This window comes from Vulpes vulpes, chromosome 12 (assembly GCF_048418805.1).
Source record: "Vulpes vulpes isolate BD-2025 chromosome 12, VulVul3, whole genome shotgun sequence".
NCBI classification, from domain to species: domain Eukaryota; kingdom Metazoa; phylum Chordata; class Mammalia; order Carnivora; family Canidae; genus Vulpes; species Vulpes vulpes.
In genome coordinates this window covers 171251016-171323104 of record NC_132791.1, presented here as the reverse complement: position 1 = coordinate 171323104, position 72089 = coordinate 171251016, and the positions used below count along the sequence as shown (strand labels likewise).

At 39.5% G+C, this 72089-nt stretch overlaps 2 protein-coding genes across 11 annotated transcripts in view; both read right to left on the bottom strand.

Moving 5' to 3' along the window:
- The window catches only part of MPHOSPH6 (M-phase phosphoprotein 6), a 22152-nt gene extending 4253 nt beyond the window's left edge, over window positions 1-17899 (bottom strand). Inside the window, exons 1-4 of one of the 10 annotated variants that reach the window (XR_011996108.1) lie at window positions 17768-17887; window positions 17254-17626; window positions 16851-16958; window positions 12872-12982 (exon numbers count right to left, since the gene is read on the bottom strand). Coding sequence is in view for 7 of the 10 variants with exons in the window: in XM_072731445.1 (XP_072587546.1) it covers window positions 16858-16934; window positions 17254-17626; window positions 17768-17818 (501 nt within the window). In the remaining 3 variants the exon portion in view is untranslated. Of the gene's footprint in view, window positions 1-12869; window positions 12983-16850; window positions 16959-17253; window positions 17627-17767 lie in introns of those variants that run through there. The other 9 variants (XM_072731445.1, XR_011996107.1, XM_072731449.1 and 6 more) reach the window with 9 other exon arrangements.
- A 30642-nt stretch (window positions 17900-48541) lies between these two features.
- LOC112912327 (thymosin beta-4-like) lies at window positions 48542-48676 on the bottom strand. Its single transcript, XM_072732074.1, has one exon. It carries the CDS (start codon window positions 48674-48676, stop codon window positions 48542-48544), a length of 135 nt encoding a protein of 44 aa, XP_072588175.1.
- Window positions 48677-72089: the final 23413 nt, after the last annotated feature.

Here is a 72089-nt window from a genome sequence, read left to right as displayed (position 1 = left end):
CTGTATTACTAGCGTGTCTACTTATAACAAAGCAGTGCAAATAAAAGTCAAGATTTCAGATGAAAAATCGATCTCACTTACGGTTCTTAGTACAATCAAGTAAAAATAAGGTAAGACTTCTAGTTCTAACATAGGGGTAGAAATAAAAACTGATTACCTTGGCCAGCAAAGGCATTAGATGACAAGAGCTGGAGGCTGCAGCCACAGCCTTGTCTAAATTACACATTTAATTTGCATAAATGCCCACACAATGCAGAAACCTAGACTGTTTATAATAAACCTAGATTTTTAAAATCTGATGCAGTTTTCTTTTTTCTTTTTTTTTTAATTTTATTTATTTATGATAGTCACACACACAGAGAGAGAGGCGGAGACATAGGCAGAGGGAGAAGCAGGCTCCATGCACCGAGAGCCCGACGTGGGATTCGATCCCGGGTCTCCAGGATCGCGCCCTGGGCCAAAGGCAGGCTCTAAACCGCTGCGCCACCCAGGGATCCCTGATGCAGTTTTCTTGATGTTAACGTCCCCCCCCCGCCCCCGCCCAAATATTGTTAAGTTCTTATTAAATACTCTGAAATTGGGAGTCCCAGGCAGGTGTAGGAGTGTATTAGCCAGAGCTCTCAGCTATAAACAACAATGACTGACTTTAGCACAGAAGGAATTTATTGAAAGGATACCAGGCATCTCACAGAATCGCTTGGAAAGCTGGATAAGCAGGAATGGAAAATAGGCAGAAATTAGGGTAGCTAGGTCATCAACCCAAAACCAAAAGCATGGTAAAATCTACCCTAGTAAAAATGACGCTGCACCTGAGGCTAACCTCTGGACAGCAGAAGGTACTGGGAGGCCAGTGATACCCTGGAAGTCTCCTCTGAGTCACCAGTTTATTACCTTAGTTCCAGGTGAGCATAGCTGACTACTGCCCGAAACCACAAAACAACCAACCATAAAGCACACTAGGAAAGTAAGTACCAGGCCTTTAGGGCTTCTTTGGCAGAAAGTAGGCCCTACTTCTTGTGTCAAGATTCACTCATTCAACTCACTCAGCCAACATTTCTGCCAGGCAGTGTTCTAGAAGCTGGGGGGAACAGCCACAAAAACGAGTTTCTACTTTCACAGAGATCACATTCTAGAGTGATGCCAAGCGATAAGTAAATGATTTATATTCCACAGTGAAAAAAAATGAAGCAGATTATTTCACTCCTGGCCATTAAGAAGGCAGCTGGTATCAAGCTAGTCCTCCTACTTCAGCCAACGATAAACGAGGACCTAAGAGGAAACAATGAACAAGTCAAAGCACAGGGCTGTGGTGCCTGAGAGGAAAAACCAAAGTAAGCTTTCTGACTGAAGGCAACGAATGCCCACTTTCTGACTGGAGGCAACTTCTAGCCTGTGGAGCCTTAACTGAGCCCAGTCTTATGAAACTGAAGAGACAGACTGAAGTTCAGGTCTATAGAGGGGGGTGAAGTATAATGGGTCAAGCCCAGAGAAAGGAAGACACATAGAGAAATTCTGGGACCTGCATTCACGGTCTCCTTGAATGTCTGGCCAAATACCAGGCTGACTATGAGCAAGGCAAGTCCAACAGAGTCGGGGGAAAAAATTTCCAGGAGAACAGTTAGCTGGTGCATTAGTTTCCTAGGGCTGCTGTAACAAATGATCACAAAACTGGTGGGTTAAAGCAACAGAAATATATGTTCTCAATTCTGAAGTCCGCAGTTTCACTGGACCAAAACTAAGGTGTTGACTGAGCGTGCCCCCTCCAGAGGCTGGAGGAGAGAATTCATTCCTTGCTTCTGCTGACAGCTAGAAGTCCTTGGCTTGTGATTGCACAACCCTAAACTCTGCCTCCATGGTCACACTGCATTCTCCTCTATCTCCCTTTTATAAAGATATACATACATGATTGCAGTTAGGGCTCACCCAGACAATCCAGAATAATCTCCCCATCTAAAGATCTTTAACATAATTATACCAGCAAAGTCAATTTTGTCATATAAATTAACATAGGCTCCAGGGACAAGGACTTGGATATTATTTGGGGGACCATTTTCCAGCATACCATACCCGAGAAAGAAAATTTACCCTAACATTGTATGTTGGACAAGACCTTGCACAAAGGAGGGAAATGTCTGAGCTGTGTCTATCTAGAGTGGAGCAACCAAGCTGAATACTCTTTGATATTGAACAGAAACATCACACCTTGGCAGTAGGACTCATCTTAACAATTGTCAGGGCTGTAAAACCTACTCTGACAAAAACAGGGACCAAGCTGATTGGCATGTAAATTAACTGTCTAAGGGAATATTCAATACTTTATTAAGGAAGACAACAAAATCCAGGTATTCAGCAATGTAATACATAATGTGAGACACACAATAAAAAGTTCCTAGGTATGTAAGGTAGCAGGAAAATGTGACCCATAAACAGGAAAAAAAAATGTCAATAGAAAAAAAGATAATGGCATTAACAGAGAAGAACTTTAAAACAATTTTAAGTTTTTTTTAGACAGGGGCAGAGGGGGTAGAAAGAGGGAGCGAGGGAGAAATCTTAAGCAGGTTCCATGCCCAGCATGGGGTTCTATTTCCTAAGCCTAGAGATCATGACCTGAGTTGAAATCAAGGGTGGGACACTTAACTGACTGAGCCACCCAGGAGCCTCTAAAAACAGTTATTAGAAATATGTTCAAGGATTTATAGGAACACAGGAATGTAATGAAGACACAACTAGGGTACCTGAACAAAAATATGGAAACTATGAAAACTCACCAAATATAAAATTTTAGAACAGAAAAACAGAATCTGAAATAAAAAATAAGAATAGTCCTGTAATCTACTAAAGAAATGGAATTCACTATTAAGAATCTTTCCACAGAGAAAACTCCAGACCCAGATGGCTTCACTGGTGAATTTTATAAAAAATTTAAGGAAGAAATAATACCAAATTTACTCAAACTAAGAAATGAGAAGGAGGGGACATTTTCCAATTCATGTTATAAGACATTATAAGAAACCTATGGTAGAATATGCTGTATGAATATAAATGTGAAAATCATTACTAAAATATTAGCAAATTGTAAGAACTATACACACACACACACACACGCACACACACAAATCTAAAACATGAATACCAAGGGGTGATTTGTTTCAGAAATGTATGGTTGTGACATTCAAAAATCAAGATAATTCCCATGTTAACAGAGGAAAGAAGAAAAATCGTATGATCATTTATCTCATTAAAAATGATTGGACACTATTCAACATTTATGAAAGTCTTCAGGAAACTAGAAGAGAAAGGAAAATCTCTCATGTTGATAAAGGACATTTATGAAAACACACACCACTTAATACTTAACAGTAAAGCAGTTAATACTTTCTCCCTATGATCAAAAATAATGCAAGGATGTCACTGTACTAACCAATGAAATCCTAACCAATGAAATCCTAGCCAATGAAATAAAGAAAAGGAAATAAAGTTATCATTTTCTTTTTTGTAGATGACAAATGCATTTGTAAATAATCTTAAGAAACCCATACAAAACCACTAGAGTTGGGATGCCCAGGTGGCTCAGTGGTTGAGCGTCTGCCTTCAGCTCAGGGCCTGATCCTGGAGACCCGGGTTCGAGTTCCACATCGGGCTCCCTGCATGGAGCCTGCTCCTCCCTCTGCCTGTGTCTCTGCCTCTCTCTCTCTCTCTCTCTCTGTGTGTCTCTCAGGAACAAATAAATAACATCTTCAAAACAAAACAAAATCAACCTAATTGATTCAGTTAATGAATCAATTTAGCACAATTACAGAATACAAAGTCTATACACAACATTTCTACATATATTAACACAACAAACAACTCTGGGGAAAAGGCCATTTACAACAGCAATTTAAAATGTGAAATACATACGGATATATTTACTGATATATATATATATATATATATATATATATATATATATATATATATATATACATACATACACACACACAAAACCTCTACACTCCACCCTACAAGCCATTACTGATGGGAATTAAATAGCTAAATAAATGGGCATATCATGTTTACGGACTGAAGGACAGAATTTTGTTAAGATACCAATTCTCAAGTTGAAATACAGAATCAATGCAATGCCAATCTAAGTCTTATGCAGGGGAAGGGGCTGATGGAGAGAAATAAGCTGATTCTAATATTTATATGAGAATACAAAGGGTGTAGACTAGCCAAAACAATCATGAAAAGAATAAAAGTAGAAAACTTGCACTGATTTCTAGACTTCAAGATTACAAGACTCAAGATTGAAATCCATAGCAATCAAGTTAATAGGACTGAAAAAATTTATCAATGCAATAGAATTGAGTCCAGAAATAGTTCCATACTAACACAGCATATTGATTTTTGACCATAGCACTGAAACAATGCAATGAATAAGGAAAAATACTTTCAATAAATGGTACTGGGATCACCGGTTTTCTATAGGAAAAAAACAAAACAAAACACAACACTACTGTTAATCAAAGACAACATTAAGAAAATAAAAAGGCAAGCACCTGGGTGGCTCAGTCAGTTAAATACCGGCCTTTGGCTCTGGTAGTGATCCCAGAGTCCTGAGACAGGGCCCCTAGTTGGGTTACTTGCTCAGTGAAGAGTGGGTTTCCCTCTCTTCCTTTGCTCCTCCCCACCTCCACCCCCTCTCTAATAAATAAAACCTTAAAAAAAAAAAAAAAGAAATAGGCAAGCCACAAACTGGGAGAATATATTCACAATACATACATCTGTTAAAGGACCTGTATTCAGAATATAAAGAACTCCTACCTGTATAGAAGTATGTTAAGTTTTATCTCAAGAAACAAAACAAAACCCTACACAAATATTGAATTCTAGTTAATAATATGCATGTCTGCAACTTACTCTGAAATATGCTAAAAATAAAATGGATTGACAGATGTATAGAGGGATGGATAAATATGTAAAAAAATGCTAGAAAAAAGAACCATCTCATTTTTATTTTACTTTAAGATTTTATTTATTTATTCATGAGAGACAGAGAGAGAGAGAGAGAGAGAGAGAGAGAGAGAGGCAGAGACACAGGCAGAGGGAGAGGCAGGCTCCATGCAGGGAGCCTGATGTGGGCCCACAGGTCTCCAGGATCACACCCTGGACTGAAGGTGGCAATAAACCGCTGAGCCACCCAGGGATCCCCTCATCTCACTTTTAAAAACAGGCAAATGATTTGAATAGGGATTTCATAAAGGGAGATATGGAAATGACAATAAGCACATAAAAGTTGATATTATTAGTCATTAGGAAAATGCAAATTAAAAATCGTAAAGGAGGAGGCCTGGGTGGCTCAAGAGGTTGGGCATCTGCCTCTGGCCTGGGGCGTGATCCTGGAGTCCCGGGACCCAGTCCCACATCGGGCTTCCTGCATGCAGCCTGCTTCTCCCTCTGCCTGTGTCTCTGCCTCTCTGTGTGTCTCTCATGAATAGATAGATAATATTTTTAAAATAAAATAAAAAATAAGAATCATAAGATACTACTACAATGACAGAATATAAAAAGAGTAACACCAAATGTTGGAAGGATGTGGAAAAACCAGAACTCTTCTACTTCCTAGTGAAAGTATAAAACGGTACAATCACTGTGCAAACTAGCCTGAAAGTTTCTCATAAAGTTAACTATATGCCAACCTTATGACCCTGCAATTCCACTTGTATGGAAGAGAAACTGTAAGCGGAAAGAGTTAGGGGTCCCTGGAAAAAGAAAGACAAGACAAAGTGCGCCATCAGAGAAGTCATTTTAGGTCCCCAGCTTTTCCGTGATGGCAGCCTTCCTTGCACAAGCAGGCTCCCAGCACAACTTCCCAGCAGGTGTCCGAATTACAAAGAAATACAAAAACTTCAGTAGTTAAACATTTTAAAAAGACAAAGAGGAAGCAAAAACTAACACTTTGCCAGGCCAGGAAATAGCCTAACTAAATCAGAGACAAAAAACCCCTGGTGGGGATCTCTGGGTGGCTCAGCAGTTTAGCGCCTGCCTTTGGCTGGTGGGTGGGGGGGGTGGGGGGGGGGCGGGGGACATGATCCTGGAGTCCCAGGATGAGTCCCACACGGGCTCCCTGCGTGGAGTCTGCTTCTCCCTCTGCCTATGTCTCTGCCTCTCTCTCTCTCTCTCTCTCTCTGTCTCTCATGAATAAATAAATAAAATCTTAAAAAAACAAACAACAACAACTGGTAAAACTCCCTCAGCTGTTTCAAAAGTAAAGCAAGCCCTGCATCAGGAGCCCAAGACCCCGCCCATCCAGTTATACTAGCTAGCTCTCAAGCACGCCGTCAGCCCATTCCCCTTGTTTGACAGTTACCTCTGCTTCACTGTAACATTAGTCTCCACCCTTGAGAAGCACAAGCTTCATTAATACAAGATTCACACGTAGGCCTGTGTTTTAAAGTACCCTTACATGACTTCATGTCTGCCTCCACATGTGATGACAAAGCTCCCCTTTCTGAATAATCATCCTAACCCTAAATAAAAGAAACCCACTCACCCTCACTTGGGAGAATCATAGCTTTGGAAATTATTCTCTTTACTTGCTGCAAAAAGTTTCCTCTGTGCAACCGTTCCACCCAGTGGGTGTAGTCGTTATCTGTACCTCAGCAAGCAGTGAACCCACATTAGCTCAGCAACAGAATGAAAACAGGATTCTATCCAATTCATTCAGATTCTTTTTATCTAAAGATAATTTGTCTTTGGTTGTTTTAGAAAAGGTGGTCTGAACAGGCTTCTTGGATGGATGATGTGTGAGCCAAGTTCGGAAGGCAACGAGGAACAAAACATGATGCCTGGGGAAGAGCAGCTGTGGGACCAGTTAGGCCCAGAGAAGGGAGTGCAAGCATCCAGCCTAAGAAACAGCCAGGAGGCTTCCATGACCAGGAAGGAATGCAGAAGGGAACACTGGTAGGAGGTCAAAAGTACTTTCACAGTGACACTAAGGTGTCGTCTTCTTCACTGTGTCAACATCTACACAGAGGGTGCAAAAGCAACTTTAAGAGCTCATCTTGCCATGAAGTAAAGTAGGGACACCATACTATGCTGGTAATCACTGCATTATTCACTGCTGGCTTTCAAATAAAAAAGGGAAAGAAGCCAATACGAATGTTTTTGATGAGGCAGTAAAAAAAGTATTAATTTTCATTAATCTCGGCCCTTGATTACACTTTTCAAAAATATTCCGCATGCAAAATGTTAAGTACCTCTGCATAGTGAGGCATGAGGACTATCTGGAGGAAATGCACTTGTGTGATCGAATTCTGAGTTGAACTAGCTACTTTTTCCATAGAACACTATAACTATGGTTATTCAAACTTGGGTACTTGGCAAACATTTTTCTGAAAATGAATCAAATGAACCTGTCACTTCAAAGGAACAACCGACAATACTGTTGCCGGTTAAAAATTCAAGCTTTCGGGCAGAAATGAGAATTCTGAATAGCTTATGTATGTCATCTTGGGCTCAAGAGTTTCTCAATACTTAAAAGATTTTTCTGATGAAACCCAGGGCAATATTAATGAATATGGTTTTTGATATCATATAAGGAAATGAGTTAACATTTAGAAAATCTATACAACTCACTGAATATTTTCCAAATGAGAAATGCATGATGTTATGAAATCATGTGTGGATAAAAGATCTATTCCAAATGCAAGGTAGACTAATGATTCTGAAAAATGTATTGATGTTCTGAGATTCCATACTGCGGTTAACTTTAAAGAAACTACTAGTTACTGAGTTTTGGCATAGTGTCAAAGAATTACCTGAAAAGGCTATTCTAATACTTCTCTCTTTCAATTATATCACCTGTGTAAGGGAGGATTTTCTTTACATGCCTCAACCAAAACAACAGACCACAAAAGGCTGAGTACAGGACTTTAGAAAATCTACCCTGAGAATCAACCCATCTTCTGCTTTGCCAGACATTTAAAAAATTCACAAAAGTGTAAGACAATGTCATTCTTCTCAGTAACATTTTTTGGTCTTGGGAAACAGCTATTTTTCATGAAAAATGTGTTACTATGTTAACATGTTAACAACAGGAGTCTGCCTTTAAAGTGAGCATTTAAAAATTTGTTGTTATTTCTCACATAGTAAATATTGACATAAAATAAAATACACAAACAGAAGCTCTTCCAGTGGTTCCAAATAATTTTTTAAAATGTAAATGGTCCTTGAGCCCCAAACTTTGAGAATCACTGTTCTTTGGGTTCCTCTCTCCCTGGCCCTCTAGTCCAGCCAACACTTCCTTCAGGAGCCACCCTCCCTGAGGGAGCCTAAATTCAGGCACACATTCTCCAGAGCCTTCTGTTCAGCTTTTTCCATAAACGTGGGATTCCCTGTCAATTGCCTAATCTTGGTCCTTACAGAGTGCAGCTGATAAAACCTCATCTGTCTCCCAAATGCATCACCCCCTCAGGAAAACACCATAACTACACATTTAAGCACTTGCTTAAGACAGAAGACAGACCAGGGGCTAGGAATGGATGCACAACAGGAACACTGCTCCTGTCAAAGGGCTTTTTCAGGGGTTTCTACTAACACAAAACTTTAATATAAAAAGGAACACAGGTGTTTCATAATCTATGAGTAGTTTCAATAATTAGTAAAACTAAATAGAGTTAGCAAAAAATTAAATATTCTAAAACTTAACTAAGTATTCTGTGTTTTAAAGTCCTTATTTTTGTTAGTAAGGATCCATAATTTTAGGGCCAAAACACATCAAGGATATTATTTCATCCATTTTTACAGATGAGAAACTACTGCTTAAAACATAAAACAAACAAAACTAGTCTTGCCACAAATAACAAGCATGGCAAAGCAGGGGGAAAAGTCACTACAGGGATACAATTCTCTAATGGGTCTCTCCTGTGAATAAGGGGCACTAACTGCCCTTTTGGTCTAGAACATCTTTTCAGGGATATATATAGTGAACGGCTTTGAAAGGCAGAGCTATCGTCTTCCTTTAGGCAAAGTGCAGACTTGCTTAATGTCCAGTGTAATAATGTCTTTCCTGGGGCTAAGGGCAAGTTGGCTTACAGCCTAATAATAGGTTTCCTAAGTTCAGGATTTCTCAGCTATGATGCAAAACTACTGTGAGCAACACATGCAGGGCCTTGCCACATCATCCCCCATGAGATTTGGGGGGCAAGGGGGAAATGATGCCAAAGAGGTGCTCATATTGTTTGCTGTCCTGTGAGGTAAGGAAGTCCTTGTGTCTGAAGCAAGAGTCTTGTACCTTCCACTAGCATCCATGAAACTGTGGCAAGCTAACCTGTTAATTTGCAAGTAGGGTACAATCTCAGATCTCAGAGTTGATGACATTCATTAGGATACAATATGCAAGCACAAGAAGCATGGTAGCCAAGTATACTTTTAAAGCAGCATCTTATGGCAAAAAAGCAATTATGCTGGCTGTTCTCTGTACTAGTGCACATCCTCTGGAGAGAAATAGTATAGCAAAAACACAGCAGAATCTTTGATCTGATAAATTCTACTTCTAGGAACTTATTCCAAGCATCTTGTATTAGATTCCCTGGAAACAGACTCTGAGACAGAACTGTGTGCAGAAGTATCATGGGCCAGTGCTCTTTGGAAGATGCCCCTCAATGGAAATGAGGATGGCAGGGCTGGGCAGGAGCAGGTGACCTGCAATATGGCTACACTAAGGCTTCAGCCCCTATGAGGAGCTCTTGGAGGGGTGTTTAGAAGGCCCGGCAGGTGTTCCCAGTTGAGTCAAGCAACCAGTCCCTCATCCCCCTCGCAGCTTAAGCACTGGCAGCAGCATCCCCTCAGGGGATGTCTGGACTGAAGAGCCCTAATCATCCTCACTGAACTGCCATGTGATATGGCTGACATCATAGACGGCAACCTCTAAACTTCCAAAGCATATACAAAGCGAAGTCTCCAATTTCAAAGAGAGCTGTATACCCTTTGGAATAATTCAGATGATACTACCGAGGAAAGACTTGCAAACATAGAAGAGCAGGAAGGAATGGATGAATTTCACAATATTCAAGGACAGGGCAATAACTGTGCCAGCAGAGTCTATCTATTACGCTTTGTGCTTGACATGTTGCAGTGAGTGCATCAGATATATTAGCTCATTTACTTCTCAAAATGCATGTGACATTGTCATCATACCCAATACACAGTTGACAAAAGAGGAGCTAGGTACCTTGCCCAACGTTGCAAGTAAGCAAGTGGCAGAGCTGGGCATCAAACACAGGTCTGCCTGACTCCAGAGCCCATGTGCTTAATTAACCAATCCATTCTGCGGGCTCCCTATTTGGGATGTTAAAAAAGACAAATCCTGAGGCCATACCATCCGTTTTTCTCTTCAGATCTACTTCTCATTATCTCCCCCACTCCGTATCCTGGGAGGCTGATTTGAATGTTATACATGGAAGGGGTCCTTCCTGTGGAGGACTCCTCAGGCTGGCTGTGCCCTCTTATAAGGTAGAAGCTCTTGTAAGAGGTCTTCAGATTCAGTGACCACTTCTTCCCCTTGACCCTCTGTGCCTGGAGTGGAAATTGCTCCCACCACACAAGCTGGGGTATGCAACGTCCCTGGTGGCTTCCCTGAGCCCTACTGTTATACTCTCAAGTAACCCAATTTGATAGTGTCACCTTTTCCTGCCAACAACTTAACCTAATATACACATCTACACAAATAGGCACTGAATAATGGCAGAAGTTTATTATTTACTGCTAGGGTCTAACTGCTTGTATCCCTCACAATATGTATGTTGAAATCTTAATGCCCAGAGATGACAGTGTTAGGAGATGAGGCCTTTGGGAAGTGGCTGAAGTCACATAATGAGGATGGAGCCCTCGTGAGTGGAGTTAGCACTTTACAAAGAAGACCCCATAGAAACCCCTAGCCCTGGGGTGCCTGAGTGGCAGAGTTAGTTAAGCCTCTGACTCTTGGTTTTGGTTCAGGTTGTGATCTTGGCATCAAGAGATCAAGCCCCAAGTTGGCATCATGCTTAGTGCGTGATCTGCTTGAGATGCTCTCTCCCTCTGCCCCTCTCCCCCTGCTCTAAGAAAGAAAGAAAGAAAGAAAGAAAGAAAGAAAGAAAGAAAGAAAGAAAGAAAGATGCCCCTAGCCCCTTTTACCAGGTGAAGACACAGTGAGAAGGTGCTGGCTATGAACCAGGGAGAAGGCCATCACCAAAATAGGACCACAGCAGGGCCTTGATTTTGGACTTTCAGCCTCCAGAACTGTGAGAAATAAACTTCTGTTCTTTATAAGCTACAAGTCCGTGGTATTTTGTTATAGTAGTTCAAAAGGATAGAGACATTTGCCTCCTAGAAAAGGAATCTAAAGGTCATTTTTCTGGGAATACTATGTTATGTTGGGGGGATTAAATACTGAAAACAAGGCAGAAATCATTCTGCTCCTTAATAACAATAAGTATAAAAATATCTGGAATACTTTGTGTAAGTTTAGTCAAGATATAAAATTAAATTATAGCACATTACCAGTAATGGTCTCTTCCTATATCACCCCGCCCCCAAGCCCACACTGTCTCTGGCACTGTCTTCCCCTTCCTCACAGCTACCTTGCTTCTTCTGAGAAGCAACAGAGAAAAGCAAGCAGAGAAGCAAGCAGAGAAAACAAAGTACCTTCCTTCCATATCTCTTGGTGGGGCATGCTTTCTATCATTAGGGAAGGGTATCTAGCCTTCCAGAAAAGATCCAGAGAAGGTCAGCAAAGTGAATAAGGGAATACAACATGTTAAAAACAAAAAAATTGTTAGGGATAGAAAGGAAAAACACAAACATGCCTGAATAAGCAGCATCTTCAATCATCTGGCAGTTTAAATAAAACTACCGTACCATAGACCTTACTAAAGTAAGAAAAGCACCGAGGACAAACAATAGTTTTAAGAAGAATTTACATAAAAGTCAACAGATGATATGAATCAATCACTCCTTTATTCAAAACTATTTCTCAGGCATCAAACACATGAATAGTCTAGTATGGTATCCCAGCCTAGTATGGTAGTCATAACCAGCTAGCTGACTCTGGGCAACTTATTCTCCCTCCAGCTTTAGATTCCTCAGCTATAAAATGGATGGAATGACAGTAGCAAACTTCTATATCTGCTCTGAGGATTAAATAATTAAGAGATTTAAAATGCTTAGTTTAGTTCCTGGAACATGCTATAAAATCAATAAATATTAGTTAAGATGATTGGTATTAAACAGCAATGAAATTTTTTAAAAAAGAAAAAAGAAACACATCCACAACTCTTGACTTGCTTTTGAGAAGCTCAGTCAGTTGAGCACCTGCCTTCAGCTCAGGTTGTGACCTCAGGGTAATGAAGCCCTGCTTCAGGCTCCTTGCTCAGAGGGGAGTCTGCTTCTCCCTCTCCCTCTGTTCCTCCTCCCTGCTCACGCACACTCTCTCTAATAAATAAAAATCTTTTTTTTTTTTAAAAAAAGGGAAGCTCGCCTAAAGAACTCTTCTGTTCAAACAAAATTGGAGAGGCCTAAAGTACACTCCTTCCAACTTAACGTGATAGGGGAACACACCACAGATTCTCATAAAAGCTCCCCAGCTATTACCAGTGACAAATGGGCTAGATTCCTTTATTCAAAATAAAAAAAGAACAACATTATAAATGAGGGCCAGTAAAAATGCATAAATCCAAGTAGAACTTATATAGATTTTATAATTTTAGAAAACTATTTGAAAAGTTAATTCAATAAACTAAGCAGCTACTATATTATGGGCCTTGTGACACTAGAACGATGAGTCCCATTTACAGGGATTTCCCTCTGAAGGCCCAAAACATCATTAGTATAATTTCTAATAAACCTACTCTTTTTCTTTAAGCTCTGGCAAATCCAAATACCAGTGCTCTTCACTAATGATTTTCTTTTCTTCCTCTTCTAGTTGTTTCCTGGTCTCCGAATCCAGTCCTCTTTGCATGAACTGTCAAAACAAAACAAAATCATGTCAGCCGCTAGTTTTCTCAACCTAGAGTTGAGGAAAACTCAAATAACTTTATTCCTCTATGTGCTCTCCCTCATTTCTCAGGAATACCATCTCGGTGGGGGTGGGGTGGGGGGTGGGACTGCAGAAGTTTAGCTCTGCCCTTGAGAACGTCACAGCAGACTACAGAGAGCCCGCTAGAGCACACAAAAAAGTAATGTGGGCTTCCTTCAGAAGACCTTGGAAAGATCTTTACCATACTTCAGTTTGTCTGATTTAATAAAACAAGCAATAAAAAACTGTATTTGGTAAGTAGCTCATCAATATTTCAGTTTTACATTGTGGCCAGTGGGGAAGGGCTAAAACAGAAGATACAGATCAGGACGGGCAAGTAGAGACACAAAGTGAGAGGGGCAGAAAGAGGAGGCGAGACTCCGTACTTTCTGAATCTGTTGATGACGCATGGAGTCCACTAGTCTTTGTACCAGCTGATCTTGGTCTGGAGGACCCTTTCTCATGCTCCTTTACTTGGGCAACTCCTAGCCCTTCTGATATATAGTAAAAGCTATTCCATCCCTGTGAAATCTGACATCTGCAGACAAAATTGGCACTTCTCTCTTAGATGCTTCATATGACATCCTCTAAGTCTCACTACATTTTAATTTCTCAAGTACCTGTTTCTTCTGAAGAGCTCGAGGGCAGGGACTTTGTCTAGACTGTCTCCTTTTCAGTTTCAGCATGATGAATGATAAATAGTAAGGGGTTTGCTGTCCTCTGAAAGGCTGATTACCTCTACGGCTGCTCTTTTTTCTAAGATGTGCAGAAGCTCAACTCAAAATAGGCCAGGAGAGAATTTGGCAGTCCAGCTGCTAGTCTCTTCCCACCATAAACAATAACTCTATTTCCTCAGGGCATCAGTGAACACCACAGGAAATTGATCACAGCAAAATGATAAAACATTAATAAGGGAAAAAATAAATTCAGAAAATATCCAGGAACCTTCAGAAATTAGGTCTAGAGTTCTATTAGTTTCCATTTGTCCCTATTTCTTTTCCTTGTCTGAGCTCTATATTACTTTTCCTTCCATTCCAACCTTTCCAAAAATACAAGCATTTTTAGGCAAAAGGGCTTTACCAATGAATATTAAAGGCAATGACGGAACTTTGAAAAACATTTACAAATAAAATACAGTGATAATATCCAGTTCTGATGAGGATGAGGTGAGACTGGATCACTCACACATTGCTGGTAGGAATACGAATGGTACAACCTCTGTTGAAAACAGTTTGGTTTCTTACCCAACTAAAGATTCACTTAACATATGACCCAGCAATTGTCCTCTTGGGCATTTATCTCAAAGAAATGAAAACTTATGTTCACTCAAAAAATCATACAGAAATATTCACAGCAGCTCTATTTGTTAATAGCCAAACACTGAAAACAATCAAAATACTCTTCAAAAGGTGAATGGTTAAGTCCTATGGTACTTCCATAGCATGGAATATTATTTAGCAATTGAAAAAAAGGAACTAAGGATACTCAACAACTTGGATCTCAAATGAATTATGCTGAATGAAAAAAAAAAAAGGCCATCTCAAAAAGGTTACATATGTACAATTTCATTTATAGAACATCTTTGAAATAACGAAGTTATAGGAATGGAGAAGAGATCTGTCAGAGCTTGAGGACAGTAGAAAAGACTGGGTGTGGCTACAAATGGAGAGGCTGAGGGAACCTCATGGTGATGGAACAGTTTTGTATCATGAATGTGGTGGTAGCTACCTAATTCTGCATAAGCCCTCACCAAAGGAAAAAACTGGCAGTTTCTGGAATGTAGTAATGTACTTCCCAGTCCTGCTTCCTCTGTTACTCAACATCATGTTTCCATCTTCTTATCTTGAAAAAACCCAGAGCACATGTCCTTTCGGCCTTCCCTGACTGGTGTTTGGTCAAGCTCTTCAGAGATCTCTTCCCATAAAAGAACATCTTTCCCTACATCTAAGAGCCTGATAAGCACTGGCTTTTTGTTCATTAATGCTTCTTTTCTGTCTCCCAAAAGACAGAGATTCTGAATAGTAGACCATGTCTCTTATTCATCTTTTATTACTAGTACTTAGGCTGTAGCTGGTATACAAGAAGAGTTCAATAAAGGTTCTCTGAATGTAACTCCAGACTTATTTTCCCAGACTCTCTTTCTTGGATGGTTCTCTTTAAACTCAGATGCTTTGGGGGCACCTGGGTGGCTCAGTGGTTAAGCATCTGCCTTTGGCTCAGGTTGTGATCCCGGGGTTCTGGGATCGAGTCCCACATCCGGCTCCCCATAGGGAGCCTGCTCCTCCCTCTGCCTGTGTCTCTGCCTCTCTGTGTGTCTCTCATGAATAAATAAAATCCTAAAAAAAAAAAAAAAAAGCTTAGTGATTTGACTTTACTCACAAGTGAGTCTACAGCAGGCATCACAAATTATAATTCTGGGCTAGATAACAATTCTTGTAAATAAAGTTTTATTGGAACAAAGATCTGTTTATTTGGTTCTGAGCTACAATCGCAGAGGTGAGTAGGTACAACACTAACTGGCCCACAAGCCTGAAGTATGTATTATCTGTCCTCTCAGAGACAAAGTTTACCAACTCCTACCTTAAGAGCCCAAAGGAGCTAACATCACAAATAAGCGCCCTCTTTACAATCATTTCATCACGCTGACAGGAATACCACCTACATCTTTCACTTTCTACTCCTTTCAGGATCACCCTCCAGTCCCTAACAGGTGACCAAGTCAGAGGATTTCAGGTACACTTCAAAACAAATGTATTAGTATTAAATCCTCTACTCTTTTCATTCTTGCTCTACACTGAGCTCTGGCTGAACAGTTACACTGGATACAGCAACCTAATGCAGCTGTTCCATTCATTCTCATGGGACACTCCACTCTGTATGTATGTATGGTATCTCTTGCTATCCTACCAATAAATTCTTTAGTATCAATAACTGAAGCTGCTGACCCAACTAGAAAATCTGTGTCATAGTGCCCCCCCCTCTCCTTTGCTTCCATGTCCTGTTGAGTCTTCTCCAACCACTGGGGTAGGAGTTGATACTTTTTTTATGGTAACTTCTTCCTTTCTAACTCTTGAGTCAGCTCTTTGGTCGGAGCTGTAATCACTCAGGACATCTTCATTTGATGTGCCTGCTTTGCCAATCCACTCTACCTCTTGGATTGCAAACTCAGAGTCAGAAGAAGCCTCTGTGGGGTAAATTTTGCTAATAATATGTAGGAAAAAAGAACTTTAGAAACTATAAATTATGATTTACCCTCCACCCTCACTCACCCTATTCATCCCTAGTTACACCCTAGCTGAACTCTAAATCTGGCCCATGCAACATGTACTCTCCAATCTTTCAAAACATTATTTATGCCTTGCTTCCTCTTTTTTCTGGAAATTATTCTCTAAACACGACATCTTACACTGTGCTGACAGTGACAAGCAGTTAAGAGCAGGGGCTTTGGAGCAAGACTGCCTGAGTTTGGTTCTGTCTACACAACTTGTTAGCTGTGTAACTTCAGGCAAGTTAGCTACTTCTCTTTTGGTGCTTCAGCTGTAGGAGAGCAGTAATAACTGCATCTACCTTGCAGAGTCACTACATGGATGCTACAGGCAAAGCACGTAGAACAGCTGTCTGGCACATAGCAGAAACGACAAATGTTTACTATTATTATTCAAGCTTTTAAGGCCTGGTTGTTTCCCCTGTTTTAATTCCTATATTCCTTTTATGTGCCCTTGCCTTTTTTTTTTTCCACTTTGAAATTATTTGTTAAATGAGTTCAATTTTGGGGCGCCTGGGGGGCGGGGGGCTCAGTGTTTGAGCTTCTTGCCTTTGGCTCAGGTCAGGATTCCAGGGTCCTGGGAACAAGTCCCGCATCCGGCTCCCTGCAGGGATCCTGCTTCTCTTTCTCTCTCTGTGTCTCAGGAATAAACAAAATCTTTAAAAAAAAAAAATGGATTCAATTTCGAATCTAAAAAATCAATTTTGCTGAAAGTCGAAGACATTCACCTCAACTGTTCTAATTCTGTTCCCATCGCCATTGCGACCAGATCAAAACTTCTAGCTCGTTCCCCGCCCCCCCCCCCCCAACCAGGGCATTCTCCATAGGGCAGCTAAGGGAACTTTGAAAAGTAAGCACAGCTAAGATGCTCAATAGCTTCCCCGTGTTCACATAGAGAAAAAAAAAAAAATAATAATAATAATAATTCTTCCTCTGGCCTAAAACTGCTCACCTATGTGGCCACTGGCTGCTGGTTCAGGCCCACTTCTTGCTACTTGCCGGCTGATCTTTAGTTCTTGGGAATCCCAGCGGCTTTCTCGAGTTTGCGTCCCAGAGCCGTGCACCCGGTTTTCCCTGGGTCTCCGCGGCCCTGCGCCCCGCCTCCCACCTACCCTCCCGCCCCCCCTCGCACCTACCCTCCCGCCCCGCCCCCCCTCACCCAAGGGCCTCTCCCGCGGAAGCCAAGTAAGCTCCCGGCGCTCCGGGCACCGCTCAGCGCCGCGGCATCCTACCCGCTGCCGCCGCTCTCCTATCCCGCCGCGGGCTTTAAGAGCGAACCCGCCGGACTCAGAATCCCGTTCCCAGGGCCCGAACCAGACCAAGCGCTAAGTGAATGAATGAATGTCCGAGCTGGAGGCCCTCCGCGGCCGCCCCGGTGCCCCCGCGCGTCTGCAGCCTCGGCCCCGGCCAGGTGGGGAAGCTCAGATACCCCCGTCGCCCAGCGCGCCTCCCCGCCGTCCCCGCACCTTCATGCGCAGCAGGTTCTTGGACAGTTTCGTCTTGCGCTCGGCCGCCATGTTGGCGCCTGCTCGGGGCCGCGCTCCACCACCAGCCCCCGCCGCGCACGCGCACGCACGCACGCACGCGCACGCACGCGCACTGCCGCGTGCGTCCCGGCGGCGGCGTCTCACGCAGCCGGCGTCGTCGCACCGCGTGGCTTCGCCCTCGCCTGGGCGCGTCCCGGGAGGCGCTGTCCTCCGCGAGGAGCTGCGGGTGAGGACGCGGCTGTCCGCCAGGGGCGAGAGCGACTGGACGCAGGGAGGCAAACGTCTAAAGAGGCCTCAGTCGGAGGAGGCCCGAATTTTGCGCCCCGAGAGCGGTCGGTGGTGAGTGTCGCCGCGCGTCACCCAGGCGGTGGGAGCTGGTGAGACGCTCGCCGCCCGTCCTGGCCACGACGCCGCTGCGGCGCGTCTGCATCGCGGACGGCGGGCTTCCCGGGCCCCGCACCACGGTCAGCGCAACAGCCCCTCCTGCGTGGAGGTCACTGAGGCGTGGGGAGGCTGCTAGGCTGGCCCGGGAGCCGGGGGGGGGGGGGGGTGGAGGGGGGAGGGGAAGGAGGGCGGGGAGGCCGGCGGGTGCAGGCCCAGGCAGTCTGCGAAACTGCGCGCCGTTTGCAGCGTGCAGGTAGGTCCCTGAGCCTGGATGAGCGTCCCGTCCCGTGGAACAGCCCAAACCCAACTCGCAGGTGCGAGGCCCGGCAGCCACCCGTCCCAAGGGCTGGGGATGAGTGAGGGACTGGCGGGGCTAGGTAGGGAGAGATGGAGAGGGGGCCGTGGAGTCAGGCTCACAAAGTCCCCAGAATGCTGAGATGTGAGGAAACCGGACATACGGGCACAGACCAGACCACCCTGACCCGGATATGGGTGGAAAACGTACATCACACACTCCTGTGACCAGTAAAGGATAACCAGACCCCAAAGGAAGTCATTAAAGATGTTATCAGCAGTCTTAAGCCAGGACGTCACAGGGAGGATAAGGCCACAATCTCCCTGGTCAGTTCTCAATAAAAGACTGTCAGTGGAGGCCCAGTTGGCAACCCCGTGAGGACCCCTCTCCTGAGAGCTTTCTCTGCATCCTTGCTTAATAAACTTCCACCGCTTTTACTCTCTCTTGTCCGTGAGACTCATTCTTCTGCTCCGGGAGACAAGAACCCAGCTCTTGCTTTAGGGCCGCACGGCCCCCCAGGACGATGAGGTCCACACCGTTCCCTGGAAAGCACCCGCTGGCGGGCGGTGCCAGCGGCTTGCCTGTCCCGCACAGCTTTTCTCTTTTCTTTTCCTTTTCCTTTTCCTTTTTCTTTTCTTTTCTTTTCTTTTCTTTTCTTTTCTTTTCTTTTCTTTTCTTTTCTTTTCTTTTCTTTCTTTTTTCTTTTCTTTCTTTTCTTTTCTTCTTTCCCTTTCTCTTCTTTTTCTTTTCTTTTTTTTTTTAGATTTTATTTATTTATTCATGAAAGAGAGAGAGGCAGAGACACAGGCAGGGGGAGAAGCAGGCTCCATGCAGGGATGAAGAGAGGCTTGTTTTGGCTTTCCATGAATCTGTTAGTGATAACGCGATTTCTCCCCTTCTTGAGGTGGTACCCTAAGATCCAATTAAAGGTTAGCTGTCAGGTGTGTGCAAGCTCTTTGAGGTGCATTTGAACCCTTTGATCTGAGTACAATGTCCTTCTGCCTGTCTATCCCCTTTATAAAATCTGTAGACTTCTGGATTTTGCAGAGAATAACTTTGCAGCTGCCTCGATTGTCCTCTGCCCAATGCCTCTTGTCAGTAAGTTACCCTGAATAAAACTCTGTGTAAACTGTATGGAGTGGCCTGTTTTGTTTTCCAGTCTCAAAGTGTCTTAGTTTGGGGGATACTTCACTGTCTCTCCATCTCCTAACAACATTTCATCTTGCAAAACTGAAATTCTGTACCCATTAAATAATAACTCCCTGTTCCCTCCTCTTGTGTAACTACCGTTCTATTTTTTTTATCTTTAAATTTGACTTCTGTTTTGAATTCTCAAAGAAGTTCAGCGGGACCAGAGGTGAAGAAGTAACCGAGTCTGCTATCTACATCCATGAAACAGTGCTGACCATGAACTAGATCTTGAAGAATGAGCACATGTCTTGACAGCTTAAGAGGAAAACAATTCCTGCTGGAAATAAGAGCATTATGTACATCAGCTAAGGATGCTAAGAGCTCCTCATCTTCACTATGGACTTCTGTTGTTCCCAGTCTACTTGCCCACTGGATTCTGATTCATTTTCATGAAACATTGGCTTCATCATGTTATTCTCCAACTCCAAAATTTATAATAACTTATTGTCTGAGGGATAAAGGTCAAATTCTTCAACCTGACACTCAAATTTCTACATTTTTATTTGACAATGAAAATACTTATAATTAAAACTAGTCACCAAAGTCTCTTCCTACTCATCAAAATATAATACGTGAGAAGTGATTTAAGAATAATAACATAATTTTAACTTTGAGTTAAACCACCTGATTGGAAAGATAACTCCTTGATTGCTTTATGCTACTAAATTATAGAATACAGAGGGTAAGTCTCACAGTAATGTGTTGACCTGTTTTAGTTACAGAGCCAAGGAATTGTCATTTTGGGGAAGAAATATTTCTCTAGGTCTTCACACAACCTTGAATCTGTTCATAATGGAATTTGTTGGAAGTGTGAAAACTTCCCAGTTCTTCCAATTACTAGATATATCAAGAAAAGGTCCTGAGTCTTCCCTCTTGTAGCAGATCTTACCTAAGGTTGTGCAGCCCAATACAGTAAGCCTAGTCATATAGCTACTGAGCGCTTGAAAGTACAGTAAGCGCTAGTCATATAGCTACTGAGCGCTTGAAACAGCTACTGGCTGTTGTAACTGAAGAACTGAATGTTGAGTTTAATTTAAAAACTAGCAGTGCAAAACATTTTCTTGTTATACATTTGCAGTTTTGAAGGGACAATTCACTTTAGAAAATTTAGTGTCTAAGTTGAGGTGAGCTGTACGTGTAAAATACGTGGTACATTACAAAGACTTGGAACAACAACAAAAAGCAAAATATCAGTGTTTTTTCACACGGATGACATGTTGAAATAAGGGTTCAGATATGTTGGTTTAAATAAAATCTGGCATTAAAATTAATTTCATCTGTGTTTTTAGTGAGACTGTGATAAAATTTAAAATTACATTCATGGCTCACATTTCTCCTCTTGTTTTTATTTTGTTTTGCAACTACCAGAAATTGATAGTGGCTTATTAAAATGGGGATTTATTAGGAGAATACTGGGTAGTTTCTAGAAGTAATAATGGTCTCAGAAAAAGGCCAAGTTAAAAAGGTCAGAAACCAGGGCAGCCCAAGGACCTCAGAAGCAAGAATTAACTTAGTGCCACTGTAACAATCACAAAACACCAACTGATTTCTCTGTTTTTAGGACACTTAAGTTTTCAAAGTCTAGGAGAGGGTCAAGACCTGATTATAGTTCTTGTAGGACTATACAAAATGGGAGAGGATAATTCTTTAAAGAGAAATTGGGTACTGTAACCTAAAGAAGAGAGAATAGCCAAAATAGCTGTGTCAAGGGCAAATACCTATTTGAGACAAGAAGGAAGAGACTTCTGTTGACATAGCCCTTAAAGACAAATAATTGCTAGAATCTCAGTTGGGAAACTCACATCCATTATCAAATCTATTCCTCACAAAATGTGCTCCTTGGGACGCCTGAGTGGCTCAGTGGTTGAGCGTCTGCCTTTGGCTCAGGGTGTGATCCAGGGGCCCTGGGATTGAGTTCCACATCGGGTTCCCTGTAGGGAACCTGCTTCTCCCTCTGTTTCTGTCTCTGCCTCTCTGTGTCTCTCTCTATTATTATGAATAAATAAATAAAATCTTTTAAAACAAAAAACCAAAATGTGCTCCTTCTTACTGCTCACCTGGTTTATCTGATAAGCAAGTGTTTATTGGCTGCCCTTTATATGCAGATTGTGACTAGGTCAACCTTCCAAAAAACCCAATTAGTATAATACATCCTTTCTGCTTACATTTAGTTACTTAGCAAGTCCTCTATCAATTACTTGTTTGTGGATATCTTGGTTAAATTAGAATTTAGTACTAAAAGTTACCTTATAGGACATCCAGGTAAATAGTTCCTAAACATTGGTTAGATATGATTATGAAAGGATGATAGAAAAAATTAAAACAGATCCCAACCAAAAATCACCCCTTATTCCTGGATGATTCCGATGATTAGCCAAGATTTGGAAACTGCTGAGATAGGTGAATCTCCTGATTGTGTGTACAAAATACATCAATTCAGAATTCAGGTTTGTGGACTTTTCATTTAGCTTTTGTATTGTGCCCCTATTCATCTTTTCTATTGTCACAAGCCTATCCCTGAATTTAGTGGCTAAATCTTGCTACTTTATGATTGTGTGATAGCCATAGACTCCTATTTTTTCTATCCTCTGTCTTTTTCATTCTTTAACAAATATTTTTGAACATCTATTTTGTTCCTGGCCCTCTAGTAGGTGCTAGTGTTAACTACCCCTCCCCTAAGGATATGCCACAGACAAGATAGAGGTCCTAAATATTTAGAGATAAGCGTTATGGCAGGGAACCTGATCGGGATTTGAGGAGTTTGAAGAGCCTTCCTTGGGGGAAATGACATCTAAACTGAGACCAAAAAGGGAAAGGACTGAGAGGAGTGAAGGAGTGTTTCAATGAGGTGGGAAGGGGTTTGAATGATACCTATGGTGTTACTGACAAGTATGGAGGGGCAAGCTAGGGCCAGATCTCTAAAGGCCATATGTTAAGTCTGTAGGATTTACAAAGATGCTGAAGCTATTGAATTGTTTTAAGGAGGAGAAAGACACTTTAAAATTGTATGATAGGGCAGCCCTGGCAGCTCAGCGGTTTAGCGCCGCCTTCAGTCCAGGGCCTGATCCTGGAGACCCAAGATCTGGTCCCACATCAGGCTCCCTGCATGGAGCCTGCTTCACCCTCTGCCTGTGTCTGCCTCTCTCTCTGCCCCCCCTCCCCCCGGGTCTCTCATGAAAAAAAAATTGTATGATAGAATTATGTCATTCTTGAGATCACTCTGGCTGAAAGTAGAGTAGGGTAATGGAGAAAGGAAAAACAAAACAAGTCATCTCAAAAATTCTTTTAGATTTCTTTAAGATTAATTTCTTTTTATAAATTAGTTCATCCTATTATGAGATAAAATCAAGGCTGATGGTCAAGGTTTCCTAAACTTGTCTTCTAGCCTTATCTCCTAACCCTGTCTTGTACAGTGTCCTGTAGCTAAACTGATCTAGACAGTGCATCTCCAGACATTTCATGGTTACCTGCCATGTAAATATTCTATTTCTGGAATGATGCTTGGAATATTGTTGCCTTTCAACTTTTCAATTCCTGCCCATCTCTAATAACCCAATTCAGATTTTTGCCTTTGTATTATATCAACTGAAAATGATCATTTCCTTTTTCATACCAAATGACAATAGGACTGTTTTATAGTTTCAATGTTTAGTTACACACTACCTCTCATTGTTACTAACATGACTGCAAGTGTAGGAGGACAATTTTGAGGTTTTTTTTTTAAAAGATTTTATTTATTCATGAGAGAGAGAGAGAGAGGCAGAGACACAGGCAGAGGGAGAAGCAGGCTCCATGTGGGGAGCCCGACATGGGACTCAATCCCGGGGCCTCCAGGATCACTCCCTGGGCTGAAGGCGGTGCTAAACCACTGAGCCACCCAGGCTGCCCAATTTTGAGGTTTTTTTTTTTTTTGGCCAATTTTGAGTTTTATAGTTACCTGAATCTTTTGCAGCTTCAAGCAATTAATATACTTAATAAATACTTATTGAATGGTTAAGGGAAAACTGCTCTTTAAAATGCGGGAGACAGCATCTTTTAAAATTATTCACATTCTTTAATAACATGTAAGACCCAGAATACCTGACCAATTCTATCTAGCTGAATTGACATTAAATTTTTTTTTTCATTTTACAAAACAAAAAAATAATGAAAGGCCAAGGATGTGGTAATGAAACCAGCTTATTTTCCTGTACTAATTCTCTTCAAAATATTCTATTCAGTTAAAAGATATATCTTCAGACTTTCTGTGGAAGTTTCCAAAGAAGCCAGTTGCCATGGGGATTATGAAAAGGAAAAAAATTAAAAATATAACCAATTTATACAAATGAAGCTACCATGTCCAAACCTGAAAGACTTTTTTGAAGGATGGAGGAAGTTCTCAGAAAGAAAAAGAATGTGGAAATAAAGTATTAGGGGAACATGTATGATTGTGGAAGTCAAGCCGCACCTAGGATGGATGTTTATTTTCCCCAAGGGGAACTTGTGTGTTTGCTAATACTAAGGAGGAACAAAAGAAAGATCTTAAAGCAGAGAGCTGTGGAGACTAAATCTATTTTTTTACCCATGGCAAATTCTTTTTACTCATAAAAAAGGAGAGACCAGTTTATAGATGTCAAAGCCAGTAGTTGAAAAGGAAGCTGTTGGGAATTTGAACCAAACTGTTTGCTCTGAAACCCAAAAAACAAAAAACCCTCCTCTTTAAGTAAACCTTATATCTTTCGAATTGTTTTAAGAAAGATATGTGTTTTTGTTTTAAGATTTTATTTATTTATTCATGAGAGAGAGAGAGGCAGAGACACAGGCAGAGGGAGAATCAGGCTCCATGCATGGAGCCCAATGTGGGACTCGATCCTGGGACTCCTGGATCACACCCTGGGCCAAAGGCAGGTGCTTAAACTGCTGAGCCACCCAGGCTGCCCAGATACGTGTTTTTGATAGTAAGAAGGCATCACAAAGTGTTATAATCTCTTTCCTTTGTTGGATATCCCTGCAGCTGTTCCTTTGTTTTTTCTCCATTTCACGAGGGCCATGAGCTACGACCACCATTGGGTGGCAGCCTAAATTGCAACCCCTTAAGAAGTGAATTCATCCTTGGCATTGGGTTCTGTGAATCTCCCCTTACAATTGACAACTTTGCACAGATGTTTTTAAATGAAGTGTTGAATAACATTTTCTTCTTGTTTTTAACAAGAATGTGTGTGAGACAGAGAGCAAGAGAATACAACAAAGCTAAGGAAATACCTGATGACCAGATGTTTAAAAAAAATTTTTTTTATGATAGTCACAGAGAGATTGAGAGAGAGAGAGAGGCAGAGACATAGGCAGAGGGAGAAGCAGGCTCCATGCACCGGGAGCCCGATGTGGGATTTGATCCCGGGTCTCCAGGATCGTGCCCTGGGCCAAAGGCAGGCGCCAAACCGCTGCGCCACCCAGGGATCCCCTGATGACCAGATGTTTGAAAGAAAATCCTCTCTTCCATTAAGCCATTTCACTCCTGCACATCCACTGTCAACAGCTCAAGAGCCACAGAACACTCTTAACTCTGTGAAGATGAAATGAGATAACATGTGGAAAGAGCTTACCAAGTGTACAAAGCTGTGCAGATGTCAAAGTTGGTTATTACAGCATGAATGCAGGTTACTTTTCTAGCATTTTGTTGGCATGGTTGCTTTTTAAATGGAATAATCTGTATGAATTAGCAAACACAAACCTAAATCTCTAAAAAATATTGCATATCTTTAAAGTTCACTTACACCCAAATCTAAGATTTCATCATACTTCTGGGCTGGCAGGAAGTAACTAAATATTTATTAGTGCTCTCCTGTCCCGAACATTGTGCAAAGGTTCAGTACTACCAAAGCATAGGTAGAAACCCCTCTGGTTACTGATCATTAGATCTCACTGGATAATATGGAGACTGCCATTGTTCAGCCAGCTTGGTCCTTTTAGATGCTGCTCCTCCAATGTTTTTAGTTCATGCTTGTTCAAGAATCCTTGAAAGGACTGGGGGGTCAAGTGTCAACCTCTCTGGTTGCACCTCACAGATCCTTCCTTGCCTTTCCAGATTCTGAGTCTCACTGGGCCTTCTCAATCCTGATCTCTTTCCAGTATTGAGAAAATTTTGACTCTTCCCTCTTGTTGCCCTAGAAGGTGCTTTGGGTATTCCATCTGCCTCCAGGCCACATAGATATACCTCTTTAGTCAGTGTAGGCTTTGACAAAAGTCTGGAAGAGCTGTAAAAGACATGCAACTTCTGCTCTGTGCCCTATTAGATATGAAGGGCTTCGTTGCCTTCTTGGAACTACTGAGGTGTGCATAAAGCAAAACAGAAAAAAAACCCCACAACATACAATCCTGTCATCACATTTACAGTTAAACAATGGTGAAAGAAGACTTTATTCTTGTTTTCATCATTTATCTTGTTTTCTTAAATTTAATATTAAATTTATGTCAACAGTATACATCTAAACATATTAACATATCCTGAAAGATATCCAGGATAGTCAAGTGGAAGAGCAAGTAATAGAATAATTTTTATAACATGGTTCAATTTGTATTTTAAAAATTATAAATAGCTGTATCTAATTTTGTTTAAACATGTAAAACGATTAGAAACATACCTCAAGCCAAGAACTGTTGTTACTTTTTATTTTTTATTTTTTTTGTTGTTACTTTTTAAAGTAAGAATGATCAGAGTTGGTATTGAGGATGGGAAAAGGGCTCTCACTTCTAACCTATTCAGTAGTTTTTACTTAAAAAAAATGGATATTACTTTTGGAACTAAATTTTCAAAAGAGAATTTGTGAAAGGAAGAACTTAAAAACAAATTATGTCACTATGTAAAATGAGAGACATTTGTAGGTCAGGATGTCCTGTCCAGATATTGTCTCTCAGTTGAATAATCTTACTCCTGGATTAATAAGACTAGTCATTAGCACGTATAGTGTGCCTGGCTATGTGCCAGGCACTTTTGACAGGTACTTCCAATCTGATTACTTACTTCTCACCATTACTCTTTGAGGTGAGTAGTCCCATTTCACAGGTAAAGAAACACAATCTAGAGCAGTTAAATAAACTGCCAGAAGTTTGAAAGAGGCTGAACAGGCTTGGAACTTGAGGTCCTGGGACTCCTTGTCTATGCTTTAATCACTTCCGTGAACTTCCACTTCCTGTGGTTCTGAAGTTCTCACTGTTACAGAATGAATTTTTTAATTTCAGTTTGTACTGGCTCGGCTCTATTGTTTTTTAATTGTCATATCAATTTTACTATATCAATTTATTTATTTTTATTTTTTATTTTTTTTAATTTTTTTTTTTTTACTATATCAATTTAATACTCTCTTTTACTATAAACTCAATAGCTCAGGCCAGACAGAAGGGTAATTCCTCTCATTTTCCCCCTCATCCATAGACTCCAACTGGCCTGAAGGACTAAGGGCAGAAAGAACCAGAAAGAACTTCATGCTTTCCTGATTTGAGAAACATTTAAATAACAGGCAGATGGTTCTTGTCATTAGTGGCTTTCTGTGCAGTTCTCCAGATGCCTAACCTTTCCTTCTTGGTGGAAAAATGTCATAAAGCTCTTCTTAATTTATCTATTCCATAAACATAGGACAAGGAGATTACAAGTGTATAAGAATAGAAGTGCCCAGGCTTTTATTTGCAATATATTCCAAGTCATAGGTGTAAACAAGCTGTAACTATCCTTTTTAAAATGTTATGGATTCATTCTTGTATACTGTAGTAACAAATTTATTTTTCACAACCTGACCTTAGCAACAACAATGCTTTAAACTTGTTTTTGGTCTTTTTGTTGTTGTTGTTAGGAATAACAAATTTATTATTTAACATAAAAAGAATGCAATAGGAAAGCAAATTTGTCCATAAAACAATATACATCCAAAATACAAACACTATGATACACAAATTATTTTTGTATTCACATTATTATATCCTTTATCTATTGGAGAGAATTAAGGTATTACTCTATGCCCCAAAGAAAAGTCTTTAACTCGAAGAAATTTGATCCTTACAAAATTTTGCTGAAATTATTCAAGTGATTCATAAGATGAGTGGTTTGAAGTTTTCTATCCTTTGTACTCCTTTGCTCAACCAGCCCATCAAGGATCATAGAAACTCCACAGAATAGGTTGAGGAAATGCCACTGACAAGACAGAGTCTTCCAGAACTTAGACCACTTGATGTCCCTCTTTACACACAGTGAGAATGAAAAAGTATAGCAAGTAGGAACTACTCCACTGACCACAGGAAGATACTGTCCAATCCTGCTTGTATTATTAAAATAAGATTCCAGATTTTAATCACTTAAATTTAAAACTTGGCCCTTCAAAGAAGCTGAATGGTAGGTCCCTTTAGTGGATAGTTCACAGTGTTTAGAGAAATGAATTTATTATTGATTGTTCTGCAAATGTATAGCTCTATTCTGTGTCTCTGTGAGTTCTTTAAAGAGAATATTTGAGGAATCTCATAAATACTCATAATTATGTTGTGAGATGGTTTAAAATAATTCAGTTCTCTTTTAGGAAGTTTCAACAGAGGAGAGACATTTTGTTCTGAAGGGGGAAGAAAGTTCTGCCTAATGTCCGAAAATATTTTAGCATACTTTGGGAGTTAATTTAGAAGCCATATTGTAGAAAACCCTGCTCTGTAGCCTGCCTTCTAAGTAGTTTCACACCAGTGTCTGGGGCAATTCATGAATTTAGGTCTAATAAACTGCTTATTCCCCCAAAGAGTTGTGTTTTTCCTGTGACTTATATACCATTGTTGGCTTTTGAGTTATTTTTTTCTCTGAATCATCTTGTAGTTGTCGTTAGTAGAGTGTCGAGACATGGGTGTTTGGTCATGTATGATAAGTGTAACTTTAACATAAATTATTTGGCAAAGGAGGATATCTATAAGGTCAAGTCCTTCTGGATATTTTAAGCGTTAGTGTTGGAAATTTTTCTACCCAACTCTCTGTTTAACTCATTAGGAAACTGGCTCTGACAAGATCAAATAATTAGTGGCAATTCTAGAACTAGAGAGGTTGTAGTGTACTAGGGTTTAAGTGCTTTGGCTTTAAAGTCCCAAGGTCTGGGTGAATCCTGCTCCTGCCACTTATAAGAAGTTTACAGGCTATTATGACGATTAAATAAATGAATATGAATTAAACACTTAGCACAGTACCTGGCACATAGTGAGTACTGAATAAATGCTGTTAGAATTAGAACTCTTGTCTCCTACCTCTCAGTTAATGGCTTTATAGTTGCACCACATTGTTTCTCCTGATATCCCTTAAAGATAGTAGAATAGTGTTTAATAGTGTTATTTCTCATTAAATATTTCAGTTGATTAAATATTTCAGAAAAGAACACACATTTAACAATATCATCTTAACCATTTTTTTCCATGTGAAAGGTGGACATGTAATAAATGAAGAATTTGGAATGGAATGAAAAATTAAATGATGTATGAGTATATTCAGGTAGCACATTATATAATAAATTAATTTTTAATATAGCCATGATTCCTAATTTACATAAACAATTGGCCACTTTAGTGGCTCATTAGATAAATTGAGCCCAACTAACCAATACAAATGTATTACAAATGCATATCTGGAATGTGAAACTGTTACTGGAAACTCATTGGAACTGAAATTTCCAGTAAAGGGAACCCTTGATTTTTCAATAAAAGAGGAAATATCTATTCTGGGTTCATGTAAATGATATGGATTTAGCAATGATTTGTTCTTTGATTATAATCACTTAGTGCCTTTTAAAGAGAGATTCATGTCTTTGCAGCTCTCTGTGAAGACATACTGTGATAGCAACAATGGTTAATCTTATATGCATCATATTGTCTACCAGTTAGGCTGTTAGTGCCAGCTCTATGCATTGAGATGTCTGCAGTGAGTTGAGCCCTATTTCTATTCTTATTAAGTATTTGTGGTAGACACTTTAGGCTTCCTGCTCCCTGTCATTCTCACTAGCTTTATTTCTTGCTAATAGAACCCTACGTTTTCTCAAATATTGGGTGACCATGTGTTTTAGGGGAAGTTGGGGTTTCCCTTAGCTTTGAGGGGAATTGAATCTTGAATAGTCCAAACAGATATTCTAAATCTAATTATTACCATTCCAATGATTGATTTAGACACGGGTATGTGACACAGTTTTGACCAATGAAAACTGAGAGATTATTTTTGAGGAGGAAGATGCTTCTGTGTAAAATTTATGTGTATATGGAAACACTTCTATCTCTGATTGTTGTCATCTGTATATGTTGCCCGGAATTACAGAAGCCAATCTTAGTACTGTGAGGAGGTGCTAGCCTCAGGGGAGGAGCCTTCATGCTTATATTAGCCTAGTAGACAGATGGAAAGGACCTGGATCCTTCTTGATGTCTATGAATTACCAAGTGAACTCACCCTGAAGCTACTCTATCTCTGGACCTCTTATTTTCTAGCATAATATAAGACATTATTTAAGCTAATTTTCCTCAGCTTTCTTTTTTCAGCAGAAATATACTGATGTAATATAAAATTATGTAATTATAATTCTGGTTTCTTTGTATTCTTCAATTGTAGTTGCTAAAATGAACCAAAGTCTGAAATTGCTCATTAGGACCAGGCATGGGCCTCCTCCCATGGTTTCACTTGCCAATGACCACTCTCTTGATAAAGGTAAGTATTTAAAATTCTCTCAACTGGGGATCCCTGGGTGGCACAGCGGTTTGGCGCCTGCCTTTGGCCCAGGGCGCGATCCTGGAGACCCGGGATCGAATCCCACATCGGGCTCCCGGTGCATGGAGCCTCCTTCTTCCTCCGCCTGTGTCTGTGCCTCTCTCTCTCTCTCTGTGACTATCATAAATAAATAAAAATTAAAAAAAAAAATAAAATAAAATTCTCTCAACCAATGACATTTCTTTATATCTTGAGTTGGTGTTTTAGAAACAATCATATAAATATTAAATGATACAATTATTAATCTCACAGAGTTCCATTTTTGCTGCCGTTTCTTTTTCCTCTTTTAAGTTTTTTTTTGGTTACCCTCATTCTGGGACACAGTACACCAAAGGAGGCCAACATGAATGAGGAATCACCTCAGTCATGCAAGGAATGCTGTAGACCTCTTGTTACCTTAGCGTAGCTATCCCCTTTGAGCTGACATACTGCTTTCCTAATAAAAATGCTTAATTTAGATGTCTTAAAAAGTACTTTCCTCCTTTTTTCTAAAGTCATGAGCAAGAATCGTATAATAGCAGCTGAACTTTAGAAGACTGAACATATGTGAATTGGGATTAGTGTTGTGATAAATGAAACAAAAAAATAATTTGACATATATTTCAGATATATTTAATTTTTCTGCTGGCTGATTACTAGACATGGATGTTAATTAATTCATGTAAGTCACCAGGGTTACGGTTTATAGGCACTTTATAAAATGAATGCATTTGGATAATGATCAAGCCTATAGGGAATTCTTACCACTTTTAGAGAATCTTCCTCAGTTAATTTCACTCCTGAATATGTTGTTCCATTTTTGCTACCATCCCTTGACATGCCCTTACCGTGTACAGTTAACTGACATGATAGTATCTCCCTTTACGATGTGAGTAACTCTTCTTTGAATGTTGTATTTTTTTCAAGAGATTTGTCATTGGACCCATTAGTGACCAAGCCATGAATGCAGAGGATGGGGTCTCAATTAAGGGTGACACTGCAGACAGGCTGCAGTACATCTACATCGAGGAGGAAAATAAGAAATATCTAGAGAAAGTTTTAAAAATACCCATTTTAAGCTTATTAATTTTGAACACCTACCTGCCAAGCACTTTTTAGTAGGTATGTCTATAAAGAGAGATTGGGAGGAAACTTGTTCTTTCCTGTCCCATATAAGGCAGAACAAAGATGTAACTTGATGTTACTATGTGTTTTTTATTTCTGCCCATAAACAAGTAAAACCTTTTTAAAGATTCTGTCTACTTGCTGGGAAATCTTCCTCTAACTCATTGCTACAGAAACTCAACAGTAGGGGGTGAAACTCCTTTCCACTCCTCACTCTTTAATTGAGCAATGCCAGCTCTGGATGATAAAAAAAGATTCTCACCATTAGGCAGAATGCTGGAAGTAGTATGAATAATATTGAAATACTGCTTGGCATTGCATTTGATAGGAAATAAAAAGTGCATAATATTCTTTTATGAGTCTTTATCTTCTGGCATCCTGAAATTTCCTCCTCATCACAATATACAGAATCAAAGTAAAGTTAATGTTGATGATGAGAGACATTCCTAATTTTGGAAAATCCTAGGACAAGATCTACAACTACAAATTCTGTCATTAATGGCATGCATGAGGCCCACAGCCCAATATTATGTTGAATCACTAGGTCCTTTGGTGAATAAAAATGAATATTCATGGGGGCTAAGAGGGTTATGTAGCTATTGTGCCAGACTCTATAAGCTTGATTGTTTTTATGCATCTTACAAAAAATGAAATAAAATAATAAAGTCTTGAAAATTTTAGTATGTCTCATTTGTAGTAAGGAGTACCAAGAAGTGTGTGTGTGTGTGTATGTGTGTGTGTGTGCTAGGGAGAGAGAGAGAGAAAAAAAAAAAGTGAGAGAGAAAGAGAGAGAGAGAGAAATCACAGGACAGACCTTTGGTCACTTGACCAGCCCCAATGCCCTTCAAAAGCAGCTTGTTCAAGTGCTGAAAGCTTTTAAGTTCTGTTTAGTTTTAATAAGGAAGGTGAAATTCTCATGTAGTAATATACACAGCCTTATCTAATTATATAATAGATCACATTTGTTTTCACATTTCCAGTATTCCTAGCATATTTTGGAAACTATTTTGTCCAGTTTCTACCATGTATTGTAAGCCCTTTGCATGAACAGATTTTCTGTATTCCAGTTGTTTTATATTCTTATAGATGACACCCATTGCAAATTGCAGGGATTATGGAAAACCTGATAACTTGTCATTTTTAACTAATAAATAAGATAGTGCTTTAAAGGTCACAAAAAACTTTAGCAATTAACAGCAGGAGTTGTCTTAAGCTCTTTATTTTTAATGAAGTTTTTTTATAGGGTTATTACAGACAAACAACATTGTATTAGTTTTACGAGACTCCACCCCAAGATTGCTAGAACTCATATGCAATTTGGCAATGTGGCAGGATACAAAATCAATGTCCAAAAATCAGTGGCATTTCTATACACTAACAATGAAACTGAAGAAAGAGAAATTAATGAGTCAATCCCCTTTACAATTGCACCCAAAAGCACAAAATACCTAGGAATAAACCTAACCAAAGAGGTAAAGGATCTGTACCCTAAAAACTACAGAACACTTCTGAAAGAAATTGAGGAAGACACAAAGAGATGGAAAAATATTCCATGCTCATGGATTGGAAGAATTAATATTGTGAAAATGTCAATGCTACCCAGGGCAATTTACACATTTAATGCAATCCCTATCAAAATACCGTGGACTTTCTTCAGAGAGTTGGAACAAATAATCTTAACATTTGTATGGAATTGGAAAAGGCCCAGAATAGCCAGGGGAATATTGAAAAAGAAAACCAGAGCTGGGGACATCACAATGCCAGATTTCAAGTTGTACTACAAAGCTGTGATCATCAAGACAGTGTGGTACTGGCACAAAAGCAGACACATAGATCAATGGAACAGAATGGAGAACCCAGAAATGGGCCCTCAACTCCATGCTCAACTAATATTCGACAAAGGAGGAAAGACTATCCACAGTCTCTTCAATAAATGGTTTTGGGAAAATTGGACAACCACATGCAGAAGAATGAAACTAGACCATTTTCTTACACCATACACAATGATAAACTCAAAATGGATGAAAGATCTAAATGTGAGATAAAAATCCATCAAAATCCTAGAGGAGAACCCGGGCAACACCCTTTTTGAACTTGGCCACAGCAACTTCTTGCAAGATACATCTATAAAGGCAAAGGAAACAAAAGCAAAAATGAATTATTGGGACTTAATCAGGATAAAAAGCTTCTGCACAGAAAAAGAAACAGCCAACAAAACTAAAAGATAACCTAACAGAATGGGAGAAGATATTTGCAAATGGCCTATCAGATAAAGGGCTAGTATCAAAAATCTATAAAGAACTTATTAAACTCAACAGCAAAGAAACAATCCAATCATGAAATGGGCAAAAGATATGAACATGAACAGAAATTTTACCAAAGAAGACATAAACATGGCCAAAAAGCACATGAGAAAATGCTCCATGTGACTTGCCATCAGGGAAATACAAATCAAAACTACAATGAGATACCACCTCACACCAGTGAGAATGGCGAAAATTAAGACAGGAAACAAATGTTAGAGAGGATGTGGAGAAAGGGGAACCTTCTTGTACTGTTGGTGGGAATGTGAACTGGTACGCCCCTCTGGAAAACTTTGTAGAGGTTCCTCAAAGAGTTAAAAATAGAACTGCCCTATGACCCAGCAATTACACTGCTGGGGATTTACTCCAAAGATACAGATGCAATGAGATGGCAGGACACCTGCACCCAGTTTATAGCAGCAATGTCCACAGTAGCCAAACTGTGGAAGGAGCCTCGGTGTCCATCGAAAGATGATGGATAGAGAAGCTGTGGTCTATGTATACAATGGAATATTACTCAGCCATTAGAAATGACAAATACCCACCATTTGCTTCAACGTGGTTAGAACTGGAGGGTATTATGCTGAGTGGTATAAGTCAGTCGGAGAAGGACAAACATTATATGGTCTCACTCATTTGAGGAATATAAAAAATAGTGAAAGGGAATAAAGGGGAAAGGAGAGAAAATGAGTGGGAAATACCAGAGAGGGAGACAGAACTTGAGAGACTCCTAACTCTGGGAAATGAACAAGGGGTAGTGGAAAGGGAGGTGGGCAGGGGGATGGGGTGACTGGGTGACAGGCACTGAGGGGGGGCACTTGACAGGATGAGCACTGGGTGTTATGCTATATGTTGGCAAATCGAACTCCAATAAAAAAATATACAAAAATTGTATTAGTTTTAGGTATATAACAATGGTTTGATATTTATATACATTGCAAAATAATCACCACAGTAAAGACTAGTTAACATACATCACCATACATAGTTAAAATTTTTTGGTTTTATTTTGCTTTGTTTTTGGTTATGAGAACTTTTAAGATTTACTCTTTTAGCAGTTTCAAGTATGCTTGAAACTATTAACTATAGTCACCTCTCAAGCTCTTAAAGAATCCATTTAGGGAAGGGTGTGTAAACATTTTATTTGTCTCAGTAGCATTCTTCCTATGATTTCCACTTCTTAAAGAAAGTAACAAAAAAAAAAAAAGAAAGAAAGAAAGAAAGAAAGAAACAGTAGGCATAATTAAATACTTTAGCTACTATCATTGTCGAATCTGTTAAGTACATAATTGTCCAGAATATGCTTTTTTGGTACACATCCCTTTTGACCATATCTTACTTTTTGTTTTTCAACATCTTTTCATTGTTAGTTCAAATGACAGTTTTCCTGCCTAGTCAGGTAAGATGTTAAAGTACAGGAGGGAGGCTGGATCTCTAGGGTGTCAAGATTTCTCTTTTCCCCTGCCTCATTCCATCCATTACTCTCCTTCTGAGTACCAGAGTACCCAACCTGACTCACAATTAGCATTCAGTGGCAATCATGAGGCCCATAGTTTGAGAGATACTCAGGGACCCAAGGATGCAGCTGAAACAAGAAGGAACACACAAAAATAGGTAGATCTGCCTTGGTTAATGAAGATCACAGATGGAAATACTTTTTTTTTCCCACTGTGGACGTGGTGGGATTTTTTAGAACTGATGCCATTAATCAATCTGTCCTAAAACAGAAACAGTTGCAAATATGTAATATAGAGTATCAGTGGAATAGAAAACAAACCTTTAACTAAGCTTGGTTTTTTTTGAAGTTGGAAAATGTTGCCAGCCTGTTTTTTTTTTTTTTTTTTTTTTGCAATTGAAAATGTTTAGAAGCTTTCCTGAAGAGTTGATTAATATATCAAAATCAAAAAAGGCAATTTTGAGTCTAATTTTGTTTGTTTACCGTGTAATACAGGATTCTTGGCTTTGAAATTCTGCCATGCAGGGTGAAAAATGACTGTCAGTGTGAAACAAAGTAGTCTATTGAAAAGAACATTGTGTCTAATAGGGAACAGCTGATACCAGCCCAGTGCCCGCTATTTGGAATTACAATATCTTAATCAGTCTGATTGATTCCTATGGATAAAGGAGAGTCCAGATTTGGCCAAGGGTGGTAAAAATGGGGTGGGGTGGGGGGAGTCTTTTGCCTTACCCACCTCTTGGTGCAAGAATCCCCAAATGGGGGGCAGCCCGGGTAGCTCAGCGGTTTAGCGCCGCCTTTGGCCCAGGGCGTGATCCTGGAGCCTGCTTCTCCCTCTGCCTGTGCCTCTCTCTCTCTCTCTGTCTCTCTCTCTCTCTGTCTCTCATGAATAAATAAATAAAATCTTAAAAAAAAAATCCCCAAATGGGGAATTGATGGGGAGCCACTCTGGTCTAGGCTGTAGGAACTAGGATAGTTTGGGATCTTGATTAGCTGCATAGGCTGCAGTTTCCCCACAAAGGTAGAAGTGACATTGTGAGGGAAGGGTTGCATAGCTTCTGTAGGAGGGCCTAGAATTTTACTGTGCTCCCAGAAGCTTTTCCAAGGGCTTCTTGACTTTCTAAATCTGAACAAACTAAAATAGGGTCGTTATATTTTGGTACTCAGTTTTTCTGCGGAAGACAGCATGGTTCAGAAAACTGTGGGAGACTTGCTGGCTCAGTCAGTAGAACACGCAACTCTTGATCTCGGGGTTGTGAGATCGGTGCTGGGTGTAGAGATTACTTTAGAAAATTAAAAATCTTAAAAAAAAAAACAAAAATGAAAACCAAACAACTGTGCTAGAAAAAAAAATGAGTGAACTCCAAGAATAGAACTCTTGGAGTTCTATTTGGTTAAAATAGGAGTACTCAAAGAGAGAAAAATGCCTGTCCTAGAGTGATTTTACATCTTCCATTTCTCAGGAAAGTGCCAATTTCAAATATTTTTCCATTATTTTAATAATTGATATCTCCCAGAAACTCAATATTTTGGTGACTAATAGCACTATAGCTACAAGATGGTCTTTCAAACCTAATAGCAACACAGGAATCTTTTTATAGGATCACAGATCTTGGTTTGGGGTTCAGAAGATAAGGTCATTCTACATAGAATGAAAAGCAATCCATAAATCAACCTATTTTCTCACCCCTTTGAGCAAATAGTAAAGTATCTGGACCAGGATGTCTTGTAGCCTCTCCTTGAACATCTCCTCTGGTAGATTGGGAGTTCATTTTTTTTTTTTTTTTTTTAGATTGGGAGTTCAAAGGTCAGAAGGCATCTATCTAATTATGAGTATGCTTTGCATCTCTAGCCAAACCTATATCCTATAGCTTCACACATCAGGAACAACAGTGAATGTTCTCTTGCTTCATTGTGATGGTTCTTCAGTTACACAGAGGGCTACTGTATCCAGCCTCCCTCAATCCCCTGAGTCAGTCCTCTCCCAGGACAAGCTTCACCATACCCTCATGGAACTGACATTCAAAAGGACAGGGCTACCACACAATGTAGGGACATCATTCACATAGAATTTGTTGGCTCTGCAAGTCATGCATACAGAGACAGACACACGTATGTATCATAGCATATATAATAATACAACATTAGATAATGTAAGAGCTCGAGTATGTAGTATGATATCAGATAATGACAAGAATTATGTAGAAGGATAAAACAAGATACCCAGAGTATGATAGGGGGCAAATGCTGTCTTCTATCAGATAGGTTGGAGAAAACTTCTCTAAGGAAGCAACACTGGGGAGAGTCCTAATGGAAGGAGAAAGTGAGCTATGCATGAAAGGAAGGGTTCTAGTCAGAAGGGTATTGATTCATAAATTCAAGCATTTTTGGTATGAGTGGTCAACCAGGAATTTATTTCCTTAAAAATACTGTCTTACCCATCAGATTCCAAGAAAATTAAGAGATTTTCTAAATATGCTTGCCCTAATTAGTATAAACCACAGATGGATGTGAGCTTGTTTGGGCTTTGGGGAGGCACAGAATTTGTTTTACTATTTTTTTAAACTTAAATTGAATTAATTGACATATAGTGTATTGTTAGTTTCAGAGGTAGAGTTCAGTAATTTGTCAGTCTTATATAACATCCAGTATTCATTACACCACGTGACCTCCTTGATGTCCATTACAGTTACCCTGTCTCCCCATTCCCCTCCAGCAACCCTCAGTTTGTTTTCTATGATTAAGAGTCTCTTATGGTTTGTCTCCCTCTCTGATTTCGTCTTCTTTTATTTTTCCCTCCCTTGCCCTATGCTCCTCTATTTTATTCCTTAAATTCAACATATGAGTGAAATCATATAATTGTTTTTCTCTGATTGATTTATTTTGCTTAGCATAATACCCTCTAGTTCCATCCACATCATTGCAAATGGCAAGATTTCATTTTTTTGGACTGCTGAGTAATACTCCAGTGTGTGTGTGTGTGTGTGTGTGTGTGTGTGTGTGTGTGTATCTCACATCTTTATTCATTCATCTGTCGATGGACATCTGGGTTCTTTCCATAGTTTGGCTATTGTGGACATTGTTGCTCTAGACATTGGGGTGCAAGGAAGCACAGAAATTTGTATCTCCTTGTCCATATGAAGGCTTTTCTCCCTCTGGTGTTTCTCTTTGAATAAATGTGTGCCTTCATGGAGTATAAAGCAAAGGGAACACATCAGCCAGCCCAATCCTCTCCATCAACCCTAGTGATGGCACAGGGTGATAGGAACCTCAGCCAAGTTGCTCTCACATCCCTACCTATGGGCATGGCACCCTACTGTCAACTTGTCCTTACACCCATAAAAAAGAGGCATGTAGGATCTTTATGTTTCCCCCAGTGAATCTGCCCTGGTTCCTAGTGATCACCACTTCCTTTTCTGAGGACTCATAAAATCATCTATCTCATCATTTTAGAATATTACCATGTTTCAAAATCAAGCTTGCATATCTATAAATCATGGGATACACATTTTCCCCACATGTTGAGAAACTGGAATACTATTTTTATGGCTCTGTTGCCCCAGTACCTTTTGTATTCTCTTTGATTCCTTAAAGATTACTGACAGGGACTCTTAGATTACATCTGCAAAGTCTCTACATACTCTGGGATGTAATTTGTTCAGGCCTGGGACTCGAACTCATTTAAAACAGTAAGACGGTCTCCTGCTATCACCTTACTTATCTCATACTTCAGTTTCTTCTAAACTACATTTATTCAGCCCTCCTGAATCTAAAGATCATTCTCCTTGATACAGAAGATGGAAATACAACAGAAGCTGTGATATATGACTTTCTCTTTGTTGTTTGTTAATGTTGTATCATCTGCCCCAAGCAGTGAAGTGTGTTTTTTAGGTTCATCTTTTTTACTTTGATGGTAGCTGATAAGGGGTGTGTGTGTTTCTGAGTTTGTGGATGAAAGGCTTACACATATTTCATATAAGCATATTTCACAATGGCACATTGAGGGATTAACCCTCCTGTTGTGTTCTTTCAGTTTAATACTCCTATGCACATTTTATTTTGTTTTAGTATGCAGTTAGGAGTGAGGGCTCTGGAACCACACAACCAAGGGCAAATCCTGGCTGTTCCATGTACTCTAGCAGTAAGACCACGGGCAGGTCAGTTTACCTGTCTGAATATGAGTTGTTTATCTATAAAATGGATATAATGTTTACCTTGTAGAATTTGAGAGTAAACAATTTATTTTTTTCTTTCTAAAAAAAATAATTTATTTGAGGAGAGAGAGTGAGAGAGTGTGTGAGGAGAGAGAGGGACAAGCAGACTCTGCACTGAGTGTGGAGCCTGAATCTGGGCTTACTCTCACTACCCTGAGATCATCACCTGAGCTGAAATCAAGAGTCAGATACTTAGCCAACTGAACCACCAGGTGCCCCAAGAGTAAACAACTTAATATATGTAAAGGGCTTAGAATAGTGTCTGGAACATAGTAAGTACTTATTACCACCACCACCATCATCATTTCTAATATATTCCTATAATCTTTCAAATATATTTTAAAAATTCTGACCTCATCAGAGAGTTTCCTGCTGAGCCATAGTTTGTCCTGTGGTTAGGACACATTCAATCTAATTTTTTATATCTTGTATTTCTGTGTATCCAGTGTCAAATAGTGAGACTTGATATAAATAATGAGATGTGAGAATCTCAAAGACCATAAATCAACAAAAAAATTAAATTACATTTAGTGTATTCATGGCAGGAGCAAAGTGAATGGATGCATTTTATAAAGACTTTCATTGGGGGATCCCTGGGTGGCTCAGCGGTTTAGCGCCTGCCTTTGGCCCAGGGCACGATCCTGGAGTCCCGGGATCGAGTCCTGCGTTGGGCTCCCAGCATGAAGCCTGTTTCTCCCTCCTCCTGTGTCTCTGTCTCTCTCTCTCTCATGAATAAATAAATTAAAAAAAATTTTTTTAAAGTAATTAAAGACTTTCATTAGAGTCTGGTTTGAAATAAAAAAGGATTTTCTTCTTTTTTTTTTTTTTTTTAGGATTTTCTTCTTAATCAGAGAATCCAAGTGACCTGTATACCCATTTCCGAGCCTTCTAGCTGAGTTTGAACAATAAAGGGAAACTTATCCCAGATGAGGCCAAACAAATCCATAATTCCCTCATGGGAATCATAAAATATTGTTTCATAGCAGTATGAAAAGATAAATTTGCAATCACCAAGGGAACCTTGAGCCTATCAGATCTTTGGGCCATATTAGGAACATTGGAATCTTTGATAGGACTATTAAAAATTTGACTGGTTGCTATATGGAAGGATTCTTCATCCCCCTGCCTTTATGTTTTTATAACAGATTTCCTTTGGCATAGCAGCCATTACATTCTTGGCCTTCTCTGACTGGAGAAAGAACTAAACAAACTTAAATCTTGGAACTTTCCTTTCTACAGGATACTGATACATATTGGAAACTTAGAGAAGTAGCCACTGCCTGGTTGGGGGAGGTCCTACAGCAGTGTAGTGATGACTGTGATTGGGGCATAAATTTGTCCAATTGAGAAGCAGTTTAGCAAGTCTATTTGTGCCCAGACGTCAAGCCAAATTTTCTGATGAGTTTTATGAGTAATAATAATAAAGCCGATGCTTTGATGTCTATTTGTCTCCTGTGTCTTGTTTCTCAGTAGATTCTTAGCATAAAAAAGGGTGAGAGGGATATTATTTATTGATTCTCTCATATGTCAAACAATACAAACAAGAAGAGTGAAGGTAAGCAATATTCATTAGCTCCACTTTTTACTTGGAACAAAGATGTGAACCAAGATAATCTTTAGGCAAACTACAAAAATGACCTATTGACTTCTCCCTGGGAAAATCTACCCTTATTTATATCTTTCATCAGAGTCAAACAAATAAACAATAAATCTAGAAACCTATGAAGAAAAAAGGAGCTATTGACAGCAACGATGCAGAGGGAAAAGCTAGTTTGAATTGATTGGAAAAGGACTCTCAGGATTGGGTTGGGCCTCCTATTATTAAGAAAGGAAGTAGCAGTGTGTTACTGTCCTGGGACAAAGGGAAAATTTGAGCAAGATCAAGAGCACAGGTAGTGTAGATGTTCAAGAAACTGAAGTTAGAATTTTTCTTAAAATGGTTGTCTTGTACAACAATCCATGCAGTGCCTAGATTCATTTTTAGTCTTCCTGCCTCCCTTAACAAATGCATACTAAATTTTATTCTTGTTGAGCTATAGAGAGCTAAGGAGTTGACTAGAGGTAGAAAGAAAGTAAAGTGTGGCCTGGATGTGCAGTAGATGGGATATAGGGTGTTGAGGACTGAAAAGGTTGGACCAGGTTTAAAAACTGAAATTTTTAAATGAGCATGATTGAAATAGATTGACCAGAAGAGAAGACCCTGGGTGTGCTAGACACGACCTTCCAGGAGTAAAAAGAAATGAGCAGAAGAGAAATTAGAGTTCTCAGGATAAAGAACCAAGGAGAACTCTGGTGAACCACAAAGTTAATGCTGGGAAAGCTTGAAGATAGTGAGGATTCTTTGAGATTCAGATAGAAGATTGGTTTTACTAGGGGCCAAATACCAGAATGGAATCTAAATCCAGAACTCATGAAATACTTATTGATTAACTGCTATATGCCTATCATAGTACTGGACACTGGTGAATGAATGGTGAACCAGTAGGACCTACTATTCTTGCTCACGTGGGGCTTACAATCCAGGGGGAGGTAGAACCAACTAAAAAAAAGTTGCAAGTGCTACATGGTGCAGGGTGTCATGGCAACACAGAGCCTGTACCTGACCTAGGAGCTTGGACATAGATCAGAGAAATCTTTATGGAGAAAGTTCCTTCTAAGCTGAGACCTGAAGGACAAGTCAGAGTTGGACAATCAAGGAAGAACATTCTAAGCAAAATGAGTACGATGTGACAGGACCTGGAGGATGGTCAAGAAAGGATTAGGCATTCAGAAACCTGCAAGTAGGTTGACACCACATTCCAGATATGTTTTTGTAGGTAATCGCTTTGCCTGAAGAAAAAATGAAACTGGGCCTTAGCAAGGTCACGAGGTAGAGAATGTTCCTTGGTGTCTGTTCCTTGTAAGGGATGGAACAATAAAAAGTAGCATTAAGGGGGGGCTCATGTGAATGGAATGGGTATTGTAAGATTTTTCTGGATGCTGAGGCAATGGGCAGAGGAACAGCATGTTGCCAAGTCCAGAAGAAAAGAATAATACTGCATAGGAAAGTGGACCTTGTGCATAGCCAGGAAAAAAAAAGACAATTTAGTTTTATATGTTACATTTTAATAATAGTCATTTGTAACTGCATAATGAAATTTGTGAACAAAAGTTCATTTCCAGAAGAATAATCTCTAACTGATATGCAATGCCTCAGTAGGATTTGGCCAGGTTTTAATTTTAGCTTGAATAAATAATGTAAGATACTAGCCTGGGTGAGATAAAAGGAAATCTCCGTACTTTCATCTCTCCATGATGGAAATAATAACTACTTTATTTCAAAACAAGTTTCCAATTAGTTTCTGTGAAATATTATTATCCTCTTTTTCCAGATACTGTAGCTCATTTTGAAACTTAATTTTGATAATGTATAAACATTTTTAAAACTTACTCTACAGGAATGACAGTTATATTTGGGGAGAGGAATGCTTTTGGGCTATAACTATATTATTTGGGACTGTTCTAAATAATAGTAAAAATAATGAAAAAGAATTAGTCAAAATGTAATCTCTTTCATGGCTGTTCATGACCTGGCATGGACTTATCTTTAGGCCATTTCCTTTAAAGTTGTTCAGTGGACTTTCTTTTCTTCAAGACTAGTAATGCTTCACTTAAGGTTATATAAACTCCTATCCCCATTTAAATAGGTGGCATAATTTAAATAATCAATGAGCTCATTCAATGCACCATACACTGGGCTAGGTGCTGGAGCTTGTGTAGTGACTCAGGTAGATATGACATTTGCCTGACATACTTAGTTTAGGGGTAACTGAGAAAGTATGAGGACTCTGGGGGAGAGGTCTTACAGAAAGGAAGACCCACATTTTAATTTGTGTTTTCTATCAGAACTTGACCATTATCTATAAATCATTCCAGATGGATAGACTTAGGCACAGACTATTTAAGCTCAACCCATTAGTAATAAAGTGGTGAATTCAGTTGAAAAGTTAGTCTCCTGATGCGTTCTTCACTCCCCAGGCCCCATAAACTCACTTTCCTACAATTGCAGTGTTTCATTCACTCTGTTTTTGTTTCCCTCAATGCAGAAAGACAGACTGGTGATGCTGTTTTTCAGATGAAGAAAACAAGGCAGGGGAGTTTACCCAAGGCCACTTATCACTTTTATGGAGGAGCCAGCATCACAACTCCTACCCTTTGAGTTTCCAGACCGTTGCCTAGCTACCAAACCTCTGTGCCTCTTCCACTGCACAGCAGCTGAGCAGGCACTTAATAATCATAATTGATGGTGCTGGCTAAAAGGGAGAGCTCAGAGTGATTCTGGGAGTTTGTTTTCACATACCAATGAATTTTATTCTTCTTGTGGTCAATAACCTATACCCATTTGTTTTAGGTAGCATTCCTGTCTTGGTCCACAATGAAGCTTTCTTATCTACACGGATGATTTCTCTTTCTCTCTTTCTCAACTGTTCTTTCTGGGGGAATCCAGTTGCTGTTTATAGGTATCACACATTTAAAAAAAATATTTGTCTTCAAAAAACAATGTCTGGCTTCCCACTGAAGAGTCTCACTATAGCAGTTTTAAGAGATAGAATACAATTTGGTGAAAGTTAAATAAATTCCATCAGAAAGTAACACTTCTGAAAGCATTAGCTCCATTAATAATTTAGCTATGTTAAAAATATTTGAGCACCTATTTGTTCCAGATACTAGTGGGAATAAAAAGAGAAATCTGTTTATCTTTTTAATTATGATTTATTGAGTACCTGACATGTGCCAAATACCAGACTAATGCTGGGGATTCTATAGTTTTCCTAATGTTGTGGATAGTCCAGGGGGAGTCAGACAATCTAAAATGATCACACAGGTAGACAACTGAAATATTCATATGTGCCTCAAAGGAGAAGCACATGATGCTGGGAGTGCTCATTATGGTAGCGTTAACAATCACGGAAGGCTTATCAGGGAAAGTGATGCTTGAGTTGTGTTCTGATGGATAATAGAGAGAACTAGACAAAAAGGAAGGAAAGAGCATTTCAGGCAGAGGAAATAACATGTTCAAAGGCCCTGTGGTGGGAACACATGGAGTCCAGAAGCTATAAGACTACCATGGCTGGAATGAAATAAAAGAGGTCAAGAGGAAGCTGGAAGAGGAGATAGAGGCCAGACTATGCATGGTATCAGACACTTGTACTATATTATCTCATGGCCTCTATTTCAGTGAAGGCTATGGTGGACAGTGCCATACCAACTCCTACCACTTCTATGCTGACCTCATTCCAACTGTGCCTGGGGTCCTTATAAAGAGACCACTGGTAATCTCATGTGAGCAGCTCATAAGTGTCCAGTAGTTAGCACCTACAGGCAACCCCCAACCACTGGTGGATGAAAGTTGATTAGTGAATGCTTCTCCCTTTGTCTCTGGTAAACAGTTCTGAAATGCATTCCCCAGAGTCCCTCAGAAGTTCCCATTGGATTGATCACAGTTGCTCCCAGTGGTGGTCAACTTGCTCATTTATTTCCTCCCTCTCTGTTTCACTCATTTTCCCTAATCCATGACTCCTATTTCTTGGGGTCAATTCACAAATAAAACAATACAGGCAGGCTTTTGTATTCTGCTGTTTTGGGGAGAAGCCAGGTAGAGAAACTATGTGAAGGAGCTTGGAATGTTGTCTTTGTCTTAAAAGCAATGGAAAATTGTTGTTTTAAACAGGGTGGTGAATTAGCACTTCTGCACTTCAAAGAGATCATTTTGGCTGCGGTGTAGAAGATGCATTGGAGGAAGGAAGGTAAGTGAGGGTAGAGCAGTTCATGGGCTGTTGTAGTCTAGGCAAAACATAGTTGCAGCAATGCAATGCAATGCAATGGAGATAAATAGATTTGAAAAATATTTAGGACCTCTAATTGACAGGACTTGGTGACAGATTGGCTACGGCAAGTGAGGGACAAGGAGATATTTGAAATGACTCCTAGGTGTCTGACTTTCTTAACTGAATGGATGATGATGCTATTCACTGAGTTGGGAGACTCTGGATGGTCAGGTGTAGGGAGAGAATATCAGTTAAGGTTCTTCATTAAACTAACACAAACTGGCTTAAACTAAAGGAGAATTAGTTGTTTAACAGAAATGAGATTTAAAAAAAAAGGGGGGGGGGTAAACTAGCTTTAGGCATGACTTATTTAGGGCCCAAACTATGACAAGGATCTAAGTCTCAGCTCAGCTTCTCTTTGGCTGCTTGGGGAAGCAAGATGACCACATTCTCAGATGACCAAATACAGGAAAAGCCCAAGTACAGTGGGCTTTTCTCTCTAGGATCCCAGCTAAAGCATCACTGTGACTCCTTTGCTCTGATTGGATTACATGCCCATAGGCTAAGAGACACCCTGCTTAGGGGGATGGAATATGTGGATTGGGTTAGGTTAATCACTGCCTACTCCTGGTTGTGGATGAGGATGAGGTCATTCTTGTGGAGACTAGATTGGCCAAGAGTAGGAGAGGTGAAGTCCTTGAAGGAAATCAGGATGTTGCTGCTGTAGGAAGGAGGAAATGGGTGCTGAGAAGGTGACCAAAAGTTCTCATACCCAGGGAAAAAGTTCCTGAGTTTTGTTCGGAACAAGTGTTTGAGGTTTCTTTAAGATCTTCAGAAGACAGTGGATGGCATAAACCTAACTCAGAGGAGAGTTCTGGGTGGGATGTACCTGCGGGAGTGATTTGCATAAAAATAGTCATTGAAACTGAGGGAATGGCTAAAATTAACTAGGAGAGGAATACATACTGAGAGAACAGGACCAAAGACCAAGTGTTGAAGGATTCCAACACTGAGTCGGAATTCTCCCAGGCAAAGGGGAATTGATCTGAAAATAAAAGAAATAAACAAAGAGGTAGGGAGAAATTTTGGAGGACTGACTTACTGAATAAACAACAAATGTGACTCACAATAGCCGCCTCCTTGGTATTCACAGTCCAGTAACCAGAGTTGAGTTCAAAGCTGACGGTGATGTAGAAGGAACTTCAATTTCCACAAGTTAACTGTTATATTAGAGTCATGAATCCCTGGCATATCCAGTGGGAACAGAGAAGAGATGGCTAATTGTTCTTGGTGGGGAAAGGGATCATGTGAGAAGAATCTTGAAAGATGAACAAGATTTTGTCATTTGAAGAAGAAACAAGCTCAGGTCCAAGTTCAACTTACATAAAGAAGTCAGGAAGGAATCAGAACTAAGGGAAGGCAGCCTAAACGATGAGAACTTGAGGAAATAGGCAGGGATGGAGTAAGGGTATGTTGGCTAAGAAGGAAAAGTGGAAGATATCATATAGGTCATGTTTGTGGATGGCTATGTATCTTGGGGCTTGACTATATCACTCCATAACTCCAAAAACCAACTTGACTGGCCTTTGTCCTAGATTGGCTGGTTGGTTGACATATTATGTTTGTTTGTTTGTTTGTTTGTCTGGCATTAGAAGGACTCTAAATCTAAAAGGTTTTTATGGTGGATATTGACTGGTTGCTTTTCTGTTGCTTCCAAAGTGAGGTTAGGAATAAATGATTACATTTCAGCAAAGGCAATTTAAGTTAGGCATTAGAAAGTGTTTCCTTATCAGTGACATTTATTTTGCTTGTGTGCATCAGCCTTACAATTTATAGACTCAATCAGACAATGATAATAACAGCTAAAGAAAGGAAGGCTGTACAATAAGCCAGCAAGCAGAAAACAAACAAACAAAACTTACCAGATAAGTAACATCGTTAAGTTTATTGAGGATGGGAGTGTTAAGGAAATTAGATCTACCAAAAAAAAAAAAAAAAAGGAAATTAGATCTGGAGCAATCACTATAACATTTCCAACTAGCTAAGGACACGTTTCTGAAAGAATTATGATTTAGGGATCTGGTTAGCCAGAAGGGTTTGGGGGATAGGGCACACTTTCCAGGCATTCCAGGCAGAGGGTAGCTGTGATAGGCATATTAATGGCCACTCAAAGAAGTTCATGTCCTCATTCCAACAACCTGTAAATATATTTCATTACATGGCATGGAAGAATTTAGGTTGCAGATGAAATTAACGTTGTTAATCAACTGACTTTAAGAGACAGAGATTATTCTGGATTATCCTGGTGGGTCTCATCTGAAGTCATAAGGTCCTTTAAAGTAGAGGAAGGCAGAAGAGGAAGTCAACAAAGATCTGAAGATGCTATGCTGCTAGTTTTGAAGATGGAGGTAGGGGCTATGAACCAAGGAATGCAGGCAGCCTCTAGAAGCTGGAATAGGCAAGGAAGCCAATTCTCCCCTAGAGCCTCCAGGAAAGAAGGTTCAAGCTCTGCTGAAACCTTGACTCTATCCCACAAAGAGTCATTTTGGACTTCTGACCTGCCGATCTATAAGATAGTAAGTTTGCGGGTTTTTTTTAATTATTATTATTTTGGTTTTAAAACTTTTAATTTGCATATGAAAAATGATTTTCCAGTAAAATCATTTGAACAAAAATGTGGCACTCTGGTTAAACCACATTTTAAAGCTTTCAGGGCACCTTAGGCCAGCTTGGTTTTTGCTCTAAATATCACTGTTGTCCCACCTAGCTCCTTCTTTCACCAGTATGCAGGAACTTTTCCTTCCCTGCCAGCCAGACAGGCAGATGGGAGAGGCACAAGCTGTGGTTGTTAGTAGTTCTTTGATGTGAAGAGGGGCAGCACAGTCATTTACACTTGATCTAACCTCTTTGCATCTTATTTTTCTTTTTCTTTTTTTTTTTTAAATTTTTATTTATTTATGATAGTCACACACAGAGAGAGAGAGAGAGAGGCAGAGACACAGGCAGAGACACAGGCAGAGGGAGAAGCAGGCTCCATGCACCGGGAGCCCGACGTGGGATTCAATCCTGGGTCTCCAAGATTGCGCCCTGGGCCAAAGGCAGGCGCCAAACCGCTGCGCCACCCAGGGATCCCCCTCTTTGCATCTTATAAAGTTAAACAGCTAGGAGGAGGAATACATACTGAGAGAAGCAAAACAAGAAGTCAATGCTTGTTGAATATATAGGAATATATAGTGCATATGGGTGGCACATGCCTCATCACGATTCACTGGCTTGCTTCTCCTGTTCAGTTGTTTCTTTTGAACGCAGTGGATTTATGTCTTGCATTTCTGTCTTCTTCAATTTTGATTTATTGAATTTCTCTATCTTAGCCATATCAGGTTCGTCAGACATGGTTGCAGAGAAAGTGGAGTGAGGTGCATGAGCTAGCAAAGTATAGTCTGTACAATGGCCATCAAATCTAATTCGTGTTGTTTTAAGTCAGATGGCTGGGATGGTCTAATGGATGAAAGAGTCAGTTTGCTTCTGGGATAGACAGAAGCTATTTGGAAATAGGGGAGGCCATGGACTCAAGATGTTATTATTATCTCTTGTTAATTTTAAAAACTTTTTATTTTGGATAATTTCAGACTTTTAGAAAAGTTACAGAAATAGTGTAAAAAATTCCTGTGTATTCACAAGATAACATTTTAACATATTTGCTTGATCATTTTTTCTGTATATATTAATAAATATATAAATAAAACATTTTAAATGCATAATATACTCTATAAATATAATAAATATTCTCTAATATTTCACTATGTGTGTTTATATATTATGTATGTATATATAATTTTCTTTCTGAATTGTTTGAAAGTAAACTCCCCCAACACCTCATTGTGTGATACTTGAAAAACAGTACCCTTATACAGTGATCAAAATCAAGAAATTAAAATGACACAACACTGTTAGCCAATCTAAAAGCTTATTTAAGGGGTGACTGGGTGGCTCAGTGGTTGAGCGTCGGCCTTTGGCTCAGGTTGTGACCCTGGGGTCCTGGAATTGAGTTCCACATCAGGCTCCCTACTGGGAGCCTGCTTCTCTCTCTGCCTATGTCTCTGCCTCTCTCTCTTTCTGTGTCTCTCATGAATAAATAAATAAACTCTTAAAAAAAATAAAAGCTTATTTAAATGTTGACAGCTGCCCCATTAATGTCCTTCACAGCAAAGACAATTTTTCTTTCAGATCCAGGATCTGACCCAGGATCACATGTTGCTTTTGAATCCCATATCATTTGTCTCCTTCCAGTCTGTCTCCGTGTTTCATGATTTCCACATTTTAAAGAGTACAGGTCAGTCATTTTGTAGACTGTCCTTTAGTACAGTTTTATGCAATAAATGCTCTTGCATGATTAAGATTCAGGTTATGCATTTTTGGCAGGAGTCCTTAGCAATGGTACTGTGTCCTTCTCTGTACATCGAATCAGGAGGTACTTGCTTAAGATAATGTTTGCCAGGTTACTTAGCTGGAAAGTTACTATCATCCTCTTTGTATTTAATAAGTATCTTGTAGGGGAGATATTTGAGCCAATTCAAGTGTCTTGTTTCTTTCTTTTTTTTTTTTTTAAGATTTTATTTATTTGTGTCTCATGAGAGACACACAGAGAGAGGCAAAGACACAGGCAGAGGGAGAAGCAGGCTCCATGCAGGAAGCCCGATGTGGAACTTAATCCAGGGACTCCAGGATCACACCCTGAGCCAAAGGCAGACGCTTAACTGCTGAGCCACCCAGGCACCCTTCAAGTGTCTTGTTTCTCATAATACTTTCACTCACTAATTTTAGCATCCATGATTCTTGTCTGAAACAAGTAATTCTGTGATGGCTGCCATTTAGAGAATTTCCAATTATTTAAAATTTAAATCTATGTCTCTTAGGTGGGGAGTTTTCAAAACATAACCCCAATACCTTCATCTCATCTAAAAACCAATTAATAGTGATTCCTTAATTATAAATTTCAAAAGCTTTTTATTTTGCAATAATTTTAGACTTACAGAAGAATTTCAAAAGCAGTATAGAGAGTTACTGTATACCAGTGATTTTCTGTTAAATCTATAGATCATATTGGGAAGGATTGGCAATTTAATAATACTATGTCTTCCAATCTATGAATGTGATTATTTGTATCTTCTTTATTTTTTTCTTTAGTGTTTCATATGTTTCACCATGCAGATATTGCACATATATGACATATATGAAACTAAATTTCATTTTTGGAGTGCTATTACAATAAGTGGTATTTTTTAAAAAATTTGAAATCTAATTTGTCATTGCCAATATGTAGAATCGACTTTGTATCCTGCAAAGGTGCCAAACTCCTATACTGGTTCTAGGAGGTATTTTTGGTGTATAATTTATGATTTTTTTTATATAGACAATCATGTCATATATGAATGGAGACCGTTTTCTTTCTTCTTCTCCAATTTGTAAGCCTTGGTTTTCTTTTGTTGTTTTATTGAGTTGGTTGGAATGTGCCAAGCATGATGCATCCAGTTGGTATTGAATAAGTGGTGAGAGAGGATATTCCTCTCTTGAACTCATTGGGAGGGCATTCAGTTTTTTTTGTCATTAAACATGATGTTTCTTCTTCTTTTTTTCCTTTACCATTGTGAATTATGTGATTGATTTTCAAATCAGCATTCCTGGGATAAACCCCTCCTTGGTTATGAGGTACTATTCTTTTATATAATGTTTGATTTGATTTGCCAATATTATATTAACTATTCTCACTGAATTCTCTCACAGATGTCCATCCAGTGGCATTTACCCCAGGTACACAAATGGCCACATCTCTTTTCTCCTTACAGGTATCTGTCCCTCCTTGTGTTTTAGACCAGCTGGTTGCCCTGAGACCTCATTTTCCAATGGATTTGAAAAAAAATCATGAATGTAGTTGTCTGGCTTTTTATATATATATTTTTTGGTTGTTGTTGTTTTAAGTATGATGCGAATGATGTTCTATGTAGCTCTCTATCCCTGAGTGAAAGCTAGAGGTGCCACAAGTTTTTTTCTCACAATTGTTTGAGTCAGAATCCAAATCAGATTTGTGTATGTTCCATAAGTCTTTTTTGGTGTATATTTTCTTCCTCTTTTTCTGTCTTTTTGTTTTTCCTTGCTATTTTTTTCTGTTGTCAAAGACACTGGGTTGTCTATCTTACAATGTTTCCTATAGTCTGAATTTTACTGATTGCATCCCTGCAGTATGGCTTAATATGGTCCTCTTGTCTACTGTTTTTCCTGTAAATTGGTAGTTAGATCTTGAGGCTTCATCAGAATCAGGTTTATTTTTCCTTGTAAATTCATAATCTGAGTATTTCTTTTGTGTGTGTGTGATTTATCAGCTATTGGTGCTCAATGCCTACCTTTATTAATTCATTAGGGCTTTTTAAAAGCCATTGTTTTTACTGTAATGAAGATTACAGTAAAAATCTGTAATGAAAATTCTGTAATGAAGATGAAGAAAATGAGGCTCAGAGAGATTAAATGACTTCACTAAGTCAATACAGCCAGTTAGTAAAAGTTGTAGCCAAGCCTGGAACCTGTGTTTTAGGAATGCAAGCCCTATTTGCTTTCTATAAGCATATTGCCTTTCTAGGCATTGCATTATTAAGCAATAGGAAGATCAATTTTCCATCCCTAGGTACATGAGGCATATTCATCTCTTTTAGGAAGATTGAATTCTGTTTTGCTTAGAGGCATAGGACCATACCAAGTGATTATTCAAAAAAAATTTTTCCCCTCAAGTTCTGGGTTACATTCCTTTTTATGGATACAATTAAATTTTTTTTTCATGCTCATTCCAGTTCTGGAATGTTGTCTAAACTCAACTCTGAATCCTGAACATATTTGGGCTTCTGCTTGCATTTCCAGTGCTACAGAAGAAAAGACAACAAGACAAACAGATGTAAATTAAGAACTACAAAGCAATTTGTTTCTTTTTTATACTGCATTCAAGACTTGCTACTAAAATTTCCCTTCAGCTTGGAGAGAGAGAGAGAGAGGAAGGAGAGAGAGAAAGGATAATGTTGTGATTGGTTTTTATCTACCACCTAAATTTTGCATGAGTTTATATTTAAGGTGATACAGCATCTCTCTTTGGGGGGCAAGCAATTCCATGAATTACTGGTTAGAGTTTTGTAGGGACAACTGAAGAGAAAGGCATTTTTAACTTTATAAAAAATAGATGTATCATGTTCAAATCAACCAGGGACAGACATCTATCTTGACCGAAACATTCACTTTTCAACACAAATGGATATACTTCGATACCCATCCTACATCATCTGATGCATGATTGTGATGTTTCTGAGCTTATTTTCCAAAAGAGGACAGGAGCCTCCCATCCTGCAAGTATTTTTTGAAATCTGCATAATTTATTAAATCTATAATAATAAGGATTATTATTGAAGCAACTTTCAATCTATTTCAAATCCATTTTTTGAATTAAGGAAGGATGAATTTGGCTTTACCTTTTAACCACAGGGTTCTGAGAATCCCCAGGCGAATCTGCCTTCTTTGCTTCTTCCCACATAGACTCAGAAATCTTAAATATGAATAGACTTTCTGGCCTGTATTAAACATTTTGGCCTGTGTTGGGGCAAATGGAGATATTGGGATCCTGTTGGACACAGCAAAAAATGGAGCAGAAACCCAAACTACCTAACTTTGGAAACAGTGTCAAGAGTCTAGAGCAAGGACTAGAGTGAACAAATGTAAAAGCAGAAATTAAATTTAGATCCCTAGAACTTTTAGAATATTAAGGTAGTATAGAGTTGTAATGATTGTCTGGTCCAATCCATTTTGGTGAGATGACTTCCACAAAGTCATAAAATTGCCACTGGCCAAACAGATGTTGAAATTTTGTTCTCTTGAGCTATTCCTTGAACTTTTCTTCCCTTAGCATCTGATTCAGAAACCCTGGGCATGGGGTCTGGCTCTCTTGTTAACCACATCTGTGATCTTGTGCAAATCACTGATTGTCACTGAAACTCATTTTCCCCATCTGAAAAATGGGGATAATAATACCTTTCAGATTGTTGTTGATTAAATGGATTTGGAAGCCCTGTGTAGAAGTAAAGCACATGGAGATGTTATTAAAGCTGTGGAATCAAGCTAAGTCTAGTTGGATGTACTCATATTCTTTAGGAAATTTCGTGCTAGATCTCCACTTGACTTCTTCCAGAACACTATGGGTGTGAATCTGAAGTCCATTAATATGTCACACAATAAGAGGTGGTGAGGTGGTCAGCCATTATTACCTCAGTAACATCATCTCCAAGGGCCCACTTTTGATCTGGAAGGAAAATGACTCTTGGAAGTTGCTGCAAGTATTATGTAGGCATCCGTTAAAATCTTTCTGCTGTGAGAAAAATATATAGTTAATAGATTTCACTACTGTCTATAGGAGTGTTCACCAGAGATCTTTGGAAAGAGTAATCTTCACATTCAGAAGTATTTTCTCATTATGGATAATGGGATGATGAGGTGAAAAATGATCTTGGCTGCTTAGGATTCTAAAAAGCCTTCAGACTGAATAATGTTTGGTGAATTAGACATAATGGCAGCAAAGAAATAACTCATTTGCTACAAGGTCCACTTAGTTATTTAATCACTTTTACTGTCATACAAATACGCATTCCCAGGCAAAGTGGTGAAAAGTTAGTAATGGCATAAAATGCAATTGTATAATGACAGCTCTTTTTTTTATAAAGGGAGTGCTTCATTTAGACAATTCTGTGCTTGAGACAAGACTATGTGTGGTGTGTACCAGTGATCCCTCACTTTGTCCCTAGATTATTATACATTGTGGAACAGAGAGGCATAAAATTGGTAAATTAGACCTGGATTCTGTTTGTGCTTAAATGAGATCTTTAGTATGAAAATACTTTGGGAGAATACTGGAGTTATTATTGGATTTATTATTATGGAGTTATTATTACCTTACATTTTTATATAATTTAGACCAAAGGATGAAGTGGACACTATTAGCCATATCTTCTAAAAATATTACCAGGAAAACCAGTCTTGGAGTGATGACAGGCATAAAAATGCCCCATTTGGATTCTGGTGTCACCTGGAATCATTAGCAAAAAGCATAGTTGCCAAATTGTGTTACAGATAAAAAGTGTGTGCAGGAACTCAGTGATGTGGGGCAGCCAGTGAGGAGTGAAGTGATTAGAGGGAGCTACAGAAATACCTTGAAGAATGGTAGGAATTTAAGTGTGTTGGGGGGAGGCAAGGGGATTGGGGGGCGGGGAGCAGGAAGGCAGATTCCAGGCCTGTTTGTTCTCTGAGAAACTAATCAAGGGGAGTGGCTGGAAATGAATGCTTCTGAAAGTTGGGCTGGTCCTAGTATTGTATCCTCGCCCTTCTTTTGGGTCCCCAAGGAATTTTTAACAGTGAATCAATTTGAGTATCTTGCTCAAAGATGAGTACAAGTGTAGTCGTGACACAGAAGATGCCAGCAGTGGATGGTGAAACTTTTCTTTCCTTTCAGTCTCATTAAACTGTAAAGCAAGTGTTCTCTCCTTTAAAAAGGAGAGCAGTAGTAATTGCCATTATTCTCCTGGCTCACTCAGCTCTGGTTCTTATCAAGAGCTGTGATAGAGAAGTATCTGTTAGAGCTGTGTCGTCCAATAGAAACATAATGCAAGCCATGTATGCAAGCCACATACACAACTTTAATTACTTGAAAAAGTAAAAACAAATCTGATGATGTTATTTTAATACATATTTTATTTGAAATCATATATGTAATCAGTATAAAAATTATTAATAAGATAACTTACATTCTTTTTTCTCAAAACTAGTCTTCAAAATCTTTTTTTTTAATTTTTAAAAAATATTTTATTTATTTATTCATGAGAGACACAGAAAGAGAAGCAGAGACATAGGCAGAGAGAGAAGCAGCCCCCATGCAGGGAGCCTGATGTGGGACTTGATCCCAGGATCCCAGGATCATGCTCTGGGCTGAAGGCAGATGCTCAACCACTGATCCCCCAAGCATCCAACTTTTGATTTCAGCTCAAGTCATGATCTCAGGGTCATGAGATCAGGGGGCTCCTCACTCAGTGGGAAATGTCCTTAGGATTTTCTCCTTCTCCCTCTGCTCCTCCCCACCAATCAGGTGCACACATGTTCTCTCTCTCAAATCAATCAGTCAATCTTTAAAAAAAATACTCATTCAAATATAAGGGATAAAATTAATACCTCATTTGATTTATGAAATATAATACAATTTATAGAAGAGAAAAAAGAAAGTATTCAATTTGTTTATTCCTTAAAGACAAGAAAACTAAAGTATCATTAAAACAAGGTCATTTGGGATCCCTGGGTGGCGCAGCAGTTTGGCACCTGCCTTTGGCCCAGGGCGTGATCCTGAAGACCTGGGATCAAATCCCACGTTGGGCTCCCAGTGCATGGAGCCTGCTTCTCCCTCTGCCTATGTCTCTGCCTTTCTCTCTCTCTGTGACTATCATAAATAAATAAATAAAAAAAAGCAAAAAACAAGGTCATTTTTTATACTTATTAGTAAAGCAAAAAATGATAATGTCCAGTGCTGATAAAATTATAATGAAAAGAGTACATTGGTAAAATCCTTTTGAAATGTGATATGACACAATAGAACTAAAACCTTAAGATGATTCCTTTCTTCTCACCTGTGATTCCATATCCTAAGGAAAGAATCGATGAGAAGAAAAGAAAGTATATGTTTCAGAATGTTTATTTCTACTTGTCTATAATAGTGGAAAATTGGGGGGTAGGTAAGCAAACGATACTAGATCACCTCAACCTATAATTATGTAGCCATTAAAGTGGTAATTAGGAAGATTACACAGAAAAATGTCTAAGAAATATGTCTAAGACATATTAAGTGGAAAAGAAGAATGCAAAATTTCAAGTGCATTTTGATTACAACAATATGAAACTATATATGCAGACAAAGACTGGAAGGGAGTATATGAAAAAAGATAAAAACTATGTAAAAGGTGGAGGGATTATGAGTGATTTGGTGTCTTTGTTTTTTTTTTTTTTAATTTTTATTTATTTATGTATTATAGTCACAGAGAGAGAGAGAGAGAGAGAGGCAGAGACACAGGCAGAGGGAGAAGCAGGCTCCATGCACCGGGAGCCCGATGTGGGATTCAATTCCGGGTCTCCAGGATCACGCCCTGGGCCAAAGGCAGGCGCTAAACCTTTGCGCCACCCAGGGATCCCGATTTGGTGTCTTTGTTTAACAAATTTCAAGAGATTAGATCAGGGTAGTCAGGAAGGATCATATGCATATATCTCCTCTCCTACCCAAAGTCTCATGAAATGTAAGAAATATGAGAAAAGAAGTTAAATTTATAGTCATCTCTGAAAACCTGAAGGAGCATGAAATGTACTAAGGTAATCTGTGGACTTTGGGTGATTGTAAATTCATCCTTGCTAAAAGATGCAACATTCAGGTGAGTGCTAGTGATAATGGAGAGGCTATGCATGTGTGGGAGCGGAGGGTATATGAGAAATCTGTGTACTATCTCTAAATTTTGGTGTAAACCAGAAAATGCTCCAAAACAATTAAGTCTTAAAAAAAAAAAAAGGAAGTAGAGCTGTGTTTATTTATTTACTTTTTACTTTTTTTTTTTTTTTTTTTTTATGATAGTCACACACACACACACAGAGGCAGAGACACCGGGAGCCCGACGTGGGATTCAATCCCGGGTCTCCAGGATTGCACCCTGGGCCAAAGGCAGGCGCCAAACCGCTGCACCACCCACAGATCCCTAGAGCTGTGTTTAGACATGGTCTTTAGGATGGTGTTGTAGTAAGTTGTAGCATAAGTAGTATGGTCTGATCCCCTTTGTGTAAAGAAAGTGTTCACATACATAAGTAAACCCATGCAAAAATGATAGGAAGAGCACCCTACAAGGGAGTATGGAATGGGATCACTCATGTTCTAAAATATGTAATTTTGGATGTTTGAATCTTCCACAGGATGAACATATCCCCATATTCATTATGTAAAACAAATTGAAATGAGAAAAGAAATGACAGAATTTTACTAATTTGTTACCTTTCTACTGTTAAGAATATAAAGTAATATTTTTTTCTATCTATGATATAAAATGGGAATTTACAAATCATGAGAGTGCCTGAACACATCCCTTCACAAAAGGCATCTTTAATACTGGCTCCCATTTCCATATAGGTTGGGCTACTTTTTGGGAGCATGGTCTCCAAAGCAGTTTCTTATATTTGTCAGGACTTCCTCATTGGCTCTCCAACCATGTGTTAGAGCTAAGGGGCCTTCAGTTGCCAAGTGCAGGCTGGCAGCTGGCAGCATAGGCTCAAAGGCAGGCTGATGTCCTAATCAGGGTGCTTTGCCTGTAGCACTGGCATTTCAGAAACATTGACAGCCGAGGAGAAAGCCGCAGATAAGCAGCGTATCACTGGCCAGAATGGGCTTTCCTATTTTTCGGATTAAATTGAAACATATGCCCAATTGTGAATTTTAAATAGTGTTATCAGAATGTTTGACAGCTCGTCCAGGAATATAATATGGTTCTATTGAGGAGGCAGAAGCTTTAATCCAAATCTCAAAGTTTCCCTTTATGCATTGGTAAGCAAGGGGTTATAGGTATAGCTTCTGTATGCCTGGGACTGGTGTATGTACACATGTGTGCCTGTGTGTATGTGCATGCACACTGTCATATGTGTACGTGCATGTGCATGTGTGTGTATGTTACAGCCCCAATCTAAAATATTTTATGCTGTTTTCCTTGAGAACCAGGAAAATATCCCCCAAAGATAAACTTTTGGCATCCAAGCTACATTCTCAAGGTGATGCTGGGCAGGATCGAGGGGGTAGTGGGCAGGTGTGCTGGAGAAAGCCCTCCCAGAATTTTTGGGAGGAAATTCTAATGGCAGTTATGCTGTTTAATGATTTAGAATTCCCATTCTAACCATGCATCATCCATCCATCCACTCAGCAAGGACATTTGTTAAAGAAGAAAGCCACAAAGACATGTAGATTACTGAATGTAGAAAGCAATGTGAGTATCAAACTTTCATGGAATTATTTTTGAAAATGGTTCCTTTCTGTGAATCTTTTAAATGTTAATTTTAACATGATTTTTAAATAACTGATGTATTTATGGCTATAATTTTGTCTTCTTGAAGGGAATAGCTCGGATCATCAAGACGTTGCCAGTTTATACATCCTGTGCAAGATGTGTGGGGCTGAGACAACTGTCAAAAGGAGGTGTGTGTGTGTGTGTGTGTGTGTGTGTGTGGTTGCAGTTATGTGTATGTGTGGTTGTGGTTGTGTGTATATGATTGTGGTTGTGTGTGTTGTGTGTGTGTGGTTGTGGTTATGTGTGTGTGAGTTTGCAGTTACGCATATGTCTGGTTGTGTGATTGTGTGTATATGGTTGTGGTTGTGCATGTGTGTGGTGTTGTGTGTGTGGTTGTATATGTGTGTGGGCACTTGCAGTTAAGTGTATGTGTGGTTTTGTGATTGTGTGTTTATGGTTGTGGTTGTATATGTGGTTGTGCATGTGTGGTGTTGTGTATTGTGGTGCGTGTGTGTGGTTGTGTGTATGTGTGTGTCATGAGGATAAGAAAGACCAGGATTAGATAAGATCCACAGTAAGAGCCTCCATTTTTCCCTTTCTTTCCCCCACCCCTTTTTCCTTTTCTCTCTTCTCCTTGCTATTTCTGCCTTCTCTTTTCTCTTCCCCATTTTATTTTATGTCCCCTTTTCACATCTAGTATTCTTTTCCTTTCCCTGCCATCTCTTTTATACACAGTTATGGGATTTTTTTTTAGGGTTTTATGCTTTTTGAAAGCAAGTTTAGAAGAACTCATGTGAATTACTAGAGTGCTTCAAATCAGAGTTCTAGGAATGTATCCCAAGTATCTCTGACAGAAAATATTCTTTTTTTTTTAAGGTTTTATTTATTTATTCATTAGACACACACACACACACACACACACACAGAGGCAGAGACGCAGGCAGAGGGAGAAGCAGGCCCCATGCAGGGAGCCTGACATGGGACTCGATCCCGGGACTCCAGGATCACACCCTGGGCTGAAGGCAGGCGCTAAACTGCTGAGCCACCCAGGGATCCCCCCAGAAAATATTCTTAAACAATTAGTGAGTTATGTCCATAGGAATCATTATGGAGTTTTTTTTTGGAAAGAAAAAAAATACTTTTCATCCCAGAAAAATAACATTTTTACTGGACTTTATTGAATACAAAGAAATTAAACCATTATAAGAAATTATGACATTCAATAAAGTCTCATATTCTCTGTTCTCCATTTATTTTTTTTCTCAAGAAATACCTGAATTCAGTTGACATTAAATTCTCAAAGTTTACTCATATATTATTAGTGCCTTATTTGAGATTTTGTTTCTGGTTTAAAGCAACAAAGTATTTAGTGTGCACAGATTGGCACACTAGCTGCCATTGGCAGCTAGAATGGCCTATTGTCTAAAATCCTGTAACTGAATGCCACACCAGAACATTATAAGACTGTCTAAACTGATCAAAACAAAGATTTCATTATATGTTAGTGTTTGCTGTTGCTCTCTCCGAAGAGGGTGTTGCTCTAGTGAGTTGTTTTGGTTCTTCAGGGAAAAGAAAAAACAAATAGAGCTCAAGATTATTAAATTTTCTGACCTTCTGCTTTTTATGTGAAATGGAGAGAGTAGTAGCACTACTACTTCATAGGTACTCCTATCATTATGAATACAACATATGCAAGAGATGAAGTATGTGAAAAATGCTATCTAAATATTTGTTATTCAGTGCTCAGAACAGAGGTCATGATTCTCAAAGGTTTTGCTCTAAGGTTCATGTTTATGTTTCCAATTTATGGTTTGTTTGAGGCAGCCACGGATGGCCATTGAATTGATGAAACCTTGGTATGTTTATTGAAGATTTTCTGAGAGAATAGTAATATATTCATTTAAAAATTTAAATGTCCATGGTCATTATCTTCAAAGAGTTTCTGGGACTGTGTTTCCAGAGGAGAGCCTGTGCATTATTATTCATCTTCACATTCCTGTTACAGTGCCTGGTTCAAGGTTTATGCTCAGTAAATACTTGTAGCATGACTGGTTCTATAAGACCACTTGCAGAAGAGGATGGTTGTCCAGTCCATTATTAAACAATTAATACTTGGGAATTGAGCACAGAGAGTCCAGAATACTCAAAATGATCCTTTAAGTCAAATGGAAGCAATGGTAGGAGCAGGTTTTGGAGTGGCTCCTTTTTGTTGTTAGCTTCTATAAACTCCCAGATTTTCAGGGCTCTTAGATTCCTCAAACCTGGCTTTGCGGGGGGGAGGGGTACTTCATATATCCAGTCCTAACTGTTCTCTTTTTACCTTCTTTCTCTTCTTCCTCTCATTCCTGACCTTTCCACTCCCATTTTCTCTTCTTCCCAGGGACCGATTTCTTCTCCCTGGCATCTGTAGCAGCTTGTCAGCCATGAAATTCCATTTGGCTCCACTCCACAATGCGTAGTGGTGGTAGTAGCGCTGGTGGCAGCTTTTGGTCCCAGCAAATAGACTGTTTATATTGCCAGTGTTGATCTCGTCATGACATGGTCACTATTATGATGTTAATAGAGTTTCTGTCTCTTCTTCCACATTGAGCCATATTACTGAATCCCCCTTCTGGTACCCAAGCTTAACATGCACCATGCCCTAGAAGGAGGATAAAGTTGGGATCAAGCTGGAGAAGAGGAAGAGACCATCCCATCACAAGTAAATGAACACACTAACATTTCTGCACAGAGAATATTCAGTTAAGATCTAGACTTCTGTGCCCTGTACACAAACCACCAGAGCTCATCATTATCAGCAGAAGCTGAAGTTACCAGCACCTTTGAAGTTGAAAGAATGATCTTTTCTGGAAGCTGAAAGTGAAGAGAATGAGTCGTAGTAACTGAGAGTGGGTTGTGAAAGCAGGCAGAGTTCCAGACTCATTGGTCAGTGGTGAAGGGATCAGAAAGTGCTGCCCAGTGGAAGAAGGGCAGGGAAGAGGCCAACCTATGGTGCTGACAACCAGCAGTTGAATTCCCTGAAAATTTTTCCTCTTCAGAAGACTTCCCATGAGCAGCACAAATGGGGTCCTGACTTCACCCTGCATGGCTGTGGAATCTTAGGCAAGTCTTTTGAGCTCTCTGAATCTGAACTTCTTAACCATAAAATGAGGTAACAGTAGTTGGATAATATCTGCTCTACCTCTTTCATAGGGTTGTTGCAGGTATAAAAAAGGATGAAAATAAATGACCCTAAGAGTTAATCAAGTGCGTATCGTAGGTGAGCCAACAGGTCTCACATAGAAAAGGAATTATGGGTCAAAAGTCAGAATTAACACTCATTTGTAGGTCTCTGCAACAAAATGTATATTTTTTCCTATATTGGAAACTTAATCAGTGTATATAAAAATGATATTCATTGTAAGTCCCTTCAATCCAGAATTGAGTCAATATGTTTTGTAATTAATATAGATACAAAGCAAAACTGGATCTTTAAAATATTCAAATTCACTTTATCAAATTGATATTATATCAGATTCAGGTCTCAGACATTAGCTTGTGATGAAACATACTTTTTAGAAACTCACTGTTGTCTGTGTCAGTGTTTTTAATAATCTCTTACAAGTGCAGCCAGAGTAAGCTCATCTCTCAGGATACCTCCCCTCTTCAGTGTAGGCCATGGCCATTAGTGCTTAGGAAGCATGGCTGTGACACAGTCACCAGCTTCCCATTTATTGCTGTCCTTGCCTGTCAGCATTCTGACAGGGTAGCTTTGTCACTCTATGAGCTGGTTCCTTGACTTTAACATGTAGCCACAGTAGCTTACACTAGTCTCCAGACACCTAGAATCTGGCCTAACTAGCAAGGCCACCCACACCTCTCCCAACTTCTTCCCAGGGGCTTCCCACAAAGGCCAGCCTTGGAGTGAGGTTAGTACTAGATTCATAGCTTGCAAACCTGGCTTTTGATTCTGGCCACTTGTTATACAGGGAGGGGCCTCAGCATTAAGGAGATGAAAACAAATCTGACTCTCAGGAAAGATAAGAGCCAGAGTTGGTGGGCCCAGAGACAAAGCTAGGTATAGGCAGGGGGAACTGGGCAATAAGGGGAGGAAGTACAGGTGGCAAGTGATTATGACAGGGTTCTGGTGGCAGGAGAGGCAGATAAATGCAATTACCTGTAGACTCATAAATGTGGCTTTCTCGCTGCAGAACTGTGATCCACAAATGGAGGGATGACCAACAGACTGGACAATGTGCTGGTTCCATCGGTAATATGTAACTTGATAAGGCTTCTTGGAGGCAAACTCAAATGGATTGATAGTGAAATATAATCTTATTAGTAATAAAAGGAACCTGACCATTACTGAGATGTATGCATAATGATTAGTTAAACCTTATGATGATGTACTTAATTCTGATTTAGGAGAGGATATTTCTCCAGGGTAAGAAAGAATGTATGAATATATCAGATTGCTTATTTTCCATCTTTCAGTTTTGTAGGTAAGAGGATGTTGCATCTAAGTTAAAGGATATCACTGAGCTCATGTTGTTGAAAAGAAGGGACTATTTCCTTGGTATGGATGGGGTTGGATGGAGTCTCTTTCCACAAATAGAAGACCAACTAATGAAGTCAACAGCATAAAAAGATACCATCAATAATAGATAGATACAGATAAAATATAGTTAGCTCTCAATTGTCTATGTGTGTCTTACCTTTTTGTAAATTAACCTATGGCTAATGAATACTAATCTCTCATGGCTGATTACAGATATGCACAGAATGGAATGCAAAGTTGTTGCTAAGTTAGGTTAAGCCAAATGCAAAAGATGTGAAATTCGTATTGAAAGCAATTGTTTACTAACAAATCCATTCTTTATTCAACAAATATTAAAGAACACCTACTGTATATCATGTACTGGAGAAAATACACAGACTCCTTAAACTCATGGAATGGACACTCCAGTGCAGTGGAGATAACCCTACAGCGAAGAGCAATCAGGCAAAATAGTATCCAATAGTGAGACAGTGCCAGTGATCTCAGATTAACAGCATCAGTGTAACATAGAAGCTTGTTTGAAATGTACATTCTCAGCTCAGATCCACTGTAGATGGACTGAATCAGAAACTGTGGGGGAGCAGCCTAGGAATTTGTGTTTTAACAAGTTCTCCAGGTGATTCTGATTCTCAGGATTGAGAACTATAACACACTGTGCACAGAAATAACATGGCAAAATGTAGTTGAGAGTACGCAGGTATTTCATTTGGATTGGGTGGTGATGGAAGGCCTCTTTGAAGAGCTGACATATAAGTCAAGACCTGAATGTCAGGAAAACCCATCCATGGTTCCAGACAGAGGGAACAGAGAGGACAAAGACCTTATGTTAGGAATGAGTTGGGAATGAGTAAGCACATTTGAGGAGCAGAAAGGTTGGTATGACTTGAGCATAGTGGTCAAGGGGAAGTATGGTTCAAATTATGGTCAGAAGTATAGGCAGGGCTCAGGTGGTGGTAGACAAGGTGTCTCAAGTTTAATGGCCTATGAATCACCTGGGGATTCTGTTAAAGTGCAGATTATGATTCAGTAGGTCTGGGGGTGGGGATTGAGATTCTGCATTTTAACAGAATTGCTAAATTATGGAGAACCTTCTCCATAATGCCACACTGTGGTGGCAAGAGTATAGAATTTTGCAGTCACAAAAGTCAGTCCGATACCAAAGCTCTGTGTGTGTGTGTATGGGGTTTGGGGTTATTTGTTTTAAATTCTCTGCTCCTGGCTAATCGAGCTTGAACTCAATTAACACTGGGCATTATTAAAGTGAAGGGGCAGTTGATAGGTTCTGGTTGTAATTGGGACAGTTGGGAGGTTTTTGCAACAAATTTAAATGGGAGGATAGGGGCACCTGGGTGGCTCAGTGGTTGAGCTCTGCCTTTGGCTCAGGTCATGATCCTGGAGTCTTGATAGAGTCCTGCATCGGCTCCCCCAGGGAGCCTGCCGTCTCCCTCTGTCTATATCTCTGCCTCTCTCTCTGTGTGTCTCATTAATAAATAAATAAAATTTTTAAAAGGCGGGGAATGTAGAGTTTAGTACTTAGTGGCAGAACCTGGGTAGGTGTGGCTTGTCTGAGCCTCAAGAGGGACAATGGAAGGCTTGCTTACTTCATAACCCAGCTGTGTCATCCTCCTCCTACTGAGGTCCTGTGCTCTCAGAATTCCTAAACTGACCAATGGAGCCTTTTCCTTATGCTGCCTTTTGTTCAGGGTTTCTCTCACTGCTCAACTCCTGCCTCTGTGGCCTTTGGACTATCTAATCCTTTACCTCTCTCTCAAGTCCAGCTTCCCTTTTGTGATCCAAATTGTGCATATTTAGGTTTGGCTCTCCGCCCATTAACTCTTTCCTGACTACCAAGACCTTGAGATCAGCTGAGGGACATTCCCTGAGGGGGCCAAAGCTGTGGACCACCAGATGAAGCCCTGTCTCCCAAAACACTGTTTTTCACCCAAATTATTTTGGACCCACTGTGGTAGCCTCATGTGTTTCCTAGCCTCATTATATGTTCCTGCCAGATTCAGTGTCCTACCTGTGCTCATGGCATCCGATGATGATGTGTCCCTGATTTTTAGTGTCACTGCGGTTGTACTCCCGCCCTGCTATGTGGCCTTTCCCATCAGCAATCTCAGACTTCCTGGTGGTTAGTTTATTTTAGTTTATTTTATTTTTTGCTCCTCAGCTCTCTGCTGCCCCCTGCTGGGATTCAGGAGCCAGAGCCCTTCGACTTGCTCTACCTTGGAGCTCTTTTGCGGAGTACTGAGTACCCACCCAAGTCCTCTTCCCACATTCATTCTTTCTTTTTCCTGTTTGGCAAACATTAGTGAAGATATTCTATGTGCCAGGAGGTGTACAAGTCCCTGGGATACGAAAGTGGACAAAATGTCCCTATCTCTTAGGACCTCATTGTCTAGAGTAAGACAGAGGTAGATAACAATTAGAACATGTCTTGAGAAAGACCAGATGACAGAAAGACAGAAGAGGGATGGAAATGGGAGAAAAGAAACCTTAGCATTGCTTGGATAAGTCAGTGAGATTTGGCATTTCAGTTGGGTTTTAAAGGATGGTCAGGAGTGGGCAGGTTGCTGTGGTCTTAGATTTATAGACTAGGAGTGATGGAAAGGATACTAGAAATTGCATTTTGGTTCACTTAATAATGAGCCATCCAGAGTGTTAGAGGACAATGTCATAGATCATTTAAATTCATATTATCTTTGCCTTGAGGTTTAAACACCAGGGTCTTTATAGAGTCCTGCTACCTTGTATTTAAGTATACAAATACCCAAGAAAAATAAGCACCAGGATTTTTCTATTTAAAATCAGGTGAAAAACAAAAGCAAAAACCCAAAACAACAGCAACAACAAAAATCTCTTAAAGAAAGAAAGAAATAGGTTTCCATTAATTTCTATATTTTTTGAAACCTGAGAGATTACATGCTCTGCCTCTTCTAGAAGCTGGGAAATATTTTCACTCTTGTATTATTTGGAATTTCTGTGCTATATACCAAATAATACCAAATTATAACAGTAAATACATTATCCTCAGAAAGATGTTTTGTTTTTGTTACAGGCAAAAAAAAAATTAGCTCACTAACACTTCACCCCCCAATTATGCTGTTCTTTCACTAGAGTGCTGCTCATCAAGATAACTGACAATTTCAATTGTTATTTGTAAAAAGTTGACATCCAGGCTGGGCATCTTGCCTGCAGAATGGCACCAGCTGAGGATGAATGGTAAGTTAAGGAGCCTACTTACCTTTCCTCCCTCCCAGCTCCCTCAGCAGGAGGTATAGTAAACAGCATCTGGCTTTGTAACTTCACTGGAGATGCATTGGAGCTCCAAGGAAGTTGAAGTTATTACATTCTTACCTGGATAAAAAATGAAAAGACAGTCTTCAGCTTATTCTTTAAGAAGCTCATGTCTTGTCATAGAGCATGGCCCTCACCTCACTTCCTTTTATGTCCTCGGTTCCTCTTATAGGAGCTAGGTTCTTTTATTTTATTTATTTATTTATTTATTTATTTATTTATTTATTAAAAATTTTTATTTATTTATGATAGTCACACACAGAGAGAGAGAGAGGCAGAGACACAGGCAGAGGGAGAAGCAGGCTCCATGCACCAGGAGCCAGACGTGGGATTCGATCCCAGGTCTCCAGGATCATGCCCTGGGCCAAAGGCAAGCGCTAAACCGCTGCGCCACCCAGGGATCCCTCTAGGTTCTTTTAAATGTTAGAATAATTGAGTTGAATTTTATTGTCCTTTGGACAGAAACACCATCTTTATGGCTTCCTACTTGGTAGTGGTGCTAGAAGAAAGTTTCCTTAGCTGAGTATTCTATGGCACGTGCATAGACTAGTCACAGGAACTATGGAGGGGCCCTGTTTCTCTACACTCACTCACTATGTTCTCTTTTTTGAATCTTCAGGCTGCCCTTAGTTCTTGACACAATCTCTCTAGTATGATTCAGAAAACCACTAACAGCCTTTGCCAGTTCTTCCTTCGAATTTATCTCTTTCCTGGAGTGATTCATTGATAACTGAACTGTGGCAACAAAGATGAGACAGATAGAAAATCATGGCATACCGCAGTAAAGCCTATTTGTCCTGGAGTATGAATGCCCAGTGAAAGAAGTGTGACAAAAATTGAAGAGAAGACTCTTATGGAAAATCTATACCCTAACTAGAGGGGCAAAATAAGTAAGTCTGAAAGATTGAGCTTTACTACTGAAAGAGCCTCTTACACTTCTACAATAATAGAGTATGGGACTGGAGAGTTTTTAAGAATCATGTATTGAAAATTTGTGTTTTTTTATTATCAGTGGCATATTTATATTTGTTCAGCCACAAGAAACAGATATTCTGACTTTCAGTGGCTTAAAGAGAATAGGGATTTATTATTATTATTATTATTATTATTACACAAAGACGTCTGGTAGTATTGGCTCAGTGGCTCAGATATGTCAAGACCTATCATCACTGCAATTCTCTTGGGCTTTCTCTGTTGACCATTGCCTCATGGTTGCAAGAAAGGTGCCATAGTACTAGACATCATGGTTATACTTAGGGCAGGAAGAGGGAGTGAAAATAGTTTTGGCCATGTTTGTGCCTTTTATAGGAAAGCAAAATTCTTCCAGAAGTTCCTCATATGCCTTCCTCTTGTATCTCTCTTTTTAAAAAAATTTTTTTTTCCTCTTGTATCTCTTTAGCCAGAACTGGGCACATAAGGTTTCCCCTAGACAGAAGAGGAACGAATAGAATGATGACTGGATCCAGTGCTGCCATGGACAACATAGAGGGGCTATTAGCAAGAAAGAGGTAGAGATGTAGGCATTAACAGTATCTACCATAGATGGAGAAGCATATCAGTACTCAACACTGGTGGACAAAATATTTTTAACAACACCTCAGTGTTGGAGTGCCTGGGTAGCTCAGTAGTTGAGCATCTGCCTTTGCCTCAGGTCGTGATCCTGGGGGCTCTGGGATCGAGTCCCACGTCGGGCTCCCACAGGGAGCCTGCTTCTCCTTCTGCCTGTGTCTCTGCCTCTCTCTGTGTCTTTCATGAATAAATAAATAAAATCTTAAAAAATATCTCAATGTTCATATGACACAAGCAAATTAATGCTAGACTATTATGTCAATTATTATGCCCAATGCCCTGGCAGAATGTAAAACAGATATGGGTTACCTGGTTTTGACCAGTCTGGGTACCTGCAGATATGGGTTACCTGGTTTTGACCAGTCTGGGTACCTGCAGTCAGGTAGGGTCATCCCAGTGAGGTTTATTTGCATTATGAGAGGCAATATGCATTTTTGCTTGTTACGATTTTAATGCCTAATGGTACTGAGCTCTATAATAGACTCTTGGCATTTGTCCTGTGACTTTCAAGAACCACCTCAGATGTTCAAAAAAATACTCGTGAGCAACAAACTAACATCAAAATTCAGGCACTGCCTCATTCACTACCTAAATGACTAATTCCCACACACTAGCTCACAGTGGGAGTGATTCAAATTAGTGCCTTAGCAAAATTACAAATTGCTACATGTCATGGTCCTCTAAGATCTCTCACAAATCATTAAAACCATGAATGTTAAATTTGCAGATGGAAAAATGCCTACTGTGCATTCTTCAAAATGCTTTCATATCATCAGTGAAATATTGCAGCGTAATGTCAAGTTTTTGGTATTTAAGAAAATATCAAAATGGCTACATTTTTGCTATTTTATTTTATTAAGAAGTGATAAAAAGCCATTGTCCTCTTCTACCTATGCCCTCAGACGTTGTTCCACCTGAATGATGACCAGGCCAAAGGTTGCACTTCCTTTGTCTTATAGGCTTGAATCTGTCTAGGTAGGGTATTTGGGAACCAGAGTCCTGCTTAAAATAATGACTTTGGGATAGCTGGGTTCAGGCCTTAATAGAAGGGAAGGTAGCCTGGAGGTAAAAGGGAAGCAGAATAAGCTGGGTTATCTAGCTCTGAAGAAAGAGAGATGGCCAACATCAAGGAAAGGGCTGAGAGTCTCCCACCTTTCTCTCTGCACTATCCCATAGTCCCTCTCATACTTCCTCCTTTTTTTTTTTTTTAAACATCCTTCCTCATAGACAGCATTCTGGAAAAAGGAGTATGCTAAGGTACCTGGGTACTTATATCCATACTCATACCTATCTATGTGTATCTACTGATATTAGACCAACAGAATTGCTGACATAATTATACGCTTACAAAAATGGCAAGTTATATCAAAATATGACTGGTATTGCAATTACAAATTTTATTGTCTAAATGTAAGATATACAACAACAGCTTTATAAGAGTGGAAGTCCATTTGTTAATTTAGACATTTGCTTGGTTTTATACACAATGTTCTCTTGAAAATTGGTGGCAAGTGAAATATATAAGACCTAAACAAGATTACATGTGAGTTTTGTTACCAGAGAGCTGAAAAACATTCTCACATCCCTAATCACACCTTGCCTTTTAGGCATTGTCCTCAATGATTCATACATTATGTACATGTTCATAGGGGTGACCAGCTTGAAGTCAATGAGCATCTGATTGAGGCTAATGACATCACTTCCCACAGGCCTAATGCTTTCTATCTTTGTCTCAATTGTATTAAGTTAATAAGATCTCTGCTTCTTATCACAGTATCAGCACTTCCATTTTTCTTTTTTCCACTCATTTTTATGACCTAATTAGGGAAAAATACAATAAAATATTCATATAATTGCACAAACATTGCTTTAATCTTAAAAAATGGGATGCATCTGGGCAGGAGTGCTGTGTGAAATAGCCAACCATGTACAGAGGTAAAAAAGTTCTTATTTATGGAGTTAAATCAATAAAGTTTCAATATATGGATTGTTTAGAAGTTGAATGCATGGAAATGAAACACAACCTATCACAATTTTATAGTTGGCCCTCAGGCATAGACTGTGTGTCCAAAGCTGGGACCTGGAGCCAGTACTCCAAATTAGTGTTCTTTAATTTATTCAGCAAATAGCTTATTGAACACGTATTATATGCAAGATGCTGTTCTAGGTAGTAATGCAGTTTCATGTGATTCTGACCTAGATTCTGTAGTGACAATCCTCTGATTCCAACTTGAGTTGGAAAATGAATCTTTGTAATCCCTCTAATGAGCTCTTTATCTTTTTGTCTGACGTTTTCTGCAGTGGTGCTGGTTTTGAAAGAAACTATGTGCTTGCAACATGTGCCAACTTAGATTTTCCTATTGTCTAGTAGTAAAAGCCAGGCTGTAGAAAAATCCAAGCATCTCTATTAATGTGGTTGCATTACCCTGCAATGTAGACTAGGAGCCTTGGAAGAATCTCTTTTGAGTGATAATGACAAATGTTTGCAGATCCTGCAGCCAAGCATTAAAATTTAGCACTCTCAGGTGATGACCAAATGGCAAGAGAAGTTTTCTCCTGTTGCTCTACCTCTAATCCCAAGGTTGTTTGTGAAGCTGATGGTCTGGTAGGGAAAAAAACCCCCACTGTATCTTTCATGAAGCGGCATGGAAAGTGAGTTTGCTCTGTAAATAGTCACAGGCTGCGTTTGTAGAAGTAGGCACCAAGGTCAGAGTTTAGTGTGCAGGATGTTTATTAGCATCAATACATTTGAAGGTAGGAGGAAGAAACAGGATTGTGTAGAGGGAAAACTTGAACTGAGACATGGTCCCAGGAGAACTCCACCTGACTTCATCAGGGAGTTCATATGAACATATGTTATCCATCTGAGTTGACTCTCAATGGATTGAAATGGCTGAGTCTTTACACCGCACTTGTGTTAGTCACTGAGCGTGGGCTGCCCCAGGAAGAATGTGCCTTTGGGCAAGGGTGACTCTCTGTAGCTGAGGCATACCCTGATGGAGTTGATAATTGGGGTGACAGTTGTCCCTTGAAGGGGTATATGGCTATGCATCACTGTAAGATAAAGATCTCAGCAGACCAGGAATAGAGAGGAACTGCCTCAACTTGATAAAGAATATTTATGAAAACCTACATCATACTTAACAGTGAGAAATTGGATTCTTTCCCCTTAAGTTTGAGAGCAAGACAAGGATGTCTTTCCTCATTGTATTAGTTAAGTTTCCCCAGAGATATAGAACCGATAGACTTCATATATATCTAAAAGGAGATTTATAATGAGGACTTGGCTCATGCAGTTATGGAGGCTGAGATGTCTACAAGCTGGAGACCCAGAAAAGCTGGTGGTATAATTCAGAGTCCAAGGGCTCAAGAACCAGAGTTGCTGATAGTGTAAATCTCAGTCTGAGAGCCAGAGCAGATGAGATGTTCCAACTCAATCAGTGAAGTGGGGATGGGAGATGGGGTGGGGGGACATAGAGGTGAGTGGGGTGGGATAGGGTGGGGATAAATCCTTCCTTCCATTGCCTTTTGTTCTATTTAGGCTCTCAACTGATTAGATGATGCCCAGTTATGTTGGGGAAGGCCATCTACTTTACTTATTTCACTGGTTCAAATGCTGATCTCATCTAGAAATACCCCTCACAAACATCCAGAAATAATGTTTAATCTGGGCACCCTATGCCAGCTAAGTTAATACATACAAATAACCATCACACTGGCCTGCACTATTTAGCATTGTACTAGTAGTCCTTGGTAGTACAATATGATAAGAAAAGGAAACAAAAGGTAAATGGATTGAGAAGGAAGAAATAAAACTGTCTTTGCTTTCAGACAACATGATTATCTAGAAAATCACTAAGAGTATACCAAAAAAACCCTTAACTAAAAAGTGGTCTAGCAAGGTCACAAGATAGAAGGTAATATATAAAAATTGATTGTTTTCCCAATTACCAGAAATGAAAAATTGGAATTTGGAATAAAAAATTGATAATAGGACCTTAAAATGATATACTTAAGTATAAATCTAGCAAATATGTATAGAGAGTACATGTGGCAAACTACAAAACTCTGATTTAAGAAATCAAAGATCTAAATGAATGGATAGATATTCCATGTTTATGGATTAAAAGACTCAATACTGTTAAGATGTGAAATTTTCCCCACTTGATCTATAGATTGTATGAAATTCTTATCAAAATCTCAGTAAGTTATTTTATGGATATTGAAGAACTGATTCCAAAGTGTATATGGAGAGGCATAAGATGCAGAGTAGCTAACACATTGTTGAAAGAGAAGAACAACC

Bases quoted from the DNA above. Each gene is read 5' to 3' on its own strand.
- LOC112912327 (XM_072732074.1), bottom strand. From the start codon at position 48,676: ATGTCTGACGAACCTGATATGGCTAAGATAGAGAAATTCAATAAATCA.